The 72,089-nt window shown below is 41.7% G+C and overlaps 1 protein-coding gene and 1 pseudogene across 2 annotated transcripts; one reads left to right on the top strand and one right to left on the bottom strand.

The window, feature by feature from the left end:
- Nucleotides 1-6,758: 6,758 nt before the first annotated feature.
- LOC127493550 (E3 ubiquitin-protein ligase MID1) lies at nt 6,759-11,966 on the bottom strand. 2 transcript variants are annotated; one of them, XM_051857153.3, is made up of 2 exons: nt 11,854-11,966; nt 6,759-11,013 (listed from the first exon to the last, which is right to left on the bottom strand). In XM_051857153.3, exon 2 carries the CDS (start codon nt 10,973-10,975, stop codon nt 9,209-9,211), a length of 1,767 nt encoding a protein of 588 aa, XP_051713113.1. In that variant the 5' UTR covers nt 10,976-11,013; nt 11,854-11,966; the 3' UTR covers nt 6,759-9,208. The 2 variants fall into 2 exon arrangements, with proteins under 2 accessions (XP_051713113.1, XP_051713112.1); XM_051857152.3 differs by having other exon boundaries at nt 6,759-11,714; nt 11,854-11,868.
- Nucleotides 11,967-16,220: 4,254 nt separating this feature from the next.
- On the top strand, nt 16,221-52,926 carry LOC127493524 (adenylyl cyclase-associated protein 1 pseudogene; annotated as a pseudogene).
- Nucleotides 52,927-72,089: the final 19,163 nt, after the last annotated feature.

The following is a 72,089-nucleotide window of genomic DNA, read 5'->3' as shown; positions in this document are numbered from 1 at the left end:
TAGAAATAGACTATATGGGCCGGCGCCGTGGCTCACTAGGCTAATCCTCCACCTTGCGGCGCTGGCACACCGGGTTCTAGTCTCGGTCAGGACGCCGGATTCTGTCCCGGTTGCCCCTCTTCCAGTCCAGCTCTCTGCTATGGCCCGGGAGGGCAGTGGAGGATGGCCCAGGTCCTTGAGCCCTGCACCCACATGGGAGACCAGGAAAAGCACCTGGCTCCTGGCTTCGGATCGGCGCGATGCGCCGGCCACAGCGTGCCGGCCGCGGCGGCCATTGGAGGGTGAACCAACGGCAAAAGGAGGACCTTTCTCTCTGTCTCTCTCTGTCTACTCTGCCTGCCAATAAATAAATAAATAAATAAATAAGAAATAGACTATAACCTTGAAATCAGCAACAAGGAAAATTATAATTTACTCAGCTTAGAATGGAAGTTCTAGGAGGCAGGCTTACTCAAAGCAAGTGCCTGAGAGTCTAAGGCATGGTGATCTTTTTGTGAAAGAGAGAGCACTTGAATTTGCCAACCTCCTTGGTTGGCATGGCAACAGAGACAGTAAATGCCTACCCCGCCCCCCGCCCTGACAAGGTGGGTATAGAACCAGATGCTGGCAGCTCAGACAAGAAACCTTTTCCTTCAGTGATCCCAGGAGAGAATTCCAGAGCTCAGAGAGCTCTGTGTGTGGCTCCCTGGAGACTCCAAATCCCTGCTTTAATGTTTCCTAAGCAGAGCACACGTCAGCTCTATCTGGCTGCTCTCCTGGAGCCTGATTTCCCTTCACCTCACCTGCTGGGTCAGCTACCTAGTGCTGCCAGAACAAAGGACCACAGATTTCAAACAACAGAAATGTACTGTCTCGCAGTTCTGGAGGCCAGAAGTCCAAAATCAAGGGGTCAGCAGGGTTGCTTCCTCCAGAGGGCTGTGAGGGAAGGATGTGTTCCAGGCCTCTCTCCTCAGCTTGTCAACGGCCATCTCCTCCCTGTCTGTTTGCAGTCTGCCTTCTATGAGTATCTGTCTCTCTGTCCAGTTTCTCCATTTTGTAAGGCTATCAGTCACATTGGATTAAGGCCTACATTAATGATCTCTGTTGAACTTGACTTGTCTTTTTAAAAATCCTGCTTCCAAACAAGATCATGTTCTGAGGCTCTGAAGTTAGGATTTCACTCCTATTTTTTATTTTTTTTTCTGAGGAATAGAATTCAGCCCCCGATACCTGCTAAACAACACTTTCAGATGTGTCCTCATATTTCCTGCCATCATTTTTACTGAGTGGTGTGTTGTAATCCTTCTTATCCTCACCCAAAACACAAGAGCACAAGACTTTAAGAAGCCACAGGAAAGCCAGATGGCTTAATTTTACTAAATGTGTTGATGATGAATAGAGGATGACGAGGTAGGGCCAGGATCAAGAACACTGATATATTTGTTGTCTTTTCAGTATTCAAAGAGAGATCACTAGGTAGAAATTTCCAGAAAAAATGTCCAAGGTTCAAGATGGCTTGGGTGTGCAGGACAAGTGGTTAATCCCAGAGCAACAGATCTGAGGTGCCATGAGGCAGGGTATAGAAGGATGTGGATCAAAAAGAGAAAACTGTCTTTTGGGTTGGGAATTCTTCTTCTCTTATAGCCTTTAAAATTTAAAATTTCAGGGATGGAGGAGAAAGTGGTTTAACAATCAAGAGACCCATATCCCATATACGAGTGACTCGATTTGATTCCTAACTTTGTCTCCAGGTTTCAACTTCCTGCCAGTTCAGACCCTGGGAAGCAGCAGATGATGGCTCAAGTGGCTGGGTCTCTGCCATCCATATAGGAGACTTGTATTGAGTTCCCAGATTCTGACTTCATTCTAGCCCAGTCCCGGTGATTGTGGACATTTAGGGAGTGAACCAGTGGATGGGAGGTCTCTTTGTGTCTCTGCCTCTCAATATTTAAAAAAGAAAGTTAATTTTCATTAGAGATCTTGAAAACATGGAAACATTATGGTGTAAGGATTTTGTAAGAGCATCAGTCAAGGAATCAAGCTGCCCTTGTTTCAACTAATCCACCCACTCCACCTGAACTCCCAGCTCTGCCACTTCCCAGCCAAATGAGTCCAAGCAAGTTACCTAATTTCTCAGAATTCTGCTTTACTTACACGTTAAGTAGAGATGAAAACATGTGGCTTTTATGTCCACATAAGGGCAATGGATTTATAATTTGACACATTATAATAATGATACCACACAACAGAGTGTAACATATATCATGATAATGTTACTGTGGATATATATAGTCACTAATCATGCTATTATGAGGGTAAAAGGATGATTTAGATGAGTCATTTATAACTTCGGCTGCACATGAAAAATACCAGGAAGCTTGAAAAATCCTAATGTCTAGGCTGAGGCTCAAGAGAGACACTGATCTAGATTACTTATCTTAATTCAGGTCATACTGTGGGCTAAGAAAACTTCCACTCAACCTTTTACAAATTCCATAAGCACATCATAAGTACATGTAGACAGAGAATGAATCTATGTAATTTTAAGCTATTTTAATCAATTCTTTTAGAACTGATATGAAATGAAAATCATACTTATCACATTGAGTTAGGATATATTCAGTTTGACTGCCAAGCAAGTTTTAGATTTTAGAAATTAAGAAGCTTCAAATAGAAATGCTTAGCAGATTGATGAAAATTATCCTGAAAATTGGTGTCAGTATATGGACCAATAAACTAAGAGGTACTGGCACTTTTCAGATCTCTAACTCTCCAATCATCAAGGACCTAAATGTCTTTAATTTTTCCTGTACTTTAGGTTGGCTTATATGTTGTCTTTTTGCGTCCAGCGAGGCAGGTTCACATTAGGAAACTATAGTAGGAACCTGGGAATGAATGTGATCTTATTCACTGGGTATGTCAGTGACAATACACACTTAAATAATTGAGACACATTGCATTTTTGATATGCTGCTTGCTGCTTATGTTCCGGTTACTTCTTTTGGTCTGTCTATAAAGCACCACTTTCAAATATTCATTCCAATGATTTCAACTTCTGTCAACAGAATGTGCAGGGCAGTACTTAACAAATCTGATGGCTAAAGCCAGTCTAGCAAGCTTCATAGCCAGACTACCCACCTTCATACCCTTGGGCTACTCTTCGCTCAGATCTTGGCAAAGTCCTTAACCACTAGTGAATTTTTTTTCCCATATACAAACTAGGAATAGTACTAGTTCTTATCTCAGAATGTTTTTACAAGAAAGAAATGAGATCATTCATTTTATAACATGTTTCAATCAGTGTTGATCATATAGTAAGCACTCAAGATTGACTAAGGATAAGCGTTTTTATTACTTCCTTCCCATAATATCTCTTAGCAATGTCTTACATGTGTTAAGTATTTTATACTTCAAAAAGTGATTTCACAACAATAATGTATGTCTAGTATGCATCACGCACTTGGCACCGGAGTACACGGTTGAATAGGACTAACCCAACACCTACCCTAACAAAGGTTCACAGAAACTCCCTGAGTTTGGGATTTTGTGCCTCACAGATGTGAAGAAGTTTCCATTTATGGATAAGAAAATAAGCTATCTCAACAGATTAATTAACTCAGTTGCATTCAGGTCTTCTCACTGCAAGTTTGGTTTATTTCTATTACATCATAATTATAAATTAAATAACTGTAGATTGTTTGGTGGGCTAACACTTCTTCCTTGAACCATTCTAAACTTCTAGGAAGTATATAGAACCTTTCCTCTACTTTCAGGTAGGGCTGGGGCCCCCCCAAATGCATAGAGATTCTAGTTTAAGCTCTCAAGAGAGGAAATCCTGCTTGTTTTGCAAAGTGAGAGAAGGGCTGCCAACTATCTATTGAAGATGAATAGAGAAGTTGTAAGTATAAGCTCCTTATATAAGCATGATCACTTTTCTTTTTTTTTTTTTTTCAGCCTTTTAGATCTATATCTCCCAGATAATCCTACAGTTCTGAACTTGTTCTGAGAATCTGAGGCATGAATTGGTTTGATTTTTTTTTCTTCTTTCTTTCTACAAGCTTAGGTCTTAGCTTTCTCAGTTCTGTGTTGTTAGTTGTTGCTGGTGCTTGCCTTACCCTTCTTACAAATAAAAATTTCTGGCATAGTTTATTGACTGTTCTCTCCTTTTATCTTTCTTTTCTCTTTATACATTACAGTCTCAAGAGATCTTAAACTAGAATTCCTATGCATCTAGAGGCATAACACCTACTTGAAAATATGGGATGGTGCTATACTGAATCATAAAAGAACTATGTAAAAACTTGCAGGCTAGGCCGGTGGTGCCGTGGCTCAATATGCTAATCCTCCACCTAGCGGCACAGGCACACCAGGTTCTAGTCCTGGTCGGGGCGCCGGATTCTGTCCCAGTTACCCCTCTTCCAGGCCAGCTCTCTGCTGTGGCCAGGGAGTGCAGTGGAGGATGGCCCAAGTGCTAGGGCCCTGCACCCCATGGGAGACCAGGAGAAGCACCTGGCTCCTGCCTTCGGATCAGCGCAGTGCGCCGGCCGCAGCGCGCCAGCTGTGGAGGCCATTGGAGGGTGAACCAACGGTAAAAGGAAGACCTTTCTGTCTCTCTCTCTCACTATCCACTCTGCCTGTCAAAAACAAACAAACAAACAAACAAAAAAAAACTTGCAGGCTGAACAGTACAATGTACGGCAACTTTCTCCAATGTAATACCAGAACTCAGATAGTCATCCTTGCACCTCCATCCAACCTAAGTTGAATTTAATAATATGCCTCAGATTTTATTATGAGTTGACTGGCAAGTATCATCATTTTTAAGAATGAGCATATCCATAAAGAAAGAAAAGAGAAAGAGAGAGAGAAAGAGACAGAGAGAGAGAGAGGAAGAGCCAGTGCTGTGGCACAGTGAGTAAAGCTGCAGTCTGTTGCACCATATGGGTGCCAGTTTAAGTCCTGGCTACTCTGTTTCCAATCTAGCTGCCTGCCAATGGCCCAGGAAAGCAGCACAGGATGGTTCAAGTGCTTGGGCTTCTGCACCCATGTGAGAGACTTTAAAGAAGTTCCTGGTTCCTGGTTCCTGGCTTCAGCTTGGCCCAGCCCAGGTTGGTGCAGTCATTTGGGTAATGAACCAGTGGCTAGAAGACCTCTGTCTGTCTGTCTGTCTCTGTAACTCTGACTTTTAAACAAACAAATAAATCTTAAAAAGAAAAAAGAAAAGAAGAAAAAAAGAACTTACAGGAGACAATATTTGCAAACACTTATCAGATAATATTTATAATATATATAAAGAACTCCTACAATTGAATAGCAAATATTGAAACTACAAAATAACTCCACTAAAAACAGGATAAGGACTTTAATAGATACTTCTCCAAAGAAGATGTATGAACACCCAAGTATTTAAATAGATGCTTATATGACTAATCATCAGGGAAATTCAAACCTAAACCACAAGCAGATATTGCCTCACACTTATTAGGATGGCTATATTATATAAACATCATTTTAAGAATGGTAAGGGATGGCAAGCATGTAGAGAAATAGGAACTCTTGTATAGTCTTGGTGGGAATGCAAAATGGTAGTCACAGGAGAAAACAATATGGTGGTTCCTCAAAAAATTCAAAATTCAAAATGGTAGCTTTGGGATCCACAGGAGAGAAGGCCCACACTTCCGGGAATGGAGAGTCCCTACCTGCACTTCTGGGAATGAAAAGTCCTTGCCAAGGTCCCCACGGGTACCTAAAAGTCAACCAGTGGGGATCAGACACGCCTCAACTTTTAACCTCCATGCCCTGTATCTACAAAAGGAGCCTTCCCAACCTCTGACGTGCAACTCCTTCCAACCCCCACCCCTGCTCTGTTGGGACTGGTGAACCTCGCCTGGGAGCAGAATCCCAATAAAAGCTTATAAATTAATTGATTAATCTGGCTGGGAAGGTTTGTTACACACTGGACACCTTGCAAAAAAATAGAACTACTTGTAATCCTACTTTAACTCAAAATAATTGAAATTAGAATCTAGAAGGAGTATTTGCACTCCCATGTCCCATTGTAGCATTATTCACCTTAGCCAAGAGGTAGAAGCAAACTGAATGTCCATCAATTGATGAACGGATAAATAAAATGTGATATATGTATAATGAAATTTAATGTGGTCATTAAAAGGAAGAAATTCCATCATATGTAACAATATGTATGACCATGAGGATATTATACTAAGTGAAATAAGCCATTCACAGAAAGATGAGTATTATATGTTTCCACTTACATGTAGTATTATTGAAAATAAATCTTGATTAAAAAAAATGAATCTTGATGAAGAACGGGATGGGAGAGGGAGTGAGAGATGGGATGGTTGCGGGTGGGAGGGCAGTTGTGGGGGGGAAAGCTGCTATAATTCAAAAGTTGTACTTTGGAAATTTATATTTATTAAATAAAAGTTGAAAAAAAACAGTCAATTTCATGGAAGCAGAGAGTAAAATGGTAATTGCCTACACTTGGGGGAGGGAGAAATGGAAAGTTGACATTCAAGGGGTATAAAGCTTCAGTTATACCCAATGATCAAATTCTAGAGATTTGCTGTATAACATGTGCCTATAATCAGTGATATATTATTGTTGAAAGAGGGAGGAGAGACAGAGAGAGAGAAGAGAGGAGAGAAGAGACTAGATGAAAAGGGAGGGGAGAGGAGGGGAAAATAGGGGAGGAGAGGGGAGGAGAGGGAAGGGCTAAGAGGAAATATAAATATTGTTGGTGAGCAGAAAATAACAACTTTGAAAACCTAAGATTAATTTATTTAACTAGCTAAGACTTTATAGTCATAAATATAGTCACACTTATAGACATAAAACAAAAACACAGTGTCATAAGGAACATTGAAAGAACAAGAAATATCTTGGAGATTCAAACAGCAGAAATCTACATAAAAGTCTATATAGAGTGGAAGAGAAAGTTAAGGAAAATCTAGAAAATAAAACAAAAAGATTGTTGAAGTGTAAAATAGGAGAGAGAAAACAGGAAAATTGGAAAAGCATCCAAGATTAGATGTCTGATCTCCTGTAAAATAAGATTACAATAAGGAATCATCAGAAGATCCAGAAACTGAAGACAGGGACAGTGTGTACACGATGGAAGTATAAAGATCATCAAAGGAGTATTATATTAAAAATTCCAGGAGCCAAAGATATAAGCACACATTGCAGTTCATCCATATGGATTTTCATAGCACTGTAAAGGTATCCTCAGCACTGCTTTGAAATGGGGCTGAGGGAGTCACATACAAACTATTTGAAATCAGGGTAGTACTGAATTTACCAAAAGCAAAGATAACATGCAGAATATAATGAAAAATGCTTTCCCAATATGTAGAAAAATTTAAATTGCAACCTACACTTCAGTACCCACATAAGCTATCAACCAATAAAGAAGGTATGAGATTTTCATTTCTATGGAGTGTCAAAACATTAATTTCCCTGCACCCTTTCTTAGAAAGTTGCCAAAGGATATTAACCATACAAAATGAGAATAAACAAAAATTGATGTGCACAAATTTAGAATTGAATGGGCAAGATTCAAATAGGAAAAGGTAAAGGGGGTTTTTAGAAAAACAATAAATAGAAATCCAAGTAAACAGATGTTTAGGAGACTGGTGAACCACTAGTGGAGATAACAGCAAGACAGGTGAAGGCTCCAGGAGAGATATGCCCAGAAAAAGGAAAAAATAATACACAGATTTTGTTATACATTTGTTATAATAAAAAGAATATTACCAATTTGGCAGAGTGTTTGGATGTGAATTAGTGACAGGACACGGAAAACTAAACAGACAACAAAAAATATAATCATTAAGTCCACTTAAAAAGAAAAGCTAGGTAAGAAACATAATATGATGACACTAATTGGTCCAGTTGTGAAGTCAATTAATCTATTAATAGTAATGTAAATCTTGAATATTGATCTACCAAAATGTGATCTACCAAAATGTATATATATAAGCTTTTAATTGTCCAGGGGCAACAGGTATTAAGTGAACCAAATTCCCATTTTCTACTAAATAAATCAAGTGTCTAGAATTGAAAAATCAAGAAATAGCAGTATAATGTTTGTCTAGAAAGATGGAAATAAATAACAGAAGAAACAACCTAAAGAATGAACTTTTTGGGGCTGGCGCTGTGGCACAGCCGGTTAAAGCCCTGGCCTGAAGCGCCAGCATCCCATATGGGTGCTGGTTCGAGACTTGGCTGCTCCACTTTCGATCCAGCTCTCTGCTATGGCCTGGGAAAGCAGTAGAAGACGCCCAATCCTTGGGCCCCTGCACCTGCGTGGGAGACCTGGAGGAAGCTCCTGGCTCCTGGCTTCAGGTCAGCACAGCTCCGGCCAGTTGCAGCTAACTGAGGAGTGAGCCAGCAGACGCAAGACCTCTCTCTCTCCTTCTCTCTCTACGTAACTCTGATATTCAAATAAATAAATAAATCTTTTTAAATAAAAAAAAATGAACTTCTTACATATTAGGAGTGGAAATCAGAAGTGAAAAAAGGTGGAGCTGTCATTTTCATTATGCAACTCACAATATTGTTTTAATTTTTAGACTATATTTATTGATATAATATTAAAAATTAATTATATTATGAAGAAAATTAAGTACAAAATAAGCTAATGTTAGAGGTTTTTTTTTTTTTTTTTTGCTAAAAAAATTATTTTATTCGGAAACAAAGCCACAGCAATCCAACAGTGTCTTCCACGCCCCCTGGAGGGCATGAGTTCAGTTCCGCAGGAAGTGGGCAGTCTGTGGGTAAGTACCGCCATTTTGATTTCTACGGGGCAATATGGCCACTGCCTGTGACCATCTAGATGTCCGCCATTTTGATTTCTATTCTGCCATTTTGATCTCTCTGGGGACAATATGGCTGGCAGCTTGGACCAGATGTCCAACATCTTAATTTCTATTTCACCATTTTGATTTCTACTGGGACAACATGGCCACCTCCCTTGACCACATGTCCACCATTTTGATCTCTCCAGGGACAGTATGGCCACCACCTTGGCCCTGATGGCTGCCATCTTGATTTCTATTCCACCATTTTGATTCCTACAGGACAACATGGCCACCACCTTGGACAGATGTCCGCCATTTTGATTCCTCCAGGAACAATATGGCCACCACCTTGGACCCGACCTCGGCCATCTCGGACAACATGGCCCCGCCCTGCAGCCCGGCGGCGCTCAGGGCAGCGGCTCCGTGCCGTCCAAGTGGTCGGGGACGGGCAGCCCGGTGATGACCGTCAGGCACTTGTTCCAGACGGCGAAGGTGGGGCACACGGGCTGGGCGAAGGCAGCGTCAAAGGCGTGCAGGCGCAGGGCGCTCAGGGCGTCATAGAAGGCCAGGCAGCCGCCGTCGTAGTCCAGCAGGACGCCCACGCGGCGCGGGTGCGGCGCCGGCTCCAGCGCCACCTCCTTGCCGTCGTGCCGAGCCACCCAGGCGTTGTGGCAGCGGCACAGGGCCCAGGACACGGCGTTCTTGCCGATCCACTCGTGCCGGGGCGCAGACTTGTAGGCGAGGCCGACGGCGAACCACGTGCTCCCGCCGAGCACCACCTCCCAGTAGTGCCGGCCGCTGTCGATGAACACGTTCCCGGCGACGCCGTAGCTGCCCTGGCCGGAGAAGCGCTCGGGGGCGTGGCTCTTCTTGGACGAGGCCTCGTCCCGCTCCACCGTCAGGTTGTCGTGCGAGACCTTCAGCTTGCGGTGCGCCGACTTGGGGTCCAGTTTGAACGGCTGACTGTTGGTCTTGAGCCGCCCGGGCTCGCTGCTCCGGCTGCCGGCCTGGTTGATGGCCCTGACCAGGAAGACGTAGCGGGTGCCGCTCTGCAGCCCGTGCACCGTGTAGTGGTTCTGCCGGATGTTGGGCACGATCATCCAGCTGTCGGCCGAGCTGCACAGACTGGCGACGTTGGCCGGGCCGGTGAGCACCGAGTACCGCAGCTCGTAGGAGCCCACGCTGAACTCGTCGTCCGAGGCCCAGTGCACGGTGATGGTGTCGTGGGAGGCCGTGCACAGCTCCTCGCGGAGGGCGGGCGGCCCGGGCGCTGTGAGGTAGTCGAGAGATTCCAGCAGCTTCTTCTCCCGGGAGAAGTCCAGGGCGAAGCTGTCGAAGGCGTCGCTGACGTTGATCTCGGGGAGCAGGACCTGCGAGGAGGCGGTCGCCATGGAGACCCTCTCGGTGATGCTCTTGGCCGTCTGCAGGAAGCGGGCGTGGTCGGCCTCCTTGAGTGACAGCTCGGCCTGGGCGATGAGGGCAGCCGAGCGCTCCACGCACTGCTTGCAGCTGGCGATCTGCTGGGCCAGCTTACGCAGCCGCACGGCCTTGCCCTCCCGGATCTTGGCGCCGATGGCCTCGCGCCGCTGCTGGACGACGGCCACCAGGAGGTCGCACTCCTCGCCCAGCCGGGCCTCCTGCCGCGCGGCGTGGACCTCCACGAGCTGGCAGGTCTGCATCAGCTTGCCCAGCTGCGCCTCCAGCTCCGAGTTCCGCTTGACCAGGTGGGCGAGGTTGGTCTCCAAGGTTTGCTTCCACTTGTCGTAGCGCTCGCTCAGCGCCGCCACCTGGTGGTCGCGGTGCCGGCCGACGAGCTTGCAGAGCGCGCAGATGAGCTGGTCGTCGGCCGCGCAGTACAGGCTGACCCTCTCGTCCTCGTGCTCCGGGCACTGCAGCCCGCGCAGGTGCGCGTCCGGCATGGGCTCGGCGAGCCGGTGGCCGGTGAACGGCCACTTGTTGGGGTGCGTGGCGCGGAGGCAGGGCGCGCAGTAGGACACGGCGCACGTCACGCACGTCTTGGCCGCCTCGCGGGCCGGGTCCAGCTCGCAGAACTGGCACAGGACACAGCCCGGGGAGGGGGCGGGGCACGCGGCGGCCATGTCCGGGGGGGCGGGGCACGCGGCGGCCACGTCCGGGGGGGCGCACGCGGGGCGGGGCGGCTCCGGCGCGTCCATCGCGGTCAGGCCGGCGGCCGGGGCGGCCCGGCGGCGACCTGCGGGCGGGAGAGGGGGGCCGGGCGGCCCTGAGAGCCCAGGCTGGCCCCCAGAGCCCAGGCTAGCCCCGAGAGCCCCCCTTAGAGCCCAGGCTAGCCTGAGAGCCAAGGATAGCCCACAGAGCTCTGGATGGCCCTTAGAGCCGCCTTAGAGCCCAGGCTACCCACAGAGCCCAGGATGGCTCCTAGAGCCCAGGCTAGCCTTTAGAGCCCCCCTTAGAGCCCAGGATAGCCCACAGAGCCCAGGCTAGCCCTCAGAGCCCAGGCTAGCCCACAAAGCTCCCTTAGAGCCCAGGCTAGCCCTCAGAGCCCAGGCTAGCCCACAGAGCCCAGGCTATCCCCGAGAGCCCAGGATGGCCCTTAGAGCCCAGGCTGGCCCCTAGAGCCCAGGCCGGCCCTGAGAGCCCCCTGAGAGCCCAGCCCGAACACCCACCCCCACCTCTTCCGCCGACGGCCGCACAATGCCAGGAAGGCCCAGCCTCCCTCGGCCGCCGCCCGGAATCCAGGTCAGTGCTCAGCAGAGGGCCCCGCGTTGCCAGGGCGACACTGGCTGTCCATCAAACCGCGCGTTGCCATGGCGACGCTGGCTGTCCATCAACCGCGCGCACGTACAAAGGGAGGGGCATCCAAGCCGCTGGAATGTGTGTGCGGATTCCACAAAGAACTCGCGCCCCGGAGGCCCCTGGGAAAAAAAATCCCAACTCCAAAAAAAAAAAAAAAGTTCGCAAAGTCCGAAACGGGAAAAGCTCGGCACTCCCGCCCCTTCCCTCGCCCAGGCCGGCCGGCGCCGGTTCTGCCCGGTCCCCGACAACCCCAGGACCCCAGGGCTCCGGCCCTCACCTGCCGCCCGCGCCGCCGGCCGACGCCGCCTCCGTCCCCCGCCCGGGCCCGGGAGGAAGTGGTCGCCCGGGCTCGGGTTTCAAATCCGTTCTCGGCGGCCCGGGGCCCAAGGGCCAATCAGGAGCCAGAGGGGCGGGACCTAATGTTAGAGTTTTTTTTTTCCTTTTTTTTTTTTTTTTTTTTTGACAGGCAGCGTGGACAGTGAGAGACAGAGAGAAAGGTCTTCCTTTTCCGTTGGTTCATCCTCCAATGGCCGCTGCTGCCGGCACACCACGCTGATCCAATGGCAGGAGCCAGGTGCTTCTCCTGGTCTCCCGTGTGGGTGCAGGGCCCAAGGAACTGGGCCATCCTCCACTGCACTCCTGGGCCACAGCAGAGAGCTGGCCTGGAAGAGCAGCATCCGAGACTAGAACCCGGGGTGCCAGCATGCAGGCAGAGGCCTACTGAGCTGAGGTGCCGGCCAGAGTTTTAAGAAGTGTTTATGCAATGTCTTTTCTATAAATTTGGGCATAATCAAGTAGAAATTTAAATTTAATTATCTATTTCAGAAACATTTAATTTATTTCATTTTTAAGAGAAAGTGTAAGTCAGAATCCTTGTTTGCCTGGTGGCATGCTGTTGATGGTTCTAATAAGTGCTTAGCTGGGGGACAGAACAAGACAACTCTGCTCTTGGCAGGCATTAGGATGTGAATCATCAACTCAGGAGCAGAACGTTCTAAGCTAACCCCAACCACTCCACTAGCATTTAGCATTCACTGATGCCATCCTCACTATCAAGATGATGGTAATCAAGAGGTTACATTAACCCAGGGCAACATTGGAAAGTATTTGGCATGTTTTAATTAGGTTTATTGACAAGAGATAATAAAATTTCCACCTCTTCCATTAGCACATGTTCTCAGAAAATAACTGGAGAAAGGCTGTCATTAAAGGAAAGCAATTTCTTATAGTTGCTAAAAGTCTTTTCTAGGCTTCACATATTCCTAGGAATCTTAAGAAGGCAGAAGGGATAATAGTCTAGGACTGGCAAGGGTTCTATATATCAAATTGACTTTCAAGAAACACAGGAGAATGGTGGATATACTCTGTACAAAATATGTGAATGTTGTCATAGCAGTGAGTTTGGGGTCATGAATAGGCAGAGAGAAATAAAGGCATGTAGGAACAATAAAAAAGGAAAAGAAGGGTAGATGAAAGGATTATCAAGAAGGAAGAGAGAAATACTGCCACAAGACTAAAGAAGAAAAACTAAAAGTTAGATACAGGATAAGCCCTAAACTATTATGTGGCCAGGTCCCCAAGCTCTCTTGTGTTATATATATATATATATATATATATATATAGAGAGAGAGAGAGAGAGAGAGAGAGAGAGTTACAGACAGAGAGACAGAAAGAGAGAAAGGTCTTCCTTCCATTGGCCACTACGTTCAGCGCTGCGCCGATCTGAAGCCAGAAGCCAGGTGCTTCTTCCTGGTCTCCCATGCGGGTGCAGGGCCCAAGCACTTGGGCCATCCTCCACTGCCCTCCTGGGCCACAGCAAAGAACTGGACTGGAAGAAGAGCAACCTGGACTAGAACCCGGCGCCCATATGGGATGCTGGCGCCACAGGTGGAGGATTAACCAACTGAGCCAAGGCGCCGGTCTCTCCTGTGTTAAATTTTCAACCCACCAAGTTTTCCTGGCTGCAGGCAACTAGACCAAGTTACACCAACTTGACCTCATATCACAGTCTCTTCACTCATGGCCAAAAAATTCCTTACATAGTCTTCCAAAGACCTTTCTTCTACTTGGCTTGGGACCACAGGACTCATATGTCCAGGCCAGTGGCCTCCAACTTCATTTGTTCTTTGATAAATAAGTGGTCTGACCTTCCTTCTGGTCTCACTCTAGGAGGGAAGAGGAAGGATACAGAAGCTCTCTTCCTTCTAGACTGACCTAATATGCCTAACAGACACCTCTGCTTTACCTGAGGTTGGGCTGTGTATGGGGTGAGAGGGATGTGAGTGTGGGTGTGGCACAGTGTGAGGATGTGTGTGTTTGCATGTGCTTGTGTATATTTCTCTAACTTCTGAGAGGTCTACTGTAGAGCAGTCTTTGATTTTTTTTTTTTTTTTTTTTTTTTTTTTGGACAGGCAGAGTGGACAGTGAGAGAAAGAGAGACAGAGAGAAAGGTCTTCCTTTGCCATTGGTTCACCCCCCAATGGCTGCTGCGGCTGTGTGCTGCGGCTGGTGCACCACGCTGATCCGAAGCCAGGAGCCAGGTGCTTCTCCTGGTCTCCCATTCGAGTTCAGGGCCCAAGAACTTGGGCCATCCTCCACTGCACTCCCGGGCCACAGAAGAGAGTTGGATTGGAAAAGGAGCAACCGGGACAGAATCCGGTACCCCGACCGGGACTAGAATCCAGTGTGCTAGTGCCGCAGGTAGAGGATTAGCCTATTAAGCCTTGGAGCCGGCCGTAGAGCACTCTTTGGTTATAAGTTCATACATAAGATCAAGACTCAAAGATCCAATGGGGAGCTCTCTCTGCAAGGGCAGATCTTGTCCGCTGGGAGAAAGAGAGAGAGAGGGAGGGAGGGAGAGAGAGAGAGAGAGAGAGAGAGAGAGAGAGACTCTGATACAAATGTCTTTGTGAGATCCATTGTCTTCCAAAGCCAACTATGTTGCAATCCTCAGAACCTGTGACTATATTAGGTTACATGGCAGTGAGGAATTAGGTTGTAAATGGAAATAAGGCTGCTAATCAAATGACTGTAAGATAGAGAGACTATCCTGAATTATCAGGGTGGGCCCAAGTATAAACCAAGGTTACTAAAAAATGAAAAAAGAATTGGAAGAAATAATCGGATACATGGTAGTTGAAAAAGATGTTACTGGATTTCAGGATGGAAGAAGAGGACTGCAAACCAATGAATGTCCGAACTTCTACCTTGAGTGTAGCTCAGTGAGATGCATTTTGGAGTATGATATTCAAATTGTGAGATAGTCTTTGTTGTTTTAAACTGCCAAGCTACAGTCAAGACTCTAATCAGATACTCAAGTGCCCCTAACACTTTCCCCAGGAGTTCCTTTCTGTATCTCACAGCATCACCTTCTTTCAGCCAAGCTGTACAACCATGGACTACATCACCCAAAGATGGCATGTTTTGCCAAGTTACACAAAGGTGCCATATAAGATAATGGTGTCCCAGGACTGTTGGTAATTGAGCATCATTTATTCTCCATGAATAAAGAAATTCAGTAAGTTTGGTCAATAAGTCTCTCACCTTTGGGCATACAGTCCATAGACATAAGGAAATTTAAGTGTAAAGATTAATTTTTTTGAAAGGCAAAGTGACAGAAAGACACACACACACACACACATACACACACACACACAGATGTCAACTGCCTACTCTAGCCAGGGTTGGGCCAGACTGAAACCAGTAACCATGAACTCCATCTGAGTCTCCCATGTGATTGGCAGGGACTCAAGTACTTGAGCTATCATCTGCTGCCTTACAGGTACATCAGCAAGAAGCTATAATGGAAGGTGGAGATAGATAGAACTCTGTCTCAGGCAATCAACAAGGTACACAGGTGACTCAGGTGGCGGCTTAGGCCTCTGCACCACAGCACCTGCCCCAAGAAATTAGAGTTTAGAGTTTAGAATGCTCCAGTACAGTGGTCAAGAAGTGGACTTGACCAGTAGACAAATCGATGGTGTTTGAAATCTTGGCTTTCAGTGTGAGAAAATGAGCATGCTCCCACCCCTTTGTTTCTCCAGTTGAAAAGCTAACTCTATAATAAAACACACAAGGGACAGGAAAAGAGTCTGGTTACAAACCAAAAGCTAAATTGTTAGGTCTGATCTAATTCTTCCAGAAAAAGTACAGTGCCATGGGGAAATAAGGAATGGTTTAGCAGAGAATCCAATTAGCCTTTTGCAAGCTAAGTTTGCCTATACTTTAAACATTAAAAATATTCTTTAATTTTCCTTTCTTGTCCATAAGTACGGCCTTCTGGTGATGTGACTGAAACACACTTTAATAAGGTCATTCATTTAATTGTGAATCCACCTGTTGTATGCTCAATGGATCCTTATAAAATTCGATTTAGAGGAAGATACAAAGAGAACATGAAGAAAGAAGGAAGAACTGATGACAAGCAGGCTGAGACTGTAAAGCTGTGTACTCAAGTTACACTGAATACCTTACTCAAGAGAGTAGATGTCAAGCAAGCGATCCTTGCTTGACTGATCCAGGGGCTGTGTTCTCCATCACCAGGGCATCCATGCCCTCCATGGATCTCCTTTTTGGCGTTTATATCATTTATAGTAGAAAGTTAGAAGGGGTGATTGGTAAAGACTCTTCCAAGTCTAAGACTGAATGAAGAAGTTCAATGGCCTCCAACAGCCTTACTACCTCTGGAGGCACAAACAGGCAGCTAAACTTTCTGAGCTCTGGGAAGCAAATCCACAGATGATGATCAATGTGACATGGTCTTCAGGATGCAGGTATTCCTGCTTGCGATGGAATCTCCTGCTGTTGAAGCACAAATGGTTTTTTCTCTGATTTAAAGCAGTGATTACTTTCCTGGCTTGCCCACATCAGGCTGTCATCCTTTGAGCACTGCTGTTGCTGTGCCCTTGTCAGAATCAAATTACTAAAAAGGTCAGCATCGTTAATATATGGTTTGAAAGGAACAAAAATACCAGATAGAAAATCTATGAGATTATAGGGCACAAGTCAAAAGCTTTGCTCTGGTTTGTTTACTGCTATTTGCAGAAGTTGAAAAGTCATATGGCCATATAAACCCCTTGTTGCTGGATAGGACATTCTCTTTGAGACTTCCCAGCGAGATGGAAATTCCTAGAGGATAGGGACCCTGCTGATGTGTATCTCAGACAGCAGTTACCATGACTCATTTATAAATACTTGAGCTTATATTAACTTACTTCTTTGGAACATATGCACATGGGAATATTGTATGAAATAAGTGCCACTGAAGAAGTGTTAAGGCTGAAGACAAAGATGTCAAGAAAGCAAATGATCTCAATTCCAGGACCAGCTGAGCCAGTGATTCCTTGCATGACCCACAGTCACTTTATTTAGAAGCCACTCATTTTCCCATTTTCAACAGTAGAAATCGCTTTCTCTTTGATGAGACATGGGAGAAAATTATAATATATAAATGATTCATAATTAATATGTTTATACAATGAGATCCATTATCTATTGGTTTGATGCAAGGTCTTAATGAGAAATTATTTTTTTTCAAAGCAATAGGTAATTCTTTTTTAAAAAAAGAGATATATTTTTTAAAGAGAGAGAGATTTATTGATTTGTTCAGAGAAAGGAACAGAGCCTGAGGTCTTCCATCCACTGGTTCACTTCACAAATGGTTGCAATAAGCCAGGATCCTGGAACTCCGAGTCTTCCATGTGGGTGAGAGTAGTTGGACAATTTTCCTCTGCTTTCCCAGGAACATTAGCAAGGAGCTAGATCAGAAGCAGAGCAGCTGCACCGCAGTCACTCTCTTGAAATGCAGGGTCACAGGTAGCAGACTAACCCCCTGTGCCACATCACCAGCCCCAGGTCATCATTCTTAAAATTCTAAGAAGTCTGGATTACACATCCAGAGATCTGAATTTTCACCTCTTCTAGGTGGAGGTTGCCAGCTTGACTCATATTTTGGATAAACTGTGTTTGTTTATTTGCTTACTTTTTGTTTTTGTTTTTCTCTCCCTAGGCCTCACATTTCATATTTTAAAAGATAACTTAGAAGGTACTTTGTAGCTTTAAAATTCTTCAATTCCAAAGAAGACAGTTTAAATGTAGCAGCGGGTAGTCAGAGTGAACAAAATCCTCACTCTATGAATCACTACTTTTGAGACCAAGAGTTTCAGACTGGCTCCATGCTGTCATCTTCAAACATGTAACACCAGAGAAAAACAATTCATTATGAGATTATTTTTTTGGCTGTTTGTTTAGCGAGAAAATTAACTATGTATTAGCAGACAGTGAACTTTTCAAGAATTAAGAATCAAGAATGGGGGCTGATGGCATGGCATAGCAGGTAAATCCGCCGTCTGTAGTCCTGGCATCCTATAGGGGTGCCGATTCAAGTCCTAGCTGCTCCACTTCTGATCCAGCTGCCTGATAGTGCACCTGGGAAAGCAGTGGAATATGGCCCAAGTCCTTGAGTCCCTGCACCCACATGGGAGAACTGGAAGAAGCTCCTGGCTCCTGGCTTTGGATTGGCCAAGCTCTGGCCATTGTACTATGTGAGGAGTGAACCAGCAGATGGAAAATCGATCTCTTTCTCTCTGCTTCTTCCTCTCTGTAACTCTGCTTTTCCAATAAATAAAATAAATCTTTAACAAAAAAGAATCAAGATTGTTCCATATTATTATTTGTGTTATGTTTCAGAATTTAAGGGTTGCCTGAAAAAGAAAGTCAATGAAAGTCTCCTATCTTCACAGTTTAGCCTAGTGTGTTCTTGATTCCAAACTTATTTTGAAAAGTAATAAAAGTACTAGTCACCATGAAAATTATTTCTAACATGTTATGACACAAAAGCTTCACTAATAGTTTTAATTACTGCCTCTAATAATCACATATATAATTACTAATACTATTTAGTAGTGAAGTAGAGAGAGAAATCATGCAAAGTTTGTAAGAAAATTTCAAATGCAGAGATTGCTGTGTTGTTCGCATATGTATCTACTAAAATGCTGGACTGTTGCCCAGAGTCTTTGCATTACCTACCAGATCTACATGAAGTAACATTATGCTATAAAATCATTGATCTCCCCAACAAGATATGTTCTCCTTCCTGCATTTGATTAAATAAGTGCTTATTAAGGACTTAGTCTAAATCCAGTCTTGTACTTGATGCTATCAGAACTTAAAGTCACTCCCAATGACTCAATTTTCTAACCCCCCCCATAATTGCTTATACTAAGTTAACATTTAGCTTATACTTAAGTCACATAACATGCTCTAACTTGATTAGAGTACACTTGTTTTCCTGCCTTATCGCAAGCCTGACCCTCTTTTGGGTATAATAGGTGCTCAATGACCATCCAGAGAATGACAATGAAATCAGCAATCACTTCCAATAGTAGATCATTAAGCAATGAGAATAAATATTGTAATCTCCAAAGTAGTAATGTAATTGAATAAGAAAAACACAGATTGACCCATAAGAATTCAATTACATAAGACATTTGGGAATAATGTTGTTTGCATGTGCCTCTATCACTAATCCCAACAAATAATTACATCTCCCTAAAAACATTCTTAGGTTAAGTCAGATGAAACAGAGATCCCAGCTCACAAACATCCAGCAGCATTAGCCACAACTCTGCCCTATGAATCAAATGTTCTCAAGACAGCTGAGGATCAGGGAGATACCAAAAACAACCTTGTAAATTCTCAGCCTTGCCTGTGCAAATGAAAACTCTCTATAAATAACCCCCATGAAGATAGAGCAAACTCTGAAAGCCTTGGGCAAAAGTCAGGGGATTACCTGAACTGACTGTCTGTGTGCAAATGGGGAAGATGGGAGATTTGAGATTGGCCGCACCTGTTGGGAATTTCCCTCAACTATGACATGTGCGTGGGGTGCTTCACTGAATGCAGCTCCTCATGTTCCACACTCTCGACCTCAGTTATACCAAATGGCTGAAATAAGTGATAGTGTGAGAAGGACGGGATTGGCTCTGATATAACAAACAGATGAGTGCTAAATATTTGAAAGAGCTTATTAAAGGACAGCATTTACCTATTTACAAACTATAAAATTGATTTGCTACATTTTCATGGAAGCAGAACACCAGCATTGGTGTCACCTCATGGGAATCAGGATTTGGGGAGCCAGCTGGCAATGGTACAGTGGGCTGAATTACAGAGAGAAACCCTGAGCTTAGGGAGCCAGATCTTTTCTAGGGATCAGTAGGCTTTCATGCTGTTTGCTCCAGAGCGAGATATTATCTCCAATTTTCAGGACATTTACTATACAAATGTACTGGGAAAGATAGTCTGGAGCAAAGTCCATGTCTCCTCCACTCATAGGAAATAAAGAAACATATAAAAGTCATGGATAAATGCCTCCTAACACAAGAATTGTACATTTTATGTGGGAAAGGCAAATAGAAGATACTTCAAAAAGTCTGTGGAAATGGAATTAATAAGTTATTTCAGTGCAACAAAATTGTTGGAATCTAGACACAGAGCTTTCATAATGTGCCTTTTTCAGTGAACTTTTTGAAGACCCTTGGTTCATGAATGAATAAATGAATGAGTGAATGGAATTAGGTAGTTATAAAAATCAGAGATGGTCATGAAGATTGATAAGGAAGGATATTTCATAATAGGTTTGTCAGAGAGAGCTTTTAGGAGAGAGAAACATTTGAACAGAGCCCTGAATGAATTGAGAGACTGAGGCGAATACCCACCTGCCCAGAGAGCATTCTAGACTGAAAGGAGAAGCCAAGATAAGGCCAAAGGCAAAGACTGCTTGGTGTGTTGAACAACGAACCCCGACGTGCAGATGTTGAAAGGTCATTCTAAACCATGGTCCGTTCTGGAGGAACTAGCCTTAAGACAAAAGCCAGAGAGGGGCAGCAGCAAAGGGAGGCAACGATGACCAGCACAGGGAGGGGGGGTGCTGCCTGGGCAGCACCTGGAGCTAAATGCACCCTCTCAGACTAGAGCAACACTCACCCCAGACGCAGGGACCTCACACTGCTTCTTTATTCCCCACAATCTCCAGTTCTAGCTCCTGCACTTCTTGTCTTCTCCAGACTTACCCATTTTTCTCCCCTGTATTCTTCTGTTTCATTTCCTTTACACAGATTTTGTCTCGATTCCCCCTACCCTGTAATTTCCATTTTTCATGTCTTTCATCTTCCTTCCCTTCCAGCCCATCTTCAGCATACAAAACCTCTTCTCTAGGGCCATCAAAGAAGGAGGTACCTTTCTCTGAAGGGAGGAGAGAACTTCCACTTTGATTATGGCCTTGTTTAAATAATGACAGAGTTGGTGGACTCAAGATGCTTCCATAGCCTTGGCAGCTCATGACAAAAGCCTTGGCTGATTACTGATGTCATAAATAAGAGTGTCAATTGTTAAATCAACAACAGGAGTCACTGTGCACTTGCTCCCCATGGAGGACCTCTGTCCTTAATGTGTTGTACTATGAGAATCAATGGTAAAACACATCTTCAAACAGTACTTTATACTTTGTGTGTCTGTATGGATACAAACTGTTGAAATCTTTACTTAGTATAGAATTGATATTCTGTATATTAAAGATAATTAAAAATGAATCTTAAGAATGGGATGGGAGAGGGAGTAGGAGGTGGGATGGTTTGGGAGTGGGAGGGCAGGTATGGGGGGAAGAACCACTATAATCCACAAGTTGTACCTATGTAATTTATATTTATTAAATAAAAGCTTTTCTATTAAAAAAACACCTCTTCTCTTCTCTCCCTCTCCTTGTCTTTGTGGCTCTGCCTGATCCTAGGCACCCTCATTTTTTGAAGCCTGTGGTTAAGGCACAGATGGAGGAATCCTTCCTCCAGCTGTTCAGGTAGGGGTTAAATTACCTGCCTTTCTCAGGCTAGGACCCAGGTGTGATGCTCACAGGTGATGGAATGAGGTAAGAGGTGCCTCTTCTCCAGCAACATCTTGTTGGAAAAGTCCAGTTATCCCCAGTGCCCGGGTTAGTATCCAGGCCAGCATTCACACACAAGTCTGGCACATGTGAGATGCACTGCAAGTGTTTGTGAACATAATGAATGTGCCATAATAATTACCATAGTTGCCTTGGAATATTTGGCATGAATGTTTACACCTAAATAGGGCAGCAGCTCAAAACCAGTTTTTTTCTGATATGAGCGCGAGGAAAAAAGCTGTTTTATTGCTTTGTTTTTTTGCAGACAGCAATCACCATAGCAGCATGGTTACTGTGTTCCTACCACCAAACCAGAGATTTTGTGATAGACAAGATATAAACAGCATAATCTCAGATGACACTTCTAGACAAAAACAACAAAGTGAAGCATCAGCAGATCCAAAACAAGTGGCAGTTCCACTTACATCTCTGGAAGTGGGCTGCAGTGAATTCTCGTTTTCTCTGACTTCTATTTTAACTTTAAATGCATACTATCCAAACACCTCTCTTCCCACAGCATCATAACCTGCCACTAGTCTGTTACTGGTACTGGCACATTGTGGTTAATTTTGTGCCTTCATGCATCAAACACCTCCTGAGGGATCTTTCTTTTAGGTGCCACGACTGTGCTAGGTTCTGGTACTCAGACCTGTTGCAAGCCCTCAGAAGGGACAATTAGACAGATATGCACAGTCCAGCATTGCAGATCTTTCATGGAGACACACACAGGAAGCAAGTAAGGCCCGCAGGAGGGATATCCCTTGTCCAGAAATGTAAGGGAGGGGATGAGAAAGGAGTTAGAAAGGGCTTCTTGCAGTGGGGGCCCGTCTTGAGCTGCATGTTGGATGAGGGTGTTTCCTAGGTGGAAAAGTGCAAAGGCACAGACACAAGCAAGATCTGGCCTTCTCAGCGAGTAACAAGAAATTCAGTGCTGCAGACATGGAGGGTGCAGGGGAAGTGGGGAGATGGATCCAGCAAGAGACGAGAATGTAGAATAAATCAGCTGGGAATCGCTTCTGCAAATGTTACTGGAAGAACTGAATCACTTTCACTCAGGAAGGATTTACCCAGTACATTCCTTGTTTTTCTTATTTGGTTATAGCACAGTGTTACAAGAATGAGTTAACACCTCCATGGACACAATATATACATACATATAATGCATACATATGCATTATAATCCACCCACAGATACACCCCACCAAAACATCACAGAGAGTCAGTAGATGTTATTGTTTCAGAAAATAAATGGATTCTCAAAAAGGTAGCTATATTTTTAAATCAAGCCTGCTAAAGATTTTGTTCCTCATAAACGTTAGCATGTATTTTATTATAGAAAGTTAGGCAAAGCAGAAAATTAAACAAAAGCAGAACAAATATATTCACATTTCCCCAAAAGAGTTATTCATATTTTGATTATTTCCTCCCAGCCTTTTTTCCCTTTGAGTAAGTTTTGCTCACTTATTTGTTAGCGTGACTATTAAATCTGGATGATGTTTAGATTGTATAGAAGGAAATGGTTTTCTGGGACTTCACCTCACAATGATACAAAGGTCATCTGACAATATTTAGTGATCTGCACTTATGTGGCAGGTGCTGTGTTAGAGCCACCAGAGCCCTACACACCACAGGCACAGGCTCTGCCATGCGGGTTACCATGGAAATGCAAAGGACTGGAAATAAAAGGGGTGTCATGGGGATAGGCAAAAGCTGACAAAACTTTTGTTTCTCCTAACAAAAACTCCCCACCACTCACTGTGCCCGCTTTCCTTCAGTCATGGAATCACCCAGTGCTCACGGTGGAAGGGTCTTTGAGTCTTATAATAGTTTCAACCAAATAGTAATACTTTGTGGTTGAAAGAAACAGGACGTGTTTGGGGCTGGCATTTTTTCCAGCATTCCTGACCATTGGTGACCTCTTTAAGCTATGCTTCCTCCGGCACAATGCTCCCCACTGCTACCTGCTCCCTACCACCCTACAAGAACAGGAAGCCGGAGGTGGCCCTGCCAGAGCTGGCAACCTCAGCAGGAGTCTTCCTTCCTACCACAGGGATGAGAAGACACAAGCCAAGGGCAGCAAGACCCTGTTGGCTGAGTACACCCTGTGTTGCCTTTTTGTTTTAGAAAAGCAAACAGTCATTCCTCCTTCCCTACCAAAACAGCACAGAAAACAAGCAATAATGTTGTGCACAAGCGCCAGTTGCTTCAGCTAGTGTGACAGCGACATACACACACAGAGCTGATGCTTTCCAATCCTCAGCTGCAAGCATGGGTAATATTGCTCCCCTTGAACAGCATAGTGTCTCCAACTGTACCTATAGAAACAATCTCCTTGGTTAGAGAACTGTAGTTTCTACAAATTTCTATGTTTAAGGGTCTGAACAGTATCAACATTGTACTATCTCAAATGATTACTACTTATTGTTAACATATTCATATTAGACTCCATTGCAATCTGATAGGTGTCATTATAAGACACTGGCTAGTCAGTGGCAATGGACAGTTTAGAGATAGGCCCAGGTTAAGGATCAGGCTGCCCTGGTTGTATTCCCACAGTGGGGCCTCAGAGAGTAAGAGTTAGCACGAGGGCCAGGATTCTGAATGGTTACTGTGAAACATTACAAAAGTAAATGTTCCTTTCTTGTCCATTTTGCGTAATCCACATCTTGATAAGCCAAGGTTATTCTTACAATAACTGGTAATTCTGTGAACTTTAGAATCCATTTAGGCAGTCACATGCCTGTCAGCTACACTAAATGTCGTAGAAGCTGGGAAATTCTTTTGACTCTGGTTAAACATTACATAACACATCCCCGCTTTGAATGGGAAAACCATAAACTCTACAGCAATGCATGAGAGAAAGAAGCTTGGACTTACAGCCACAATATACAAGTTGGAGTCCTTTCTATTGTTCTGATTTTGAAAAAGTACTGGTTTTCTGGATTCTAATATCATTTACCAGAGTTTCCTATCCAAAGTATTTCCTAAATTTTTTTCTCCCAGACCCAGACAGAATTAATTTAGTGTAATGACTATATAAGCAGATGTGTGTGTGTGTGTGTGTGTGTGTGTGTGATTTTCCTCTCTCTCACTAAACTGTGATTCCTGATGGACACATGATCTTGAGCCTCATAAACAACCATGGTGTCATCCTGACAGCTACCCGGAGGACATATTAAACATTGTATACAGGTTTCTAGAAGAATCAAAGGAGGTAGTACACAAGCAAGTATTTCACAAGCTGTAGAGCTCTGTGTGATTGCAAGGTGTGGTCACCACTGCATAGAAATAGTGGTCATCAAATAGAACATTTCCTGAAAATCAAAACATTTAGGAATAAAAAGAATGGCAGTAAGACAGAGGAGATAATGCTTAACTCTGGGGGTAGAACTGAGAGTTACTAGGCACAGCGAAGGTGAGGGAGGGGCAGGAGATTGCAAACTCTTGCTTCATATCTGCTTTCCAATACTAGAAATATGGATGGCTTTTAAATAAGATTTCTTAGTATTTTTCAAATTAGAAAAAAATAAGTGTTCACAATACTAGTCAGCTCTTTCAAATTTACATGAGGAGTTCAAGAACATACAACTGAATTTAAAGGCTTCTGGTATTGTTTGTTATATTTTTATTGGCAAGGATAATAATACCTTTCTTTTATATTTATTGTAAGATGTTTATTATTTACTATATTGTCACAATAGTAATAATATTATTGGAGTAATTATTACTAACTGTATCTAATGAATAGAAAAATTGAGACCAGAGAGATTTAATAAGATGCCTACGATTACAAACTCAGTGGACAAGTCAAGAAAGAATCCAATCCAAGAGACCCCATTAGAGCCTTATGCAGGAGGTGAAATCTTTGGAGCACCAAGGATACATGCAATGGGCCCCAAAACAGTCTGTTTCTGCTCTGTTATTGGCAGAGACCTGGGCTCCCAGACAAGCTGTACCCTAGAGACAGGTGGCTTCTGATACCCTGTTTACTGCCAGTCATTTGCATCAGTCACTGGGCCCCAGTGCAAGGCTGGAAGAGCACTGACAACCTCCTGGCTTGAATCTGGGCCCTGCCGCTGAATGAGCTGTGTGACTGAACAGTCATTTAAGCTTTTGGAAAGTCCATGTCCTTCCTTATGCAATGGGAACGCACCACACCTTAGGTTCAGGGATATTGTGAGCTTATAATGAGATCATGCATATGTAATCACTTTGTAAACCTAAGACATTTAGTAAATGCCAGGTAGATTATTTTCTTACAAGCTTTTGTGCAGAGGTATATATTCCCCTAGCTGTCTGGAGGATAAGAACATCGAAGAGGAAAAGGTTCAGACTGCTCTCAAGTGCAGGAAGGAAAGGTTTCCACTAGATGAACTCCCTCAGTCTGCAGTAATTGAGCCCCAGTGCTCTCTCCTATCTATTTACTTTTCCCTCCTGGGTCACTGTCCTTTTCCCCACATTCCACCCCAGCTGTGACAGTCATTCAATCAGCACAGCTATCAGAGCAAATAAATTTTCCTTTGCCTGAAGCTCCCACAGCAGGATAAAAAGTGTTGCAAATGCCTTTGTCTTCTGTCACTGAAAAAGAAGTATCAAAATATTCAGCTTCTTATTAAGTTAGGTAGGATAGAATTGCTTTTGGCAAAGAATACAGGGACCTAAGATCCTTCGATGCATTGACTGAAAGTGTGGATAAGTTGGAACAGGAAATCCTGCTGTGTATTTGATGACGTCTCAAAATATTTCCAACAGCCCATGCTACAATTACACTAAGTCAAAGAGAGAGGTTATGCAATGGAAATATACGATTCAGTGTTCAATACAGAGAATCTAACCAAAAAAGAATCTATCACAGAAAATGGAAGACTGAGTGGAGTAATCAAGTTAAATCCAGATCTGAAAGAGGAATGGCTGGAGACAGATGCATGTGCAACATGGCAGTCTTACACGATGAAATCCATGTGCTGAAAACTTCTCCCTATCCTTACACTCAAGTATACAATATGGATCTCATTTTTAAAACTCTTTTCATTTGCTTGACAGGCAGAGAGACAGAGACAGAGAGATCACTGATTCATTTTCCAAATGCCCTCAACAGCTGGGGCTGGGCCAATCTGAAGCAAAGATCTGGGAACTCATTCCAGATTCACCATGTTGGTGGCAAAGACCCAGGTACTTGAACCCTTATCTGCTGCCTCCAAGGGTGTGTGTTAGCTGGAAACTAGAATTGGAAGCACAGCCGAGACTCAAACCTAGACATGGTGACAGAAGGATTCAAACCCAATCACTCTGATTGGTGAGGCAGGCATCCCAAGCAGGTAACCACTGCATCCCTAACATTGATCTTTAAATTTTCAGTTTCTCAAATATTTGTTCAAATAGCTTGTCTGTAGACAGAGAATTTTATTTCTCCTAATCTGATGTTTACTCTTCCTCTTTTATTTTCTTGCCTTTTCAGATTGCCTAAGATCTCCAATACAACTACAGACAGAAACAAGAAGATTCTAAGCTTCCAAGGATGGTATTCTGTACTCATTTTGTCAAATTTTAAAAAAATTAATTATTTGAGGGGAGAGAGACAGAGATGAGAGACACAGAGAGCTACCATATGCTGATTCAGAACCCAAATGCTTGCGACAGCTGGGGCTGGGTGGGATCTGGAATCTGGAGCCAAGAACTCAATGTTAGTATCCCACATGGGTGGCAGGGACCCAGTTACTTGAACCATCACCATTATCTCCCAGGGTTTCAGTTGTCAGACTCCTATAGTAGGAGCCAAAGCTAGGAACTGAACCCAGGCACTTCAGTGTAGAATATGGGCATCTTGTTTACTAGGCCTTGTCAAATTCTCTTAATCAATTCCAGGAACTTTTTCCATTACTTTTGCCAAGTGTTGTGTTCAATCACACAGAGTGAATCTTTCCTGTACTTATTTGATTGTTACGCGATTTTTCTCCTTGCACCTGTTAATGTACAAACTTTATTGATTTCCTAATGTTACTATAACCCTGCATTTGTAGAACAAATCCTCCTTAGTCATGATAGAATTAAAAAATAACAATAAAGAGCCATCTCTGGGATCGGTGCTGTGGCAGTGGGTGATGCTGCGCCCTGCAGTACCAGCATCCCATATGGGTGCTGGTTCCAGTCCCAGCTGCTCCACTTCCAATCCAGCCCCCTGCTAATGTACTCAGAAAAGCAACAGAAAATGGCTCAAGTCTCTGGTCCCCTGCACCCATGTGGCAGATCTGGAAGAAGTTCCTGGTTCCTGGCTTCGCCTGGTCCAGTCTTGATTATTATGGCCATCTAGGGAGTGAACCAGCAGATGGAAGATCTCTCTCTTTGTCTCTCTCTCTCTGTAACTCTGCCTTTCAAGTAAATAAATAAATCTTTAAAAGAAAACCTCTCCAATTTTATTATACTTTATAAAATTTGTATTTATGTTTATAAATGAGTTTGTCCTCAATTATTTCTTGTAGTTCTTGTCTTATTTTGCTCTTTAAGTTACGGTAGGTTTATGGGTCAACCTGGCAAGTCTTCCCTTCTTTTCTGTCTCTGGAAAAGTAGCTATAAAATGAAGAATATGTGGTAACTTCTCTATTCAATAGGTGAGTGGTTCTAAATATGCCTGTTAAAGTTGATTTCACTAATGCTAACAATAATGTGGTTATTTCTTTACATTTTTTATGTGTTTGGCTTATCAGTTTCTGAAAGGGGTAAAAAATACTTCCGATTATGATTACTTTTGTAATATGATATTAGAGGTTGCTGATGAATTGTTCTTTTATTCATTAGGAAATAACTGGGTTTTGTAAAAAGATTTATTTATTTATTTTAAAGGCAAAGTTACAGAGAGGCAGAGATAGAGAGCGAGAAAGATTTTTTATCTGCTGGTTCACTCTGCAGTTGATCACAATGGCTGGGGCTGCGCCAATCCGAAATCAGGAGCCTGGGGCTCCTTCTGGGTCTCCTATGTGGATGCAGGGGCTCAAGGACTTGGGTCATCTTCCACTGCTTTCCCAGGCCACAGCAGAGAGCTGGATTGGGAATGGAACAGCCGGGACTCGAAACAGATCCCTTATGGAATGCTGGCATCACAGGCAGCAGCTTTACCTTCTATGCCACAGTGCCAGCCCCAGGAAATAATAGTTTTAAAAACTATTAATAGTTGTGCCATATAAATTTCTCTGATACTAATATTAGGATTTTAGCTGTTTTCCTAATATATTTTTTATTATTTTTTTATTTTTATTTTTTTTGACAGGCAGAGTGGACAGTGAGAGAGACAGAGAGAAAGGTCTTCCTTTGCCATTGGTTCACCCTCCAATGGCCGCTGCGGCCAGTGTGCTGCGGCCGGCGCACCGTGCCGATCCAATGGCAGGAGCCAGGTACTTATCCTGGTCTCCCATGGGGTGCAGGGCCCAAGCACTTGGGCCATCCTCCACTGCACTCCCGGGCCACAGCAGAGAGCTGGCCTGGAAGAGGGGCAACTGGGACAGAATCCGGCGCCCCGACTGGGACTAGAACCCGGTGTGCCGGCGCCGCAAGGCGGAGGATTAGCCTACTGAGCTGCGGCGCCGGCCATCTAATATATTTTTAAAAATAGTTTTATTTTAAAATTTTCTTTATTCTTTCTTTTTAGATATATTAATAATAGACTCTATAATTTAGTTTGAAATGTTCTGCCTTTTCACACTGAGTTTAATCCCTTTGTATTTATTGTGATTACTAATACATAGATATTTCTATCTTTTTTGTGTTTCTTGTTATCTACATTGTTTACCAGCTTCTTTTTCATATGCTATCAGATTTTCTCTTTTCCTTTCATCATTTTCTCTTTGAATAAATATCTTTTATTTCTGTTATTTAACATAGATACCTAATAAAGTTCAAGTTTAGTCAATATCTTTTATTGACCAATAGAAGAAAGTTAGAATGCTCTAAGTCCAATCCTCTCCCATTTTCATATTATTCCACAATAGTTCCACCTTGTTTTTAAACTTCCCAAAGTCTTTTGTTGTTGTTGTTGTTTATACAATTAACAGTTTGATTACCAGCATACTTAATAAATTTTTTTTCAAAGGTTTATTTATTTATTTGAAAGGAACATAGAGACAGACAGAGAGACAGAGACAAAGTTTTCCATGTGCTGGTTCACTTCCAAAATGGCTGCAACAGCCGGAGTTGGGCCTATCTGAAACCAGGAGCCAGGAGCTTCTTCTGGATCTCCCACATGGGTACAGAGGCCCAAGCACTTGGGCCGTCTTATACTGCTTTCCCAGGTGCATTAGCAGGAAGCTGGATCAGTAGTGGAGCAGCTGTGACTGGAAGCAGCACCCAGATGGGATGCTGGCACTGCAGGTGGTGGCCATGCCAACAGCTCCAGCCCCATTTCCCAAATCCTTTACTACCCACTGATTTTTTGCATGTTTAACCTTTCTTCTGGACTAATTTCCCTTTCTTTGAATTTCATCTGTTAGTATTTCTTTTTCAGTGAATATCTGTTATTGGTAAACCTAGTCTTTTTTTTGTATGAAAATAATTTTATTTCATCATACTTTTCAATGACAGCTTAGCTGAACATTTTGCAAACATTATTCCATTTTATTCTGGCTTCTATTGTTGCTAAAGTAGGCTATGAGTCTTCAGTTTTCCTTGTGAGTAATCTTTTTTCCCCAGGTACCTATAACATTTGTTTTTCTTTGTTATTCTGCAGTTTCACTATGAAATTCATCCATCTTGAGATTGGTTGTGCAATTTAATGAGTACTCATATCTTTCTTTGGTACTGAAAAATTTCAAACCAGTATTTTTTGAGTGTCATCTCATCCCCATTTTTCTAGCTCATTTGTATTAAATCTTATCATTCTAACTTCCACATATTTTAATTTCTTCATAATATAAACCTATCACTCTTTCCTACATCATAGATGTTTAGTTCAGTTCTTCTTCCATGTATTACTCTTGTCTTCAGCCACATATACTTTAGGTCTAGCTCATATTCTATAATTTTTGTGCTTTTTATTATATTAAGTTGTTCCTATCTTCTGGTATCTATCCCTTCTTTTTAAGTTTAAGGTGAACATTTTAAGTATATTTATTTTCCCATTCTTTTTCATCTATAATCATTTTTCTCTTTCCTGTTGTTGCTAAGCCTTCCTCAGGAATTGCTTGTGTTATTTGTGATTTTTATAAGTTCACCTTTCCTAGAGGTGGTCTCCAGGGGAAGAAATTCCATTGTGCTGATCTGGGGAAGTACACAGAGCCCTAGATTTTCCACACAGCTGGATCGGTTTTGCACTGATTTCTGAATCTCAGATTCTTGTACCTCATGAGTGGGGTAAATCTGTACTCTACACACACTTATCAAGGAATTCTGGTATTCTGAATTCTCATTGTTTACACATTTTTCAACAAGGTTCTAGTGTGTAGCTAGTATGTTCTTGTGTCTAATTTTTCTAGTTCTTTTTCCATGGACAGGATCTACCTCCAACAATCTTAACAATAAATAGGAGACTCCATTGTAGCTGATAATCTCAATGACTTTAGATATTGTAGCTTGTCTTCTATGAGAATGAAAAACCCATATCTAGTCCCTAGAACTTACCTCCAGGACCAGTTGAGCTGTGAACCATGTGGGTTCAGGCTATTATTCCTCCCTTTGACTTGGAACTTCTCTTTTTATCCTGCCTCCTATGGATTTCCTCTTTTCTTTCCTTTTCTTTTTTTCTTCTTTTCTTTGTTGGATCCAAATTTTCTCTTTGGAGCATGTGAAATGTTCTCCAATTGGATTTTCATTCTCTAAAGTAGAGTTTGAGCAGCACTCTTTGAGTACATGACCTAAAGATCTTAAGTACAGGCGAAGAAATACATGCAGTACCCTTCTTTTTACATTTGAGAGACAGGGAGCAAGAGAGACAGATAGACAGACAGATAAACAGACAGAAAAAGCTCCAATAGATTGTCTTACCCCCCAGATTCCCCTACAGTCAGACTTGGGGTAGGCTGAAGCTGGAAGCTGGATCTCAATCCTGGTCTCCCATTTAGATTAATCTGGACCCAAGAACTCAAGCCATCACCACTCCTTGCCAGGGGCTGCATTAACAGGAAGCTGGAATAAAGAGCCAGAACCAGAACTCAAACCCAGGCACCCTTTTATTGGACATGGGTGTTCTAACTGGTACCTTATCCTCCAGGCCAAGCACCAGCCTCTGAAGTACTCTTGATAGCCCCAGCTATCCAAATCAGTGGTTTATCTTAAGTTTGCAGTGTGAACTTCTAGTTGGTCCAGTAGGATTTTTTTACCATATATAAAATGTATATATCTCAAGATTTTCTCCTAAGATTATGAGATATCTCAACATTTATGGATTTCTATATAGAAATAACATGGGGTTTTGTGTGAAGAAAACTTCGATATTATGTCACCGATGTCACCTACCAACTATGTGACCCTGAAAAATTCAGATGAGTCCTCTGAAAGCAAAAATATAATATCTACATTGTAGCACTGTTGAAAAGTAAATTTACTTACTAGCTAGGGAGATGTTTCATTTTATTGAGCATGTATAATCATTTATTAAACATATGCTTTGGGAAGACAATATGTCTGTGATACTACTTACACTTCTGTTATCTGGGGCCAGTTGTTGATTTTAAGGTACATGATTAAAATTTTCAGATTTAGTAAATAAAAATACAAAACACTCAGGTTGAAATTTCATATAAACAATGGATAATTTGTTCGTATAAGTATAAGGCACACAATATTGGATACATCCTCATACTAAGAAGTCATTTAGGGGACCAGTGTTGTGGCAGTGGGTAAAGCTGCAGCCTGGGATGCCAGCATCTCATATGGGCACTGGTTCCTGTCCCAGCTGCTCCACTTTCAATCCAGTTCCCTACTAATGACCTAGAAAAGGCAGCAAATGATGGCCCAAGTACTTGAGTCTTTACATCCCACATGGGAGACCTGGATGAAGTTTCTGGCTTCCAGCTTTGGCCTGGCCCAGCACTGACCATCTCAGCCATCCAGGGAGTGAAGTAGCAAATGGAAAAATCTGTATCTCCCTCTCTCTATAACACTGCCTTTCAAATAAATCAATGAATTTTTTAAAGGAAATAATTAATTATTTATAAGAAATTCAAATTTAACTGTGCTGCTTGCATTTTATTCAACAAACCTACACTGAATCTACTTCTGCCAGTTGGAATACTGATGTCCATTTGTAAAAGATCTCCCACATATGTGTTGCAATTTTGCCAGTGTCTTATTTTAAATAAGCAGGCTAAGCTCAGCTGTGTTTCCATGTAGAGTTTCTGTCCAAAATATAAGAGATTTTTCTAATCAAATGGCTCAATCCTACAACTGAAGTCCAAACCCTGTTTTCATTTGATCTGCAATTCTCTGGGATTTAATCAGCCATGTTTGCGGTGACATTGGCAGAGTACAGGATTTTTAAACATCACTGAAGTCCACTGATTTTAAATGGAAGGTGACTGAGCCCTTATTCCGTGGTAAATTAGGAAGCTTATTTTCCAGATAAGGACTTTTTTTTTTTTTTTCTGTTTCGTTGCCTCTGATGGTTACTTCCAATCAAAGCTGTGTTACTCACTGGCTGGAGAGCCCTAGACAAACCATTTTCTCTCTCAAGGGTCTGTTTCCCATCAGAAAACCCAGGCGGGATCATTCCCATCCACTCCAAGACTATTGTGCTGGGAAGGTGTTCAGGGAAGTCAGTCAGAACTGTCCTTCAATGGATGCATCTCCAGAACCTCAATGAAAACAGCAAAGGTGTCAAAAAAAAAAAAAAAAAAAAAAAAAAAAAAAAAAAAGCAAAATGCCTTGAGAAACTCTGAAGTTTTCCTCCTTGGTCTGGACACAGGACTGCTTTGACAGGTTGTTCATTAAGATCTCCACCTGACAAATGCCTTCTGGGATCATGCCTCACCATGCACTCTCCTAAAGGGTACTCTGCATTTTCTGCTTCTCTTGTGCCTATACCTTGTCACTGGAAAGTGCAACTCGCTTTAAGCTCAAGGCCATAGGCTGTTGTTGTAGTCACAACAACAAGGAAACATGTTTCCCTATAGATTTTTCCATTTCTAGTGCACATGTAGCCAAGGTCCCTGAGGAGTTGTTACCATTACCAAGAACAAATTAAATGTCTAGAAAGTGAGAGTTCAATGAGAAAACAAATTACTATTTGCTTTTCTTCTCTTTAGTCTCTTACTCTCAGTAACAAGAGAATATCAACTGTAAACTTAATCATAACATTGAACACAGCTCAATGGAGAAAACATAATGTGAGAAAAAAGAAACAGACATGAGGAAGGAAGAAAAAGGAAGAAAGCAGGAAACTATTTTTCTATTTTAGAGACTAGGATAGATTTTCATAGGATTATCTTGCCTTATGCAGTGGGTTTATCCATGAAAAATGGTGAATTATGAAATGCTTAGAAAACTCACTTGTATCTCACCAACTGCCATTAAAATGGAAGCACTACTGGTTCATCATTTCTGTCGCTGTGTGCAGTGACATTTTCCATTTCTCTACCATAGTATTGCAAGTGAATATCAATAAAATCAAGACTCCTTTTATAGTGAGATTACTCATCACTTCTGCCTTCCAACCTCCCAACATTGTCCACCCCCAGGAACAGTTGGGAAAAGTAGGAAGAGGGAATCTGGGACAAATTACTCAGCCATTCTGCGCCTCCAGCCCCCTGCATGAGAGAATAATAGTACCTACCTGTAGATTGCTCCCTTTTTCTGCATCCTCCCACCACATGCCTCACTTCTTCCTCACACCCATCACTTTTGTAAGGAGTAGATTAGTATTTCCATTTCCTGTAAATGGGAGAGAATAGTCTGTGTTTTTCTCTTTCATCACTATATCTCTTTCATCTATCACAATGCCTGATACACAGTGCATAGAAATTAAATGTACCTATTATCAGTATTATTGCCTAATTGAAGTATGACAAATACAGGAGATTCCATTATTTATGGTAGTTGTACTCTATAAACTTACCATAAGTGACAAATTAGTAAATACTGACCCATTGCTCCTAGAAGAAATATGAAACTAGGTTCCTATGAGCCACTGGCCACACATTTTTGTCAAACAATCAAATACATAATTGGTCAATACATAGCCAGTCAACACATATTTTATTCGTGTTTCTGTTTAGATACACCCTATTTAATATGTATTGTTTATTCATTGATATTAAACTCATGGCAACTCTGCATTTCTCAGATGATGTCCTTCATCCTTCTACTTTGTGTCCCAGTTCAAGTTTCAGCTTCTACACGAAACACTTCCCTCTATGTTACTAATCTTTACCATCACTTATTTATTAAACTCTAATTCTTTCAAGGTTCTCTCAAATTTCACATTTTCTAATAATGCCTTCTCTGCCTCACAGAGAAACAAATCTTCTCTGGATCATCAGATATGGTTTATAACCATATATTAGCAATCATCACAGAGTTGTATCAAAGTATTTAGATGTGTATTCATTATAATTATCTCTTGAAATAATAAAGTCTGAAATCACATATTTTCAACTCTAATCCTTTTATAATTGCAGCATTGATCTTTACAAATACATGACCAATAGTTGTATTTTAAAAGTGAATTAAATTGATTTTTTTAATCTTTCTTGGGCCGAAAATAACCACATAAAGCTTTTTTTTTTTTTTTTTTGCTTTTTTCACTCAGCTGTCCAGCTATCTTATCTCCCTTCAACAGAGCCAATAGTGACAGGAAACCTGGCTCTCTAACTTCACCCCACCTCTGTCAAAGGGCCTCCCCACTCTCAGGACAGGAATAGAATTGTTGACATGCCGTGGAAACCAAGGCCTGGTCTTTGTAAAGCATGAAATCAAATATTAAGTACTTTCCATATTGGAAATTCCTGCTAAAACAGATCTCTCAGCTGCACATAATCCTTTCACTTTGGAGGCAATAAGCTTGTAGAATTAACATGAATGATTCAAAGTCTCTTCCAGGCTTTCACTTGATGTGTGACAAAGTGGTACACCTGGTTGCCCCTAGATAATGAACTCAGCACTCTGAACATAGTGGGCCTGGCCTCTGGAGTGCACTTGCCTATAGGAAAGGACTTTCTAGAAGGCTTGATACAAAGAAAGCCCCCTGAGGAACTAATTGATCATAATAGAACAGCAGGAAAACACTTTTGTCCAACCCATCCTGCTTTCAGCTACTAGGATATCTGAGATATTTTGATTCTTGTTCTGTTGCTCCCTCCTTGGCAGCATGACAAGAGATAGAGTTTGTGGGGAAGTGATGAAGCTGGAGATGAACACGTTTACTGGGAAATGATTCAAGATGCAGAATACAGGATTACCACTGGACTAGTAAGAAATTATCTCCTACACACTCCCATGTGAATGCACATAAGGGATGAGACTGAGTTAATGCAATCAAATCCTCAGTATGATTTTCCCCCAGTGGACTACCTAGGCAGCAGAGAAAGATGCCATCCCACAATAGGGGGGTATTGAAAAGAAAAGCAACCCCTCTGTGGAATGCAAGAAAACCTTAAGAAGTCTCCAGCGTTTCCTCAGTCCATTGTCCAACAGGTTCCACGTCCCATAGAACCATTCATTCATCGGGGCTCATAAGCAAAGAAGCCAATTTTCCTTTCAAAAGACTGAATTCCAAGAAATCACCTCCCAAAACCATGGACCAAGGGGATTCAGAATTGAAAGGTACCTTAATCATAATGTAGAAGAGCTTAAAATTAAACCTGTGTAAATGTAGAATTGAGTGTCAGAGGAGACTAGTGTGTTACCTGAAGGCACACACAGCCAAGGGTTCAGAAATCACAACATCCAAACCTATATTTTCCCACCATTCCCCCCTCCTCCAGGATTGTGGTTGGATTTTCTGTGATTTTCTCTGTGCCCACCTTCCTTTCTCTCTGCTCCCCACCTCATGTTGCCTTGATTTCCCAGAGGCTGGGTGCCTGAGATGTACAAATTCTAACCAGTGAGATCCTAGGTTAGATTCCAGCGATGAAAGGGAAGTGCAATATCTAGAAAGCTGAGGACAAACAGAAAATATTAAGGTCCCTGCAGCACCAGACAGTGGTATGAGTCATATGGACTGCAGAAGACAGTTAACATGATGCTGTAAAGCAGTCTCCAGGTGTCCTTCTGTGAATTACATCATTTGTGGCTGCAGTAGCCAACAGCACCAGTGGTGGGTTCCTGCAATTCTTTCAATTTCCCAATTTCCAGAGCACCAAGGGTATCTTTCTCTGAACTTTTCTCCTTCAACTCCAGCATGTAATTTTCTACAATCCCTAAATCTCTTCCTGCTTCAGTTAACAGAGTGGATTCTGAGTTTTGAACCAGCTCTGACTGATATTACTTCTTTCTGCAGCATCATTTTTAAATTTCCAGGTATACAGGCACCTTTCAAAGGCAATGGACAGAGTGTAGAATATGTGCCAGGCAATGGCAAATCTTCATCACCTACTCTAAAAAAAAAAAAAAAGCAGGGCTTCTTTGGCAAGGTCCAAATTACAGTACTGAGAAATATGCTTCCATGTTTCAGTGACTTTAAAAAGCAAAGCTAAGGAATCTTATTTCCTTAACACAGCTTGTTATAGATGTAGAGATGATAGCACAAGAATACAAACACATAAATGCATAAATGCAGAGTTGTTAAAAGTTTGTGTGCCAGGGAGCCTGCTGGCATTCTGGAAGACCTAAAGACTCCCTTCAGAGAATAATTTTTAAATGCGTAGATTAAAATATAACTTGTTTTAAAGAGATAAATATTTAAATATAGTCATCAAAATACCAAATATAAAATTTTTGGTATGTATGTGTGTGTTTCATTATTAACTGAAGAGATAACAAGATTGTACTCCATAGATATCTCATAGCTACAACAATTTCAAAATAGTAATGGGCAAGCAAAATGTTTGATATAACTGTTCAAAAATTGTAATATGATAATGTTACTAGTATCAACAAAGTGACCACTAGACTTGATTTGTTATCTACATTTATAGACAGAAACTATACATCTCAATGAGAATTTAGCAAAAATAATGCTTTAATTACTTTTCCATCCAAGTTCATGGACCCAAAGTTAACAACTCCTTATCTTGATGATGGAAAGATCCATTCTCACATTCTGATGCACTTGAAAGCAATGTGGGGGCTTCAAAACCTGAGATATCAAAATAAGAGAATGTTTATATTACACGTGTATATTATGCACGTAGTATTGGGAGAAAAAGAAAAACAGATATAATAAAGGAATTTCTACAACTTTTCTAAAGTAGTTGTGATCAAATTTGAGGAAAAAAACATTTTTCAATGCCAGCAACTTGGAGGTAAGCAGGACATGAGAAGAATGGTCCTTCTTGATTGAAAGGCTGGGGAAGAGTAACTTCTAATGCATCTTCCTTTCTCAAGGAAGGAAGAAATGAGCTCCAATATTCATTATCTGGAGAGCACAAATATTAAAATCTTCAAAATTAAGATCAAATAGAAGTGGCAAGCAAACATCAAATTACTCCTTAGTTCCCTTTTTCCAAGGTATTCCCATGTTTGATGTAAACACTAATTCTGACCCCTGTCCCTTCTCTCACCAATTCTGAAAAGGTGTGAGCACTGTGGGAACTCTTAAAGGCAAAGGAGAGAAAATTCAAATTCACTCATATGGTTTAAATAATATGTTAGAAATCTCAGTTCCTTTGAACAACTGAAAATTGCTTGAATATTTAAGCATACATTTGTTCTTGGGAAACAAAATGTTCAGCTCTAGTGGTTGCCACAGCAACTGCCTGGGCTAAAAATACAAAATCTGCCATAAGAAAAAAAAAAAAGTATGTACCAAGCAGGAAAGGGAAGAGATGTGAAATCTCCCAAAGGAAGATCATTGCCTGAATCAGCCTTGAAAGCCGAGGATGTTCTTGTGGAAAGTCTGTCCGTGGGGTGAAGTGCTCAAACAGAAGCTTACTTCCTGCCCATCTCAAAGAATTTCTTCTCAACTCCCCTCCTTCCCTACGCCTCCCCCTCCCAGAAAGGTCACATTCTCTCTGAGTGGGGACAGCTCACACCTCTGAGGGTCATCCTGATTAACAGTACAGCAGGAAGGGGTGGAGTCCTTGCCACAGCATCACCACGAGAACCTGCTTCTCCTTGCTCCTACCTCAGGTTTGTCTTGGCCTCAGTCTTTCTTCTCCTAATAGGAGAGGGGATGAGTGGTTTCTCCTCCCACCACCATGAAGATGCCTCCTTCACTGTCTCACCACATCCTCTCACTGCGCCCGCCTCTGAGCTTTCTTCACACTGACCCTCCACTTGGAAATGTGCATTGCCCCCTTCAGGGTACTGAGTTCTCATCACTGACTTGCCTTAGAGGACACTTCTTTCCTACAGTTCCATGCAGCTTCTTTTGCTCCCACTATCTCTCCTTTCCTCTGAAATGCTCTTTCAAGGAGAGCTGGCAGCAGATTATTTTGTGTGCATTTAGTTAGTCTAGATTTCAGCTCCTGGGAGCAAGAACCTTGTAATAAACTTCTACTCTATTCCCTGTGGTCCCCAGCACAACGCCCAAAGCACACTTGTTGACAAAATCTGCTCTACCACTCTTGGAGAAGAAGGATAATTATTCCTGGGCAACATCTACCCTTGTGGGAGGTCCACAGTTCACAGCATTGGGATGAACCTACAATTGCAGTTTCATGATTAAATTCAATCCCAGGGATAACTATGTGATTCTCTTAACTCCAAGCAGGGCCTGGTGTTGTACAGCAGATTAAGCTGCTGCCTGTAACACCAACATCCCATAGGAGCACAGGTTTGAGTCCCAGTCACTCTACTTTCAATCCAGCTCACTGCTAAAGTATTAAGAAAGCAGCCAAAGATGACCCAGGTACTCGGGCCGCTGCCTCCCATGTGGGAGACCTGAAGTTCTGGCTCCTGGCTCCTGGCTTTGGCCTGGCCCATCTCCAGCCATTAAGGCCATTTGGGGAGTGATCCGATGAATGGAAGATCTTTCTCTCTCTCTGTTTCCTCTCCTCTCTCTGTAACTCTGCCTTTAAAATGAATAAATAAATGCATCTTAAACACACACACACACACACACACACACAAAGAACTCCAAACCAATTGCAAAAGCCTCTCAAATCTGTAAATTTCACTGTCCACCCCCCCCCATTTTTGTCTAAGGAGTAGCACAATGGAAAGAAAGCTTACCAAATAATAAAATGAGAGTCCAATTACACTGAAGGATTACACTGAAGCAGAAAGACTGAGGATGTAGAACCAGAAAAACAAGTATCAGGTCCCAACACCACTCTGTTTTCCCATGGACAGCAGTTACTGACAATGGACTAATGTTTGTATAGCTATTTCCTCATCCATACAAAAAGATGGTATTGCTGTCCTCATAGTGAGGTTACTGTGAAGATCAAATCAGATGAGGAATACGTTAAAATGATTTCAGAAACACATCCTATTGCGCAAACAGTAGGTATCCAGGGTTAACTCCAACAGATAAAACCCAAAATGTATTCCTCCTGATGTCCCAAATCTATTTTTACTGTTATATCCTTTAGGATCAAGCTGAGTTGTTAAACTCTCTAATTCCTGGTAAATTAACAGGGCTAATTTGCATGATTGATTTTTGTCCCAGGCATTGTTCCAGACAGTCATAGATGATTTCTTTGCAACTCCTCAAATAAGAGGGATTAAAAAAATATATGAGGTTGGCCTGCGCCGCGGCTCACTAGGCTAATCATCTGACCTGTGGCCACCAGTACTCTGGGTTCTAGTCCTGGTTGCTCCTCTTCCAGTCCAGCTCTCTGCTGTGGCCCGGGAACGCAGTGGAAGATGGCCCAAGTGCTTGAGCCCTGCACCTGCATGGGAGACTGGGAGGAAACACCTGGCTCCTGGCTTCAGACCGGTGCAGCGCGCTGGCTGTAGTGGCCATTTGGGGGGTGAACCAATGGAAAAGGAAGACCTTTCTCTCTCTCTCTCTCTCTCTCTCTCTCTCTCTCTCTCACACAGTCTAACTCTGACTGTCAAATATATATATATATATGAGGGATATTCACAAAAATCCATGGAAAGTATGTATTATGAGAAAGTTATAAGGGATTTTTAAGGATTTTTATACCACAGTAAATTTATTTAAAAAAACATTTATTTATTTATTTGAAAGTTAGAGTTACACAGAGAAGGAGAGACAGAGAGAGAGTATCTTTCATCCACTGGCTCACTACCCCCAATGGCTGCAAGGGCTAGCACTGGACCAGGCTGAAGCCAGTAGACAGAGCTGTATCCAGGTGTTTCATGTGGGTGGTGGATGTCCAAGAACTTGGGCCATCTTTCACCACTTTTTCTAGGCCATTAGTAGGAAAATGGGTCAGAAATAGAGCAACTGGACCACAAACCAGCTGCTGGTATGGGTACAGGATGCAGGCATTGTAAGCGCAGCTTTACCCCATATGCCACAACGCCAGATCCTGGTAACTTATTTTTAATTCTATTTTTCAACAAATGATTTGAAGTCCTCATGTAATATAATGAGGATTTATATTTGAATAGCAGCTCCCAGTGTAGAAAGCACTCACATTCACACCCGTGAGTCCTACCTGCACCACCTTTCTCCTGCCTTCTGGTCGAGGAAAGTAATACCCCAGGGAGACTGCAGCAGGAACTTTAAGGAAGTGAATGGAGAAGGAGCACCCTGCGAAGACAAGGGACTGTCATCAAGCATGTCCAGCTCCCACCACCTTCAGCCCCTTTCCTCTTTCTGCAGTTGAAGCCAGAATGTGTTTCTAGGCTGTGGGGTGAACTCGCCTTCCCAAAGTGTCCGTCTGTGAGCCTGGAGTGCTACAGCAGAAACCACTCAGGTCACATCCATGTGCTCTGGTGATGAGACCCCAACTCAGCACTGAGAAGGCCTGTGATGGCTGGCTCATAGCACAAAACACAATGCTGGGAGCAAGAAAATGCTGACCTTCCTGGCATTCAACAACTTCTTGGCTATTGGCACTCTTCTGGCAAATCAGGCCCCCTGGAAGGCTCTTGAACTCCTTCAGGGCACAATGGGCTTGCTGGAAGAGGCTTTTATCTACATTAACCTTTTAGGAAAGAGAGCCCCGCATCCCCAGCTCATTTAGCTCTTCCTTGTACCTATAGAATATGCATAATTATGTTCGATCAGCAGTCTGAAAGAATTTACTTAAAGCATCCTACACAAATGGCCAAAAATAGTCCAGGTTCTTCTCCAAGAGTCTGATTCACACCTAACTCTTGATGAGAATCTGAATTATATCTCTTTATTTTAAGTTATCTAACCAATTTCAATGTTGTTAAACCCCACTGGATATTGTATGGCACAAGAAATAAGCTCGCAATTGGCATTTGGCATAGCGGTTAAGACACCACTTTGGTTGTCTGTGAAAGATGGCACAAGTGCTTGTGCCCCTGCTATACATATGGGAGACCTGGAATAAGTTCCTTGTTCCTGGCTTTGGCCTGACCCAGTACTGGCCATTGCAGCCATTGAACCAGTGGATAGAAGATTGACATCTCTTCCCTCCTCCTCTCTTCCCCCACCACCTTGTAATTTTGACTTTCAAACAAATAAAGAAATCTTAAAAAAAAAAAGAAATGCAGAATGAAGAGAATAAAAAGAAGAAACATGTTGAATGCTGATAGTATCAAACAATAAATATCCTACCATTTAAAATTAAATGTGCCAGGGGATTCCAATTCAGTCCCATCAAGGTGGCATGTACCAATGCCATCTCACCAGTCAAAGTGATCAATTTCAGTTCACAATTGATCATAATGATAGGTCTGTCAAAGGGACCACATAAACAAGACTAGTGTCTGCTAATATTAACTGATAGAATAAAAAAGGGAGAGAACGATCCAACATGGGAAGCGGGATAAATAGCAGACTCATAGAATGGCAGATGTCCTAAACAGCACTCTGGCCTCAGAATCAGCCCTTAAGGCATTTGGTTCTGCCTGAAGAGCCCATGAGAGTATTTTAGGCATGGAAAACCAAGACACTCTGGCAAAAAAAAAAAAAAAAAAAAAAAAAAAACACCTAAATGAAAGATCTCTGCGAGTGAGATCCCAGTAGAAAGAATGAGCCATCAAAAAAGGAGGTACCTTTCTCTGAAGGGAGGATTGAACCTCCACTTTGACTATGACCTTGGCGAACTCAAAAGGCTTCCATAGCCTTGGCAACTCATGACAAGGGCCTAGGGAGATTACTGATGCCATAAACAAGAGTGTCAATTTGTTAAGTCAACAACAGGAGTCACTGTGCATTTACTCCGCCTGTAGGATCTCTGTCCTTAATGTGTTGTTCAATGTGAATTAATGCTATAACTAGTACTGAAATAGTATTTTACACTTTGTGTTTCTGTGTGGGTGCAAACTGTTGAAATCTTTACTTAATATATACTAAATTGATCTTCTGTATATAAAGATAATTGAAAATGAATCTTGATGTGAATGGAATGGGAAAGGGAGCGGGAGTTGGAGGGTTGTGGGTGGAAGGGAAGTTAAGGGAGGGGGGAAGCCATTGTAATCCATAAACTGTACTTTGGAAATTTATATTTGCTAAATAAAAGTTAAAAAATAAATAAGTAAATAAAATTTAATATCTATGGATAATGAAATAACATCAGTGTTACCAAAGAATTAAAGGTTACAGATAATGTATTCTGAGATGGTGAATTATAATAAGGTCTTAAAAACTCAGAAAAATAATAAAGCTACTAGTTTATATTTGCCATAGGTATATTTTATAATCTCAGTAGTAACCACCAGAAGATGTATATAAGTAGCAACAATAAGGAGAACATTTTGAAAAGCTTATTCAACAAAAAAGAGAAGAAAGAACAAAAAAAGTATGAACATGTATTTGAAAATAGAAATGCATATTAAGATGAAACACTTTGTTCTAAATTGTTCTTAACACAGATTAATGACTCAATTAAAATGAAAATTGTCACCCTAACTAGATGACTAAAACCAACATGAGTGTATTTCTTAAAAATAAGAAGCAACAGGCCTGCGTTGTGGTGTAGCTGGTCAAGCCTCCTCCTGTGACACCAGCATCCCATATGGGTGCTGGTTCGAGACCTGGATGCTCAACTTCTCATCCCGCTCCCCACCAAAGAACCTGGGAAAGCAGCAGAAGATGACCCAAGTGCTTGGGCCCCTGTAACGAAGTGGGAGACCTGAAAGGAACTCAGGACTCCTGGCTTCTCTCTGGCCCAGCTCCAGTGGTTGCGGCCATTTGAGGTGTGAATCAGTGGATGGAAGACCTCTGTGTGTGTGTGTGTGTCTCCTCTACCTCCTCCTCTCTCTGTAACTCTGCCTTTCAAATAAATAAAAGTACCCTTTAAAGTCAGAGGAAAGTAAAAATGATATGCTTGCAAACCTTCACCAGTGGAGAGCATCTGCAGATCTGAAGCTGTGATAATAACAGAGAATGCAGACAATAAGAAAAAAAAAACTAACAACAACAACAAAAAAACTAGAGTATAAAGGAGATATTTTAATGCCAAATTTTCAATCCAGCAGAAAGAATAATTCTAAAATTATATGAACTTCTGAAATAAGTTTAAAACACATGAAGCAAAAACTGATGGAAGTGAAAAGAGAAACTGACAAAGTCACAACCACAGAGGGCTACTTGACAAAGTTCTCTGGGAAACCAATGTATCAAGTTACAAGGACTCAGTAAGTAGAAAGGAGATTTGGAGCCACTGCTGTGCCACAGTAGGTTAAGCCTCTGCTGTGGAGCCAGCATCCAATTTGGGCCCCAATTTGAGGTATCCAGTTTGAGTCCCAGCTGATCCAGTTCCCATTCAACTCCTGCTAATGGCCTAGGAAAGCAGTGGAAGGTGACTCAAGTGTTTGGGCCTCTGTACCCATGTGGGAAACCTGGAAGAAGCTCCTGGTTCCTGGCTTTGGATCTGCCCAGCTCCAGCTGTTGTGGCCACTGGGGAGTGAACCAACAGATGGAAGACCTCTCTCTCTGTCTCTCCCTCTTTCTGTCTGTAGTTCTACCTCTCAAATAAGTAAATAATTTTTAAATAAATAAAAAAAGCAATGGAGATTTAAACAATGTGATTAACAAACTTGGAGATACATATCCATGAGGTTAAATAAAAAAATTCATGGAAAGTAGATTAAAAGATAATTTTATTCTGATGCCAAAAATTGAAATCCATGCATTCGCCGGCGCCACGGCTCAATAGGCTAATCCTCCGCCTCGCGGCACTGGCACACCAGGTTCTAGTCCTGGTTGGGGCACCGGATTCTGTCCCAGTTGTCCCTCTTCCAGGCCAGTTCTCTGCTGTGGCCAGGGAGTGCAGTGGAGGATGGCCCAGGTGCTTGGGCCTTGCACCCCATGGGAGACCAGGAGAAGCACCTGGCTCCTGGCTCCTGCCATCGGATCAGCGTGGTGCGCCGGCCACAGCGCGGCGGCCATTGAAGGGTGAACCAACGGCAAAAGGAAGACCTTTCTCTCTCTCTCTCTCTCTCTCTCTCACTGTCCACTCTGCCTGTGAAAAAAAAAAGAAAAGAAAAGAAATCCATGCATTCATGTGGTCTCAAAAACTCATAAAAATGCTTGTGATGAAAAAACCGTGTAAATTTCAAAATTTTTATACTACCAATTATCTTATTTTTAATTCTATTATTTCCACAAGATATTTAGAGAACCTCAAATAGAGCTACAGAGCTATACCTGCAAGTAGAGGCTTATAGAAATATAGATACATTTGTAAATACAACATCGAAATACACATCCATTATGTACATACATAGACTCCTACCCAAAGGTGATATGTTTATTGATAAAACGTTTAAACAAATTACAAAGAATTGTAATAATTCAAAGTATACTTCTCAGACCATAGTGGAATTAAGCCACAAAATGAATAAAGATAGTTAGAAGGTTTTCAAGCATCTGAATATAGGAATTAAGCAATATTCTTCAAAATAACCCTTAGTTAAATAAAGAAATCACTCCAAAAGTGTTTTACAAATATTTTCAGTTGAATAACTTAAATGATGTAACATATTAAACTTGTGAGGTACAACCGAAGTGATACTTAGAGGTAAATTTATAAGCTTAAAATGCATATAATGGGAAAAAAAGGAAGGCTAAAATCAGTATCTAGAAAATATCACAAGAAGATAACAAAAGAATATCAAATTAAACCCAAAGGAAGTAAAAGAAAAAAATTATAAAGGTAAAAGCCGAACATAATTATATAATAAAAGTTTCAGACTGGTTATCAATTGTAGGTAAAAATTTGTTCTTAGAAAAGTCCAGGGGCCAGTGTTGTGGCTCAGTGAGTTAAAGCCACACCCGCAACACTGGCATTCCATGTGGGTGCTGGTTTAAGTCCCAGTTGCTCCACTTCTGACCCAGCTCCCTATTGATGTGCCTGGGCAAGCAATGGAGGATGGCCCAAGTCCCTGGGCCCCTGCACCCTTGTGGAGACCTTGAGGAAGCTCCTGGCTTCTGCCTGGGCCAGCCTTAGTCATTGCAGCCGTTTCAGGAGTGAACCAATGGATCAAAGATCTCCCTCTCCCCCCCCCACCCCGTAACTCTACCTCTCAAATAAATACATAAATCTTAAAAAAATAGAAAAATCTAATAATATTGATAAATTCATAATAAGATTAATGATAGAAAAAGAAATAATAAATAACCAATACCAAGAAAAAAAGCAGATACTACCAAAGATCCTAAAGCCATTACAATTATGAGACTATTATATTAATTTATGACAAGTGTGTTTTGAAAATTTAGATAAAATAGGCAAATTCTTAAAAAAAAACTATAAAAATGACGTGGAAGAAAACAGAAATTCAAAATATTTTCATAGTTATTAGGAAAGAAATCTATAACAAAATCTTTCCCACAGAGAAATCTCCTGGCCCATATGACTTGAGTAAGAATTCTTCTCTACACTTCTAATTTGGCATGTCAGGAGCTTATAAGTTTCCATCCCACCCTAACAACCAATAAAAATATAAACAAATTAAAACATCAACAATTCTTTTGAGATCCATCAGAGAAGTAGGCTCACAGGGCAAACTGTGGCCCCCAGAATTGGAGAGACCACACAGGTATGTCAGAGAGGCTCATCTATTGGAGCAGAAATCTACATGGGAATCAGTTCTAGCGCAGGAAGTGCTGAGCTATAATTGACAGATTGCTGGAGGCTCACTGCTGAGAAGAGAAGCCAGTTACAGGGCTCCAGGATTTTGTGATTTTATCTCCAGGAGCCCTACCACTGGGTCATCACAACAAACCCTGGAGAAAATTCCTCAGTGCCTCCAGCAGAAGGAAAAGAACAGTATCCATTCTGTAAATGCCAGAATCGCTCTATTCTTAACAGAGCTTATCCTCATTACAGATTGTTTTACGAAAGTGTAACATTTCTTGCCATTTTTGTTCAATATCATACTGCAAATCTTGGCTAATGCAAAGACAAGAATATAAAATATGCAGAGGGTGTATAATAGTTTCTCTGTAAATAAGCATTGAAGTAATGAGTGAATTATTTAAAATCCTAATAAAACAAAAGTCATCTATAGTGAACAAGGAGGCAGTGATGGATGAAGAAATATAATGAAACTGCAAGCTTTAGGTGTGCAGCAGGGTAACAATCAGAAATAATTCAAAGAATTATTGGAAAGAAATCAAAGAATTACTGAGTGTCTGAGGCCCAGATGAAGATGGGCAGGTTAGGGATATTTAGAACAAGTTAGCCGGTGCATTGGTCTTTATTTTGCAACACTCGCCAGTTTAGGAACAGAAGTGGTGCACATGAATACTGATGCTGTTTGATGAGATGTGGGAATATTCAGGGTAGAAAACAGGTTGGAAGACTTCGGGGGAAGGATGTTTGGGTGTCAGGAATAGAGTTACTGATATGATTGATCATTGAGCCCAGGATTAGTAGGATGGAAAAGAGAGACACCTGAAGGTTGTGAAGAAGACCAGGGAGTGTAAGGAAGAAGAGACTAGGTGCAATAACAAGAAATGACCGTCAAAAAGGAGGATTTTAGAGTCTGAAGTCTTGGGGTTGCAGCATAAAGGAATCATCCTTTTACACAGCCATGGTGTGTCTGTTCTGTGAGTGACAGGAACACCAGCACAGATCATGCTGGAGAGATCTGTCTTGTTAAAGTCACTGCAGAAAGAGGGGTTGTAAAATACAAATGACTAGGTAGATTCAGAAACAAGAGGTGCCTAGAGAGACCACATAAAGAGTATCCCCATGAGGTAGACAACGAAGTGGTCCACTGCCAAGGGAAGAGTGAGTGAGTCAGTAACATTTAGGGTTGAATGGAATAGGGTTAGGAGAAAAGGTAGATTAGGCGTATATGCGGGTTGAACAGGAAGAGGTCTATTTTTAAGGTGATATTGCCGTTCTGCCCTGTGCTCACTGGAATCCATGACTCAGCTCCTGGGGCTTACACAAGAGCACATTTCCCAGCTTCCCTTGCAGCTAGGTATGGGCTTTGGCTCAGTGCTGGCTAAAGGAACACCGTGGGACTTTGGCATGCCCTCTCCTGAACGGACCTAAAGAAATCTCCCACACAATCTACTTCCTTTCCTCCATTTGATGGCCCAGCAGAGGACCCAGAGAGGATTTTTCTCTGGGGCCCACGAAGAGGGCTGGAAAACATTTTCTTAAAGAGCAAGATGCAAATGTTTTATATTTTTATGTGCCAAGAAGCAAAATCAAGGATACAATGTAGGTATTGGGGCTAGTATTTGGCTAATAGTTAACATACCACTTGGGAGGTCTGCATACTATATTAGAGTGTCTGAATTCATGCTCCAGCTCTGTTCCCAATCCTAACTTCCAACTAATGTGCACACTGTGAAACATCATATGATGTTTCAATTGATTAGGTCTCTGTCTCCTATGTGGAAGACCTGGATTGAGTTTGCAGCTCTTGGCTTTGGCCTTACCCAGACCTGGCTACCTCCTCTCTCTCTCTCTCTTCTCAAATAAATAAAATAAAAATAAGTATTTAAATAGGATAAAATCCATTTTTAGCTCATGGGATGCACAAAAACAAGCAACAGGTAAATTTAGCCCATAGGCCATCATTTGCTGTTCACTGCCAAGAGTGTTTTATGCTGAGCTGGAAGGAGCCTGAGTCTCTTCCCCTACCACTATGACTATACTTCACATAGGTTAGAAATAAACTTCTGTTATGCTTAGTCATGAAATTTAAGTGTTGTTCAATATACTGGTTATCCAATCCTGACTAAAAAGGAGAATAGAGAAGGGTCTGGGGTTATAGTGCAGCCAGATAAACTGCTGCCTGCAAGGTCATCATCCCATATTGGAGCACTGGCTGGACTCCCAGCTGCTCTGCTTCCCACCCAGCTCCCTGCTGATGAACCTGGGGAGGCAGTGGAGGATGCCCAATTACTTAGGGTCCTGTCACCCATGTGGGAGACCTGGATGCAACTCAAGGTTCTTGACTTTGATCTGGACCAGCCTTAGACATTGAAGCTATTTGGAGACTGAGCTAGTAAATGGAAGATGTGTCTCTCTCTCTAACTTCCCCTTCCCAACCCTTACTCTCACCTTCAAATAAATAAATCAACCAATCTTAAAAAAATATAGAGATGAGAGAAATATGGAAGATAAGAAGAAAGTGTGCCTTAAAATAAGGTTTAATATTTTATTGAGAATCTGCTTTATGTTAAGCCCTGGACTAAGTGTTTTACATGCTTTATCACAGCTAATTTTACAAAAAGAGGTAGATATTATCATATGCATTTTACACATGAAGAAAATGGAAGCTAAGTGAATTGCTCAAGTCAAAGAGTTAAAAAGTAGTTAACTTGGACTTGAACCTAAGTTGCTTTGGTTCCAAAGCCTATTCTCTTTAACAGACATGTCAACCTACCTCCCAGGAATGGAATGAATTGCAGGAAGAAATGCAGTGCATGGCTGAATCTCGTTTACTTATTTACCTGATCATCCTTAATTCCTAACATCTAGTTCCAAGAATGGCTTAAGTACATTTTTATTATTTAAGAGGTTGTATACAAACTGACCCCAGATAATACAATACAGCCATATATTAGAAACTAATATATAGCTGTAAGCCCTGGAGAAAATGCCTCACACACACTAGTTATTGTTAAAATAAACACAAGAAGAGATCTTTGGCCAGTAAAATTCCATGCACCGAAGTCCCAGAGGCCAGTCTCAGATTCTTATCTCTCTCTCTCTCTTCCCCATGGTTATAAAAATATGCTTATTTGGCTTTAATGCACAAGGAATATGGTCTTGGGTGAATGAGAATGTAAAAATTATCATGCTATCCACAGTAGGAACAGGTAGGTAACCATTCATATCAATATCACAAGAATAAAATTGTGCACCTGTCCAGAAATGCCTACACATAGGGCAAATGGCCTTGTGCATTTCAGTAATCCCTGAAATGATCACTGCACAAGGAGTTTTTAAATGTTTATAGAAATGTCATATTAGGAAAAACTACACGTGGTTTAAAAAATTTTTCGCTGAAGTAAACTTAGCTGTCAATTCCATTTTCATGAACTTTTTAGAAGTACCCTCATATTATCAGAGACTGTTCAATAACTGATGCTCTTAATGAAATTTGGGCACTCCAAAAATATAAGGACAGCTATAACTATTCTAGAATTAGAAAAAATGGCAATCATGCCATCAAATATTATTAATTTAAAATTATGGCTGGCTTTCAAAAAAATACTAATTGCCTGAAAAAACTCATGAGTGACACATTTCACACCCCCAAATGTGAGATAAACAAGATGTTCTCAGGATGGGTCGATATTTATTAGCAAACTGAATTTAAGGTGACTAATGCTAAAATGTCATGTGTTGTCCTCATTGTCTGAGGAATGTTGGGAACAAAAAAATTGGGGGGTTGGGGGTAGTGTGCCAAACCAAATCTGTAGTCTTGTATTCTTTGCACTGAAGATGTAGTAGATAAACCTCTGCACATTAAAGATGTAATTGGTAGACTTCTGTAGTCAGCAATCCTGATTATTTACTTTTCCAAATAAATTTGAACTTCAGCTGCCCTGATACCTTGGGTAAAAGCAGTTTGGGAAAATTGTGATGAGGAAATATTTTTCAGGTTTGAACATATTACAGAATTGATATATGTAGAACCAAGAAAAAGGATGAAAGACATGCAAGCAATTTATGCAGTTTTACATGCATGGCATTTTAAATTCCTTGCTTTTGTTTCAACCAAGGGACATAGGTACAACTTATCGACCATCACACCAACACATCATTTGGTTTCTGGTGACAATCCTAATGAGGAATAATCAGAATGGCCTAATGGGTTTGCCTTTATCAGAGAGAGAGAGAGAGAGAGAGGGAGGGAGGGAGGGAGGGAGGAAGGAAGGAAGGAAGGAAGGAAGGAAGGAAGGAAGGAAGGAAGGAGCTAGCAGTATTAATGCGAGGCACAACTCTGATGTGGTGACTGACTTGCAAAATCTAGTAGAAAGATTGAAGATGGCAGTGGGCCACCTGGAGGCAGAATCCTGTCCCTTTGACATGAACCCAGGGTATGGAAACAGTCCTTCCAAAGGGGCATCTCTAAGTGCGGTCATTTGACTCACTGCTTGCTGGTGCTGTGGGTAGAGTACTTGAAGGTGAATGAAGAGACTGGGGGAGATGTGCAGACACAGAGATGGTGCACACAGGTCTGGAGCTGGAGTGAGCTCTCTTGGTTACAGCCTCTCCACGCCAGCAGCCAGCAGATAATAAGCTGCATGATTTGTTGACATCCATCTCAGAGCAGAACCAAGAAGTGATAACATTTTGGGAGAAAAACTGGGGCAGCAAGTTGTTCCCAATTACCTGGCAGCTGTCAGAGGAAGCATCCAGGCCCTGGGGTGGCTGGCAATGGCCTCCAAGCCTGACCCCTATGTGAAAGAAATGAATGATGCTGCCATGTTTTATATAAACTGAATCCTCAAGGAATAAAAGAATGTGGATAAGAAGCATGTGGAATGGGTCAACACCTACTTGAATATCTGGATGGAGCTGGCAGGCTTACATTTAAGGAATTGCATACCACCCAGCTAGCCTGCAGCAAAATGGTGACCAAGCAAAAGAACTGAGTGGACTGCCATCTGGACTCTTGCTGGGTCAGGTCCTTCTCCCCTGCTGCCTGATCCATCTACCCTCCACCAAGTCCCTACCGATTCAGGCTTCAGTGACTCTGCCTCCTGCTCAGCACTGTCTACACAGATTACCCAGGGAGACAGCATCACACATGCCCTGAAATATGTGTCTGATGATATGAGGACTCACAGGAAGCCTGCCCTGACTGCTCAGAGTGGTCCAGTATGCAGTGACCCTAAACCATTCTCTGCATCTAAACCCCAAAAAAGCCCATCCCCCAAATCAGCTACAAAAAAGGAGCCACCTGTATTGAAAGTGAAGACAGACGCCGTGCCATGGCTCACTTGGATAATCCTCTGCCTGCAGTACCAGCATCCCATATGGGCACCGGTTCTAGTCCCAGCTGCACCTCTTCCAGTCCAGCTCTCTGCTGTGGCCCGGGAAGGCAGTGGAGGATGGCCCAAGTGCTTGGACCTCTGCACCCGCATGGGAGACTGGGAGGAAACACCTGGCTCCTGGCTTCAGACCGGTGCAGTTCAGGCCGTGGTGGCCATTTGCGGGGGGTGAACCAAAGGAAAGACCTCTCTCTCTGTCTCTCTCTCTTTCACTGTCTAACTCTATCTGTCAAATAAAAAAAAATTAAGAAGAAAGTGAGGGCAAGAGATGGAGAGTTGAAAATCAAGAGAATGTTTCCAACCTAGGGATCAATGACACCGAGCTGAAACAGGTGGCTTACATATATAAGCATGTCAACACAACACTGCAAATCAAGGGCAAGAGTAACTCAGGGATAACTAAAAAACTCAGTCTGGTGTTCGATGACGTGGTGGGCAATGTGGAGATAATCGAAGATCAAGTAATGAATAAAGTGCCAACAATTTCCATTAAAAAAAACAAAGGCTGGCGCCCTTACTTGAGCAAGAATGCCAAATCTTCTGAGATGAACGTCCTCATTCCTACAGGAGGCAGTGACTTCAGTGAGTTCCCAGTCCTGGAGCAGTTCAAGACTGTACGGAATGGGCATCAGTTGGCGATCACAGTGACAGTGCCACTGGGTTCTGTGCCCTCTCGCTCCACACCATGGAATAACTCTGTATCAAGATGGTTCTTTCCTAATTTCCTCTATGTCTCTGCTCTTAAACTGCTTCTCTGCTTTGAGAAGCATAGCTACCTGCCTTCACTAAAATATACCTCAGGCTGAGATTTGGAGCAGGATAGTCGGTCAATTGATCTTTTGCATCAGGGTGCAGCTTCTTTATCTCTGTGCAGCCACACCAGCAATCCATTCTTAAGGAACTGCAGACCAGGACTGGTGGATTTTTGCTCTCAGTGTTTGGATTATTCTACCAAGTACAGTTATTTGGGAAGAATAAGACAGTCTCAGGAATTAACACACCAGAATACTCATGCTAGTGAATTTTTTTCTAACAGTGAACATAGAGCTAAGAGGAGCTGTTTTGATTCCAGAGAGTTATTCTAACCAAATTAATCCTTCACCTTTGACAAGTTTGGCAAGGGTTGCCCTGGACCAAAGGCTGAAACTTGACCATCTTGCATTCCAAACAAAACTGTTTTCTCTAAGCATTCCTTTTGTTCTGCATCCCATAGCCTGCCTCGACCATGACAGAGTAGGTTCTCTGGTATCAGCTGCTATATCAGTGCCCATCACTGAGGGCAGGTGGACCCTTTCTTTCTCTAGCATCCCTGCCCAGCACCTTCCTACAGAGAAGGCTCTAAATACACACACACACACACACACACACCCCACTCCAAAGAATCTAGCATTCTTCTTTCCTTGCCAGGTGCTGGTCACCTGTTTCCTTTGCCTCTTGTCGTGCTCAATAGTATGTGGCTTCTGTCCTGGCACCTGAACAAAGGACTAAAACCACCACAAGCTGTTTTTAGGTTTTGATGTATGTAAGGATCTTGCACAACATCGTGAATATAAATTTAAGTATTTCCCTCTAGAACAAGCACTTACCAAAGTATGCAGCTTCTTTTTGGTGGGAAGAGAGATTGTCCTGTGACTTCTACCCATTACTTGGGGCCTGTGGAAGTAAACCTTTATGAACTTAAAGCTATATAGAAAATAAAATGAAGTTAATACTCCCCCAAAACTGGCAATATTCAAAACACAATGCTCTCAACACTTATGACAAAGAATACCTCCGAGTAGTAGATAAAGTAGTAGAAGTAGATAGTAGTAGTGGTAAAGAATACTACTTACTCTGAGTACTGGTGTGAAAATCAGGGGATTACGAAGCAAGAGCAATGAAGAGAAAAATCCATGGAAGTGTTTGTTTGTTTGTTTTTAGCCAAAATTAGACAAGTTGTTGCTCCCCTCCACTTCCCAGCTTACTCATCTACAAAAGGAATGAGTTAGATATGATACGGTCCTTTCTATCTCTCACATGCTAAGAGTCTCCACTGCTCCCTAATAGCTCTTTAACCTTGGAAACTCAAGAAAGAGTGCCCCTCACTTCAGTAACCATGTAGAAAAATTGTGAATTCTAAACTAAGTCCAATGCCCTTTGATATATTTTTGGGTCTTTGATTTCCATTCAGTTGCTCTTAATTAAATCATGAAATCTTGGAGGATTTAAATATTATCCAATCACAAATATATTGCGATGAGGAGCCTGGGTTGGGGAATTTGTCCAAGGTTACATGCAGTGGCACAGGCAGAGCTGGAATCTGACTTTCTTGATTGCAAATCCTCTATCTTATGATGATACCTCTTTGGTACTCATACATATTTAGGACAAGGTTAAGACTGAAATTATGGGGAATATCCACAAGCTTTTAGAGCTAGAATAAGAAGCAGGGTAGGGGCTGGTGCTGTGGCATAGTGGGTAAAGCCACCACTTGCAGTGCTAGCATCCCATATGGGTGTTGGTTCGAATCCTGGCTGCTCTACTTCTGATCCAGTTCTCTGCTATGGCCTGGGAAGGCAAAAGAAGATGGCCCAAGTCCTTGGGCCCCTGAACCTGCATGGGAGACCTGGAGGAAGCTCCTGCCTCCTGGCTTTGGATCAGCACAGCTCTGGCCATTGTGGCCAATTGGGGAGAGAACCAGCAGATGGAAGATTTGTCTCTCTTTCTTACTCTCTGTCTCTCCTTCTCTCCCTGTGTAACTCTGACTTTCAAATAAAATAAATAAATTTAAAAAAAGAAGCAGGGGAGCCAATTTAAGATGAAGTAGAAATTCTTTTAAAAAATTAATAAAACATTATCATGTAGTAAAGTGCCTCCAGGGATAAGAATCTGGCCTCCTTTATCAACACAGAGCTCAATGAAAACTCAGTCTTATGTGTAAATGCGTTTTTGTTGAAGTTTTTCCATTGAGATTGAGGAAGGGCAAACTGATTTAGATAAAATGAGAACTGACCTCAGCTGACCCAAAATTTTTGCCCAAATAGTAAAACAAAGCCCCAATCAAATTCTAGCCTCAGCAAGAAAGTTCAAAGAAAGGTCAGGAAAGGGGAGGGTGGAAGAAGATGGAGAATGAGAAATAAAAACATTCGTATGATTCTTCTCTTCCTGACCAAAAGGTTCACTGCCAAATTGTCCTAAGAAAGGCTGTTTATGCAGACCTCCCAGCCCAGCTAAAAGAAAACTAGGATTCAGCTCAGTGGGTTTTTTACAGTTCCCAAAGCAGAACAATTCAGTGCAGCTCTGAACTTCTGCTCTCTTAGATAAACAGTTTCTCTTACATTGAGGAGACATTCATTGAGTGAAAAAATGTGTGTGCCTCTTTCCCAAGGAGGCAATGTTTGAAAAATTATTTAGTGTTCAAGTGTAATTAAAAGAAAGGAGTCGCAAAGCTAAAGGCAGCTATCATAAAGACCAGGCATCCTAGGTCTGCTAAGACAGAGGAAGTAACTCAGCATCTCCAAGACCATAGTGAGAACACAAACTTGATACCAAGAGCTAGGGACAGACCCTGATGTCTCCTGAACGAATTTCACAGAGCATCAAGGTTATTTCATGATGGGAATTCATAAAAGATCACAAGAAGTTACTTGTTTGAAAAGTTTATGCCATGAAATTCTCAAGCTCTTCCTCAATCCATGCCTTGAGATGGCTTCAAGGAGAGAAGGTCGGATTGAATAAAATGATGTTTTGATTTAATGCAGCAGTTACCATATTTCATAAGTAATTCAAGTTACCATTCGAAAGGCATCCATGAGAGATTTGGAACAAACGTATTTAGGGGCAGCGGTCATCAAAATCTGACTTCAGTTAGCTGACTTAAAATGAAGTTTGCATAATCCCAAATTGCATGCTGCACTGAAAATGTGGCCCCAGCCTGAGTGTAGGAAACAGGGAATTGTTCCATGAGAGATGCAATACTCTCTGCCCATTGTGCTGGCTAGTCTTTGTGGGTATGATTTGTGCCTTGGGAGAGGAAAAGTAAACATTAGAAGTTCTATCCTAGGGGGACCAGCACCGTGGCTTACTTGCTTAATTCTCTGCCTACGGAGCCGGAATCCCATATGGGCACCAGTTCTAGTCCCGGCTGCTCCTGTAAAAATCCAGCTCTCTGCTGTGGCCTGGGAAAGCAGTAGAAGATGGCTCACATGCTTGGGCCCCTGCACCTGCATGGGAAACCAGGAAGAAGCTCCTGGCTCCTGGCTTTGGATCGGCGCAACTCCAGCCATTGCGACGATCTGGGGAGGGAACCAATGGAAAGAAGCCCTTTTTCTCTGTCTCTCTCTCACTGTCTAACTCTATATGTCAAATAAAAAAAAATAAGTTCTATCATAGGAGGAAGGGAAATAGCACTGCAGGCCTGGGGACTAACTACATTCCCCACTCACTCCCAGCCCACTAGCTGAATACACAATTGAATTAATTATAATAATAATGATATCAATAGTTAATGTCTTTGAACATTTATGGAATGTATAAGGGGAAGTACTTAGTTCTTCATTGAGAGGCACAGAGAAAAGTTTATTTAGTCATAAATGTGTGCAAGGTACCAATTTTGTGTCAGATAGTATGCACTAAAGGGAAGGGATGAATTAGATTTGATTCAGTGCTTGACAAGCTTGTAATCTAGTGGATGGGGAGATACAAACGATGGTGAGGCCAGATCTTTAAGAGGAGCCGATTCCCTTCTGCAGAAAATGGAGTCCATATGGAGGGCTGAGACCAACCTATTCCATGAACCTCATTCCTATATCTTCATGGAGAAAGTGGAACTAGTGCAGTAGAAATCAGAGGGTAGCATATCTAAGACCAAGACACCAGCATTGTTGTCTGGTAAGGGCTCACTCTCTGCTTCCAACAGGGTGCCCATTACTGCAACCTCCAGAGGGCATGAACACTAGGTCTTCATGTGGCAGAATGGCAAGAGCACTCCCTTAATCCTGTGCCCATTTATAAGAGTGCTGATCCCATTCAAGAGGGCAGAGCCCTTATGACTTAATCTCCCAAAGACCACATTTCTTAATATGGTTGTGTTATGGATTATGAATTTTAGAGGGGCAAGAACATGCAACCAATAGCAGCAAGTATTTGGCAAGTGAAGTGGGAAGAAGGACTCAATTTTTTTGTTTTTAGTTTTCTGTATTCAAAGTCTCATTTAATCATTATAGGGAACCTCAGAATTAGGTATGCATATACCAATTTTACTAAGTTTTAGAGAGCTCAAATCATTTTTGTAAGCCCTCACAATGAATTTTAAAAATAGTAAGCAATATTTCTTGTCTCCAGAACTAAGACTGTATGTGTGTTGACTCATTTAACCCCCTTAAGTGGATATGATTATGCATCACTTTGCAGATAAGAAGGCTGAGGCATGGAGGTGGGGGGATGAGTTAAGTGCTCTCCCAAGGCTGCAGAGCTGATAAATAACTTATCTGGGACTTCAATCTAATTATTTGTCTCCTAACTCTAATCAGTCTTTGGCAAACCTGAGCTACTAGCCTATCCTTTCTAATTCCAAAATCTGTCTTTTTTTCTACACAGCACATATGTGTCTATGTTAAATACATAAGGACTTAATTATAGAAACTTCAATTTAAAACTTCACTATTCTAGTTTTGTAAATTTAAAACTATTGTGAAATTAAAAATAAAGGAATATGAACTGGGGGCCGGTGCTGTGTCGTAGCAGGTAAAGCCACCACCTGCAGTGCCAGCAACCCATACTGTGGCCATTTGTGTCCCGACTGCTCCACTTCCAATCCAGCTCCCTGATTTTGCGCTGTGAAAGCAGTAGAAGATGGCCCAAGTCCTTGCGTCCCTGCACCCATGTGTGAGACCGAGAAGAAGCTCCTGGCTCCTGGCTTTGGATCAGCTCAGCTGTAGCCATTGCTGCCATTTGGGGAGTGAACTAATGGATACAAGATCTCTCTCTCTCTCTCCCCCTCTCTGTAACAACTCTGCCTTTCAAATAAAATAAATAAATCTTTAAAAATATATATGAAATAACTTTTTAACAAAAAGAATTTCCAAAGGGAATGGACTGTAAGTAGTGAGCCTCTGCTCTAAAATGCATTGAGACAGAGGAAACATAATAGAAAAGACATGGTAAAAGAGAGACAAGTATTACACATGGGTCTACCATACAGAAATGTGAGTCACCAATCCTAAGCCAGCATTTGATTCTTATATGGTTTCTAATTAACCAATCTAGAATCTTTTTCACTCCAAAATGACACCTTAAGACAATGAGAAAATTCTTTTCCACTTACAATATTTACCTCTATAGTAAGCCTTACAGGAGGGCTGAGCCCATTGGAAGGAGACTTTTGTGCTGAACTTGAAAGTGCCCACTTTGATCCCATCCCAATAAGTCCTGCTGCCTGAATGTGATAATCACTATTGCTTCCCACCCACCAGCCATTTGCTTTGATCTTCTTCCTAAGGGAACGTTAATTTTGTTCAGATATTGAAAAGCCAATTATTTCAGGGATGAGCAAAGCTCTAAGAGATTGAGTCCAACACACTAACTCTGTTGGAAAATGATGAGTTCAGACCTGGTCTGTAATACAATCTTGGCTGGAGTGATGTCAAAGGGAGTCTGTAGGTGAGGCTCTGGGAAAGCTTTTTCTCACTCCTAAAAATGGATGCAAGTCTAGCAGCTTCATTTTCTGCCTCTAAATGTTGTCACCTGCTTAAGACACCTGCGATGAGAGAGCCATCTGGTACCAGCTTCAGGGGACAAATGAAATTATTGTAGATGACAGAGCAGAAAAAAGGATTGAGACTGAGTCTTTGATGATGGCCCCGATTAAACTAGCTTTGGAATTTCTCTCTATCTGAGGTTCTCCTTAAGAGAGAAAATATGCAGCTTTGTCATTTACTTGTTTATTTATGTGATTTGTCTTTGTTATAACAATTTTGCCTCCTAACAATTAAAGCTCTGTTTATTTCCCATATTTACTTCTTTCATTTAATTGCTGTTTTTACAGTAACTTTTAACATTTTTCCATATTTACTTTATATGTAAATAAAAGCATCCTAACTAATAAACCGATATACCACATTCACTCATCGGGTTTAAAACACTGCATCTAGGGGCTGGCGCTGTGGTGTAGCAGGTAAAGCTACCACCTGCGGTATTGGCATTGCATAAGGGCACTGGTTCAAGTCCTGGCTGCGGCACTTCTGATCCAGCTCTCTGCTATGGCTTGGGAAAGCAGTAGAAGATGGTCCAAGTGCTTGGGATCCTGCACCCATGTAGGAGACCTGGAAGAAACTCCTGGCTCCTGGCTTTGGATTGGCATAGCTCCAGCTAGCTTTTGTGGCCATTTGGGGAGTGAGTCAGCAGACGGAAGACCTCTCTCTCTGTCTCTATCTGCTTTCAAATAAATAAATAAATCTTAAAATAAATTGCATCTCTAAGAATCTCATCATAAAATGTAAAGTTTCTCTGGGAAGACTATGAAATAAAAAGCTAATAACAGTAGAAATTATTTTAAAACAATAAAATCATCATTGGTATTAGGCATCGTAATAGGTTTAAAATCTGCTAGGTCTGTTTCTTTGCTTATTCTATTCATTTTAAAAATTTTATTTTCATTCTATTTAAGAGGCAGACAAAGAAAGAAACAGAGAAAGACAGACAGGGATTTTCATCTGCTGAGTCACTCCCCACAAGCCCACAATAGCCCAGTCCGAGCCAGGCCAAAGCCAAGAGCTCAAACTGAATCAAACTCCACACAAGCGGCACAAATGCAAATACTTATCCAGCACAGCTTCTCAGGTGCACATTAGCAGGAAGCTGGGATTGAGCATGTGGCCAGCCTTGAACCCAGCACTGCGATATGGGATGTGGGTATGCAAAGTAGCATCTTAATTGCTGTGTCAGATGCAGGTCAAAGATTAAAATCCATCTTTCCATCTTGCCTACTTGGTGATCTTGGGAAAACTCTTTTGATTTCTCTGGTACTGATACTTCAAAAATTTAAGATATACTTTTATATATTTTATATATTATATTTATATTTTAAGATATATTTTAAATATTTTATATGTAATATTTATATTGTATATTTTAATATATATTTTGAGATATTGAGTTTTTTAAAGATTTTAAAATTTTTTATTTATATAAGGTGAACAAATTTCATGTATTTCATATATTTAGATTTAGGAGCATAGTGATAACATCCTACTCTACCCTCCCTCCTACTTCCACTCTACTTTCCCTCCTCTTTCCTTTCTTAGTTTTTCTATTAATTTTTAAAATGACATACAAAATTTTGATAATATATATCAAACACAGTAAAATTGGTATCTGTTGCTATTGTATCTATTGGTATATGCTTTAGTAAATTTTTCTCATCTACAAAATTGATAAAATAAAACTAAGCTGCTGTGGTTTACTAGGGCACGAAAGGAGACATGAAGGTATATAATCAGCACTTTGTACATAACTTTAGTAGTCACTGTGGACAAAAAATGGAGTGATCAGATGAACTGGGGGCATGGAGTGAAGGTGTTTCTATCTGGTGATGGTCTCGAGAGACCAGTGGAGCTCTAAATATTACAGAAGGTGCACCACAGATGGGGCAGAAGCCCAAAGACCTGGACCTTCCTAAAACTAGAGACCATGAAGAAAATTTGACATTACAGACCCACAGAGGTATCAGACTGGTATTCTAGATAGACTATCCAAAGGATATCTCTTGAATAGGTCTTTGGTTCTTAGTTTCTCTCCTTCTCTCTCCCTTCCTCCTTTCTCTCTTTCCCTCTCTCCCTCCCTCTCTTTCCCCCATTCCTTTTCTCCCTCCTCCCATTGAACACCTCTCTGTGCTCTTATACATTCAGTGACCTGTAACTGACCTTGAAGTTCCTCTATGATTTTTATACCAATTCCATCAAAAATATTAAGGTTGATAGCTGAACTTTGGTCTTAAACCAAAGAATGCGGGCATCTGTGGTTCTACTGCAAGAATTCCAGCAAGTACAATGACTTAACAGTTCTAGACCAGCTAAGGAGTTGATTTGTGGTGACTCTGAACGGTCTATTTACTTACCTGGATCATAATTTCCTTGCCTATAAAACAAGAGGGTCTGCATTAGCTGTATTTTCTGAGCATGGAGTCACCAGCTGGGTCTTTTGTGTGAGCATTCAATCCCATTTGTCTTTTCAGTCAGTGTATAGAATAATGTCTCTCTCTATAGCTACCATATTATATAAACATGTCCCTGTGGATATTTCTATCGTATCTAGATGACCTAGCAGAGATTACCAAAGTCATTTCCTCTTCATCTTTGGTATGCAGTTAAGCATACTTTTCTTGGCCTCCCTGCAGAGTTGGGGCCACATGACTGAGTTCTGGTTGATGCAGTGCAAGACAAAATGATCTCCAGGGGTAGCCACAGAAACAATCCTCCACTCACCTTACCTCTTTATTCCCCTATCTGCTGTTGGAGCCAACAGATCTAGTGGAGAACTTTGAAAAATGTGTTAAGGCCACCTGATAAAAATAGTTCACCTCAAACTCTCCATCCAGTCTCAGACCAAGGCCCTGCCATCTCTCACTGAACTATGAAATAAATGAGAAATACATATTTATTTTGTTATGCCACTGAATTCAGGAGATTGGTTAGTATTGTATTTGGTCTATGACTGAACAACCCATCTATGAAAAGTCTTCTTAGATCCAGGCAACATGTTACCTTCCTTTTAAAATAAATCTAGTAGATTTATTCCTAGGCATTCAGTATAGTATTGAAGCTATAATGTGTGGTTATACATGGTGTCATTTAGAAAACAGCTGCATTGAAGTACAATTAACATACAATAAAATTAACATATTAAAAATATATAAAGTTTTTATATTTGTTTATATCATTTATAATTCATTTTCTCATTTTTGCTGGAGTATAGGAGTGAAATTGTAATATATTAACTATATCCAATACCCTTGCTGAATTCACTATTAATCTTAATAGATTTTTAGAACTTTTTTTTTAACTTTTATTTAATGAATATAAATTTCCAAAGTACAGAATATGGATTACAATGGCTTCCCCCCCATAACGTCACTCCCACCCGCAACCCTCCCCTTATCCACTCCATCTCCCCTTCCATTCACATCAAGATTCATTTTCGATTCTCTTTATATACAGAAGATCAGTTTAGCATACATTAAGTAAAGATTTCAACAGTTTGCTCCCACACAGAAACATAAAGTGAAAAATACTGTTTGAGTACTAGTTATAGCATTAAATCTCAATGTACAGCACACTAAGGACAAAGATCCTACATGAGGAGTAAGTGCACAGTGACTCCTGTTGTTGACTTAACAAATTGACACTCTTGTTTATGGCATCAGTAATCACCCTAGGCTCTTGTCATGAGCTGCCAAGGCTATGGAAGCCCCCTGAGTTCACTGACTCTGATCATTTTTAGAACGTTTTTGTTTATACAGTCATGATGTCTGCAAAAAATATAGCTCTGTGTCTTCTTTTCCAATCCTTAATATTTTCATTTTGCTTTTCTGTGCTAGCTAAGACTGCCAGTAAAGTGATGATTAGAAATGGCGATAGTGGACATCCTTGTCTCATTCCCGATTTCAGAAATGTTTACTATTTCACCATTAATGCTTACAACCAACTAATATACTTTTTTTACAATTCTTTTTTATTTTTCATTTTTTATTTGGAAGCCAGAGAAACAGATTTCTCCCATCTGCTGCTTTACTTCTCAAATGCCTGCAACAGCCAGGGCAAGGCCAGGCTGAAGCCAAGAGCCCAGAATTCAAACTGGGTCTCCACTCCTAGGTTCATATCCCAAAGATTTGAAAACAGGTAAACATATTTCATATTCATAGCATCACTATTCATAACGTGCAAAAAGTAGAAGTAACTCAAGTGTCCATCAATTTATGAAGATGGTACATCCATACAATAAATTATATGGTAACAAAGCAGAATAAAATACTAATTATATTACAGTATTAATCTTCTTGGAAACATAATGCTAAGTGAAGGAAGCCAGCCAGAAAAGTCCACATATTATATGATTCCACTAATATGAAACACCTAGAATAGGCAAATCTATATGGACAGAAAGTAGGTAAGTGTTGCTAGGGGAAATGAGGGAATGAGGAAAGGTGCCTCTAGGTACTTAATTTTCGGGGCGAGGAGATGATGAAAATATTCCAAGTTTAGATTATGGTGATAGTTTCACATTCTGTCAATATATGACAGCCGCTGAACTATATTATACAGTTTAAGTGAATGAACTCTGAAGAGTGCAAATTGTGCCTCAATAAAGCTATTTGCTGTAACACAGCATGGACAAAGGACTTGAATAGGTATTTCCCCAAAGAAAATTACAAAAAATTCCAGGAAGCATTAAACATCATTGATAATTAATGAAATGCAAATAAAAACCATAATTAGATGCCACCACAAAGCTATTAGGATGGCTCTATTTTTTAAAAAAATGGGAAATAATAAGTGATGCATTGACAAGGATATAGAGAAATAGGAAACCTAGCACACCGCTGGTGGGAATATAAAGTGATTTAGTAATTGTGGGAAACAGTTTATCAGTTCCTCAAAAATTTAAACAGAATTAACATATGGCCCAGCAATTCCACAACTAGTTATACATCTAACACAAACAAAATCATATGTCTACATAGAGACCTCTCCATGAACATTCATAGCAATATTATTCACACTAGCCAAAGGGTAGGGAAAAAATCCAAATTCCCATGAGTGGAAGTATGGATAAGCCAACCAAGGTATATATTATAAAATGGAATATTATTCAGCTATAGAAATGAATGAAATATAAATACATGATATAACATATATGAACCTCAAAAACTGCACTGAGTGAAAGAAGCCAAACGAAGGGTGACATATTTTACAATTCCTTTGATTTGAAATATCCAGAATAGGTAACTCCATAGAGATAGAAGCTAAATTAATGGAGGGGACTGGAGAGTGACTACTCAAGTGGATATTGGGTGTTCTTCTAGGGAGATAAAAAGTTTTGAAATTAGAGAGAAATGGTGGTTGTATAACATTGTGAATTCACTAAATGTCCCCTAAACTATCCATTTAAAATAGTTAATTGGGGGCCAGCATTGTGGTAAAGAGGGTCATGCGATGTTGGCATCCCAAATGGGCTCCAGTTCACATCCTGACTGTTCCATTTCTGATCCAGCTTCCTGCTGTGTACCTGGGAAAGCTGCAGGAGATGACCCAAGTGTTTGGATCCCTTCACCTACACAGGAGTCCCAGATGAAGCTCCTGGCTTCTGGCTTCACTGTGGTTCACTTTGGAGAGTGAACTGGTAGATGGAATCTCTCCTCTCTCTCTCTCTTTCTCTGTCTCTCTCTCTCCCTCCCTCCCTCCCTCCTTCTCTCTGTAACACTACCTTTCAAATAAATAAATAAATCTTTAAAAAATAGTTAATTGTAGGTTATTTTAATTTTGCCTCAATTGTTACAAAACATGTATCAAATTCAAAGTAGGCACAATATTGATGACCTTGTTTCTGTGTTTCTGTGTGTAACACATCTTTAAGCATCTTTTGCAGGGCTGGACGAGTGGCGACAAATTCTTTCAATTTCTGTTTGCTGTGAAAGGTCTATATTTCACCTTCATTCACAAATGAGAGCTTTGCAGGATATAATATTCTGGGCTGGCAGTTTTTCTCTCTTAGTACCTGGGCTATATCTCGCCATTCCCTCCTAGCTTGTAGGGTTTCTGATGAGAAGTCAGCTGTGAGTCTAATTGGAGGTCCTCTGAGAGTAATCTGACGTTTCTCTCTTGCACATTTTAGGATCATTTGTTTATGTTTCACTGTGGTGAGTTTAATTACAATGTGCTGTGGTGATGATCTCTTTTGGTCATGTTTATTAGGGGTTCTATGAGCTTCCTGTACTAGGATGTCTCTGTCCTTCTCCAAACCTGGGAAATTTTCTGCTAGTATCTCACTAAAAAGGCCTTCTAATCCCTTCTCCCTCTCCATGCCTTCAGGAACTCCTAGAACCCGAATGTTGGTTTTTTTTTTTTTTTAATAGTATCCTGTAGATTCCCAACAATATTGTTTAGATTTCTAATTTCCTCTTCTTTTCTTTGGTTTGACTGTATATTTTCCTGTTCTCTGTCTTCTAAGTCCGATATTCTCTCTTCTACTTCACCCATTCTGTTTTTAAGGCTCTCTAATGTGTTTGTCATTTGATCTATTGAATTCTTCATTTCATTATAATTTCTCGTCACTATCACAGTTTCATGTTCTACTAGTTGTTTCATTTCATTTTGATTCCTCCTTAATATTTCATTTTCATGAGAGAGATTTTCTATCTTATCCATTAAGGATTTCTGTAGTTCAAGAATTTGTTTTTGAGAACTTCTTAATGTTCTTATCAATTTTTTGAGATCTGCTTCTTGCATTTCTTCTATCTCATCATCTTCATAATCTTGAATTGGGATGTCTTTTTCATTTGGGGGCATCATAGTGTCTTCCTTGTTCTTGTTACCTCGGTTTCTGCTTTTGTTTGGCATTGTGGAGATATTCTTTGATTTCTTCACTGTGGTGCTTTTTCTCATTATACTATGACTCTAGATTAAGTGGACTGTCTGCTTTTGATGGATCCTTAGAGGCTGTGATGGGTGTGGCCAGAGAGCTCTGTTTGGTTCTTCAGGCTTAAGGGTGTGCCAAAGGTGACTCACCCAGATTGTTTCTCTCTCTCTCTCTCTCTCTCTTCTTTGACTCAGTTGGGAAGTAATTCCACACAGCTGAGTGGAATTGAAGGTAGTTGATGTATGAAATCATCATACATGTATCAAATTCAAAGTAGGTACAATAAAAATCTTTTCATTCAGAGATTTCCACTGTGTACTGCTCAGCTTCCCCAGCTAGTCTATGAACATTTCAACTGATGAGATAACATCCAATTCATTTTTGCATCCTCAGAGCTTAACCCTGAGTCTGGTTAATCCTTCATGGATTGTGGAGTACAATAAAGAGCTCAAATGAGGAACTTCTCTAGAATTAGAAATTAACCCATTTTATTAGGAAATCTTTAAGATGGATATATTTCATTTTCCTTTGGGAAAATGAGTGTTGAAACACAGTACATACTCTAAAAATTATTTTATATAAAATTGGGCATTGGGAAGTAAAAAGGGAAGAAAATAGGGGGAATAAAAGGTAGTTCTGCAATTTGGATTTGGAGAAAAAGAAAGCTGAATCAAACACCCATGGCCCTTCCGTGAACCTGCATGGGGTAGGAGAGAAAGGAGAGATATTAAGCAAAAGGCAAGAATAGATCCAAGTCAGCATCCACCCAGGTTCTGTTATGCTCTGTCACATAATTTATCCTATGCAGAACTAAGTATAGTGGTTGAGATGGGAATGAGAAATTGAGAGGACCCTCTGGCATTAATAGGGTCTCCTTTTTGTTTCAATATATTACTCAAATATCACCCAGTGCTTCACCTAGTACAACCATTCAAACTTGGAAGCATTGTCACACACACACAATGAGTTTAGAACTGATCTAAGAAGCAATAATAATTATAGAGGTGGGCATTTGGCCCAGCAGTTAAAATTCTTCTTGGGATGCCCACATCCTATATTAGAGTGCCTAGGTTCAAGTGCCAACTCTGCTCCTGATTCCAGCTTCCTACTAATGTGCACCCTGGGAGGTAGCAGGCGATGGCTCAAGTACTTGGATGGCTACTACCCATGGGAAGTCTAGATGGAGTTCCTGGCTCCTGGTCCAGGAACCGACTCAGCCCTGACTATTGCAAGAATTTGGTCAAGAACCAGCATATGAAAGGATGAGTGATCTCTCATTCGCTCCCTCTCCCTCTCCATCTCCCACTGCCTCTCCCTCCCTGCTTTCCCCTCACTCTCAAATAACAGTTAAGAAAAATAACAGTTATAATAACAGCTAACATTAACTGCCTACTCTGTGATAGAATTAAACTGAAGGAAGCACATATTGATAATGTACAGTTTGAGCCAAAGTCATTGCTTAATGGGATAGAAGGGAAAAAAATAAAATTTAATTCAAGGAGTAGTTCATTGCTGACTTACAAATGAAGTGCTGCTGAATTCTCATGCCTCAGTGGTTTTATCTGTAAATTGGAGACAGAATTCTGAACTGTCTTGAGCAGCAGCTCTGACAGAGAATTGAAAGGTATGTGTCAGGTGTAGAATATGTTGTGCTGCAAGGGCTCTTGCCAAATATCACGTCTGCCAGAGGCAGCAGGAATGCAAGCTTTTACTTGCACCCTACAACAAAAATCAACTCCTGATTTAAAGGTGTGTAATGAATCTATTGAACCAATTTGGAAAGCAGCAGGTAGAAATCCTCTACTTGTAATTTGTCATCAGGAAGCAAAATAATAGCATGTCAAAAGGGGACCAGAACCTTGGCCACTGATTCTTCCAAGACAAGGTCATCTGAGTGGTTGGCTCTGAAAGCCAAATCGCCCCCCCAGTTGGGAATGCACAATGTTTTTATGGCCATATATCTCAATATGTTTCAAGAAAATCAAGTTTCAAATACTACATCTCAGTCAGAATATGTGTTAGATATTATTCCCTGAAGCAGGGTTTAGAAATAGGTCAAGGGCCAACGCTGTAGCAGGTAAAGCTGTCAGCTACAATGCCAGCATCCCATACAGGTATTGGTTCATGCCTTGGCTGATCAACTTCCAATCCTCTCCCACCCAGCTAATGTCCTGGGAAAAGTAGTGGAAGATGGTCCAAGTACTTGGGCCCCTGCCCCCTACATGGGAGATCTGGATGAAGCTCCTGGCTCCTGGCTTCAGCCTGACCTGCTGCTGCCATTGTGGTCATCTGGGGAGTGAACCTACAGATAGAGGATATCTTTCTGTCTGTCTGTCTGTGTGGATGCGTGTTTAACTCTGACTTTCAAAACAAATAAATAAATCTTTTTTTTTAAAGAAATAGGCCATTCTTAGTCATATCCCTGGTGAAAAGATAGGACTATCTCTAGCTCCCAGAATGGTGGGACCTCAATCAGGCACCACTAACAGACTTGATAGAAAGGTAAGCAGAAACATTTCACCCTGGGCCTACTTCTATAAGGTTCATGTGCCAAAGCCCTTATGTGGAATCCAGATGAGCCAGCCTGTGCAGAGCTAAGAAGAGCAGAGCTAAGAAGATTCTTTGGATCTTTGGCTTAAAAACACAGTAGAGGGGCCAGCATTGTGGCTTACTTGGTTAATCCTGTACCTGCAGTGCCGGCATCCCATATGGGCGCCAGTTTCTATTCCTAGTTGCTCCTCTTCTAGTCCAGCTCTCTGCTGTGGCCTGGGAGGGGAGTGGAAGATGGCCCAAGTCCTTGGGCCCTGCACCTGCATGGGAGACCAGGAGAAGCACCTGGCTCCTAGCTTCGGATCAGCGCAGCACCGGCTATAGCGGCCATTTGGGGAGTGAACCAACGGAAGGAAGACCTTTCTCTGTCTCTCTCTCTCATTGTCTATAACTCTACCTGCCAAATAAATTAAAAAAAAAAAAGTAGAGCCATCCAGAACTCTTCCTTAAGGCTGATCCACCTGAATCTTACCTTGACTCAGGCAAGTAGAGGCATGGAAAGTTAAGCCCAATGAAAAGTACTTTAATGCTTTTGAAAGACAATAAAGAAAAAAATTACTGTAAAAAAGGCCAGTTGGTACAGTTGGTCAGAAAATGTCACTGTCTGTGAATTTGGTCAAGCTGTCTCCTTGGTCAAACCACATTCTTGATCCTCTGCAAAAGTTTGCATAAAGTCACAGGCTTTGAACTTGCCCTCATGCTCAGGGGAGTACCCACTGTCATCACAACTCAGTGTCCCAGCCAGGAATCATAGAGGCACTACGAAAGTGTAGCAATGATTCCTTGCTCCTGGCCTCTTCCTCTCTGGTGTGGTGAGGGTATAATTCTATCAGCAAGGATGACTCAATTTGGGGTGTGATGTGGCTATGGCCATGTGCTATCAAATTCTCAGGGAACCATAATACATAAGTCACTTAAGCTCTGCAAATTTGCTTTTTGTCGTCTTCTCTTGTGCAAAAGACTAAGTTAACAGGAGTTGAGTGGGCATCCAAAGTGAGTGAATGAGTGAGGGAGTGACAGTGGGTCTGGAAGGGGAGGGGTAGCTCTGAAAAGGGGACCAGATCTCAATAAAAGTGAGTTCTTCAGCCTAAAAAGATGAGGACTTTGGAACCAGTCAGACTTGGGTTGAATAACTATTCTCTCTCTGATCTGTACGCCCTCTAACCTCTCCTTGCCTCTGTTTCTGCCCCTGTAAAATAGCAGCAACCACATCTCCCTTGAAGAGACCTTTAAGGATCTGAGTGAATTAGTGCAGAATGCCTGGTTGATCCCTCTCCCCACATGTGATAATATGGCAGTTGTGCTCAGAATCCCTTTAGATTTTCCATCAATAGGGCTGGGGTCACAGGTTGAATAATATCCCCCCTCCCAAGGAGCTCCAGGTGAGCTTGCTGCCTTTCATGGCAGCAGGGACTTCGTAGGTATGATTAAACTAAGGGTTTTGAGATAGGATGGTTATCTGGTGAGCACAGTGTTACCATAGTATCCTTATACTTACAACAGAGAAAATTATGTGAAGACAGAGCAGAGAGATTTAAAGACGCAGCAAAACTAAGTCTGAGTAGGAAGGAAGGGACAAGGGACCTTTTGGAAACTGAAAGAGGTAGGAACATATTCTTCCCCAGAATCTCCAGACCAGTCCCACTCATACTGATTCTACACACCCCAATACAGACTTCAGGGCTCCAGGACTGGAAGAGAATAATTTGTGTTGTTCTAAAGCATTAATTCCTGGTCATTTGTCACAGGACCAATAGAAAACAAACACAGCTGGTCTTACTATTCCATCTCCAATCCAGACCTGTGTTCCTCTATCTGGACTCAGATGCACAACACTCTGGGTATCTCCACCTGAATATATCCAAGAACCTCACACTCAAAGCATCCAACAACAAATATACTATGTTCATTTGCCATCTCCCCTCTCTTCCCATGCAACACAGTGGATTGCCATGTGGTTACAGTGGTTTCACAGTGGTTCCAGTCTCAGAACATGGTAATACCATTGTGCAACCAGGATGCCAGGGCATCCTCAGACATCTTACCCTCATCCCACACCCATTTCTAAGCCCATGACCACATTTTAATTATTTATCTCTTAAGATTCTTTCAATGCTAGCCACAATCTCCATCTGGTCAACAGCATCTTAGTTCATGCTGTGTAAAGGGGCCTCTAGAGAGACTACTGTAGTTTCTAATTGGTCTTCTTGTATCTACTCTTGCCAACTTGAAATGCATTCTCTACCCTACAGTCAGAGGAATCATTTCAAAAAATCAGAGTGTGCTATTCTCTTAAAACCCAGTGTGATGTCATCTGGCTCACATGATTAAGAACAAAATTCTTACCATAGTCTTAAAGGTTCTATACCATATTTTGATTATATGATTCTCCAAACAGATCTCAAGCGACAACATCCCTTGTCCTCTTTGCCCCAGTCATGATGACTTCCATTGTGTTCTTCAAACACGCCATGCTCCCTCTGCCTTGGAATAACAGTCCTATCACTCCTGTTAGTCTGTAAATCTTCAGGGTAGAGGGTAGTTGGTACTTTCATTTATCATTCATTTTACCTGCTTGGCATTGTGCCTGGCCTTTCTATAGGAGCTCCAAATATGAGTATTTATTTGCTGAATGAATGAATATGAGTCTCCTACTCTTCTCATCAAAGCATAACATGGATTTAATCTCATCTAGCTTTTTTATTCTTTCTTTTTTCATTTCAAAATCAGAGAGAGAGAGAGGGAGAGATTTTCCCATCTTCTATTTGTTCACTCCTTGTATGCCTCTGACAGCCTGGATTATGCCAGGCAGAAGCTGGGAGCCAGAACTCAATCCAGGTCTCCCACATAGGTGGCAGCTACTTGAACCAACACTTGCTTCCTCTTAGGGTACACAATAGGAGCAAGCTAGAATTGGGAGGAGAGCCAGGGCTTAAACTCAGTCATTCCAATATGAGATGTGGGCATCTCAGGCAGTGTATTAACTGCTACACCAAAGGCCCACAGTCGTCTTCTTTTTATAGCAGTGCAAAGAGGGGAACTCTGAGTTCTGATGAATGTGTGGTCTTCTTTAGCTATGCAGTCATCTCTGACTCTGAAATCTGGATGGAGTTTTTGATAGCACAACAAGAATTAGGGAAGATTTTACTCATCTGAAGTAATTTTATTTGTGGAAATGAGTAGGGAAGATTCTAAGATGATGTCATGCCCAGCAACTCTCATCCTTGTATCACTCTGTCCTGAGCATGGTGGGACCAGGTGAATATGAGCTATGACTCCTGTGATTGCAATCTGTTCTATGGTATGGATATCTTGCAGATGTAATTAAGGTAAAAAATGAGTTGATTTTTACCCTGGGATGGGGGTCTGATAAATCCTTAAATGCAGACTTCTCTGATTGGCTTTGAGGGAAAAGGCTAGCAACTGTGTTGGTGGCCATGTACAGAGAAGGGCAGTTTCTAGGAGTGGAGAGTAAGCCCTGATGGATAGATAGCAAGGAAGCATGGGTCTGGGTCATTCAATCAATCAAAAGGAACTCGATTTGTCCAGTTGTCTAAATGAACTTGGAAGAGGGCTCCCACATGAGAATCTCAGGCTTGTCTAACATCTTGATCAGTCTTGGGAGGCCTGTGCAGAAGACCTAGCTAAGCTGTATCCAAATTCTTCACTAACGAAGACTGTGGGATTGCAGATGTGTGTTGCTTCAGCTTCAAAGCTGGTAGCAATTTGTTAGACAGCAATAGAAAACTAAAACTAGACCAATATTATCAAACACAGCATAGCAGCTGGCTTTCTGCTGACATTCACC

Source organism: Oryctolagus cuniculus, chromosome 7 (assembly GCF_051225735.1).
Source record: "Oryctolagus cuniculus isolate XC-2025 breed Fujian yellow rabbit chromosome 7, ASM5122573v1, whole genome shotgun sequence".
Lineage (NCBI taxonomy): Eukaryota > Metazoa > Chordata > Mammalia > Lagomorpha > Leporidae > Oryctolagus > Oryctolagus cuniculus.
This window is presented reverse-complemented; position numbering and strand designations above follow the sequence as displayed.

Bases quoted from the DNA above. Each gene is read 5' to 3' on its own strand.
- LOC127493550 (XM_051857153.3), bottom strand. From the start codon at position 10,975: ATGGACGCGCCGGAGCCGCCCCGCCCCGCGTGCGCCCCCCCGGACGTG.